We start from the raw sequence: 72,089 nt of genomic DNA on the forward strand, positions 1-72,089 counted from the left end.
GACTTGTGGTTGCCAAGGGTGGTCGGGGGGTGGGGGGGGGGGTAAAATAAATTAAATAAAATGTTAAGAACTAAAAAAAAAAGTTGAGAGGGAGGATTTTGCATCATTAACTACTTCAGATTATCCTATAGATCAAAACAGTATACAGCTCAAAAACAGTATATCAAATCATAATGATTTCTAAACTTTACCCCAAAAGGAATTTTACTGCATTTATCATGGGTTGCTATTACAGTTAGTCTCCTGTCTTAAGGATCAAATTTTAACTATTGAAGAGTTTTGCTAGTATATGTGATACAGAGGATAATAATTCAATAAACTGAAAATACACGGCTAAAATTCAGATTGAAAACCACTAATAGTTGTTAATGCAATATAAAAAGAGGAAGGAAATTGGATTTCTTTATGAAGTAACAAATTGTCAAGCAACATCTATGTTTTGGTGTACCTCATTTTAAACAATATATCCCCAAAATTACTTTGAGTCATTACTTTAGGAATTTTACTTACCTTTACTTTGGACTACTTGTTACTGCCACTTTCACACACCAGGCATTGGTACATGCCCCTTCCTCAGTCTAGATTACCTAAATTTCAAATTTGTATTTTCTCCTTCCTCTTTGCTAGAGAAAAGTCTAAAGACAAGTATTTCATACTTTTAGTTTATATTAATCCTGATTCTTCTAGACACTCTCCCACCCTCAAATGTAAATGCTTACTGTTTTGCAAAAGTCAATTTCTCCATCCTAACTAAATGAGTTTACCTCTGGAATTCTGCAGAATTTCTTGTGATTGGTTCCATAGAACTAAAACTGAAACTCATTCTTCACTTCAACAGTTAGTTGGCTATATCCCAAAGTATTCTTATACAAAATAAGAGAATAGAAATAATTAGCAATTGCTTTGAGCATATTAATTTCCTTATGTCCTTTATTTACCAAACAGGTTACCATACAAAATATGAAAAATATTCAATAATTGTATTGTCTACTCAGGCTGCTATAACAAAATACTATAGGCTGAGTGGCTTAAACAAGAGAAATTTATTTTCTCTTAGCTCTGGAAGCTGGGAAGTCCAAAATTAAGGTGCCAGCAGGCTTGATACCTCACGAGGGCTCTCTCCTTGGGTTTCAGACAACCACCATCTCACTGTGTGCTCACAAGGCCTATCCTCAGTGTGAACATGTGGAGAGGAAACAAGAGCACTCTCTCTCTTCCTCTTCTTATAAGGCCACAATCCTATTAGATTAGGGCCCCACCTTTATGACTTCATTCATTAATTATCCTTAATTAACCTTAATTATCTCCTAAAGATTCTATCTCCAAATACAGTCACACTGGAGTTTACAGCGTCAACATAAGAATTTTGGAGGTGACACAGTTCAATTCCTAGCAACAGGCAGACTACCAAGAAATGCAGCAAAAAATATTTGTGGCATGATAATTAAATATTATAAACGTCTTAAATTGAGAACACCTATATTTAAAAGTCATGCATCAGACTTAGTAATGCATCAGATTTTAAGTACAGCCATACTGATGGCAAAGAGATGAGTGTTGAACAGTGGCATAATTTGTTTTTTGTGTAATAGGGACAAATAATTTCTACATATGCACATATCATTGCACTAATTTTAGATTGGTTTAGAGAAAACTTGGCTGGTGTGGGTGTGGAGAGGAGTGAAGAAGCCTTAATTCATTTGACCATGGTTAATACTGGGGGTATAATAAAAATTCTCTGAGTGCAATGGAGCTCAAGTAGGTACTCCATGAGTGGAGTACAGAAACTTTAGTATTTGAGCTATTACCACTATTATATGCTTTGTATATTGTTTGTTTGTTTGTTTTAACACTATCTACTCTTCATTAGTTTAGATATGAATCAAAGCAGTGAAGGATGTATGAAAAAGATTAGCAATGTGAATATTGACAAACTTATAAATGACTTCTCACAGATAGAAAAGGTATGTAATGATATCAAACAGCTGTAGAATATAAGGAAAAGTGGAACAGATTTTGCCAATGGAGGGAGTTGGGAAGAAAAAAAATGTACAAAAAAATAAGCAAGGTAAAAATAATGGAAATGAATTTTGCTAAGCCCCTCTCTCTCATTTTTAAAATCTGTATTTAAAACGTGGTTTTGGCTCGTTTATACTAATACATCAACATGTTTGGGGGGCAAGGGAATGAATAATTGATACACTTTTGCTAAACTTAAAGGGGAAATACATGTGTAAGTACCCAGGATGTCCATAAATTCAAGAATGGTTTAGTAAGAATTGAAGTAGACTCAATCCTCAATCTCTTGCCATTATGACTAACTCTTAATTTTTTAGTCTTTCCTATTTTATTTGTTCCCTTTTGCTTCTCTTTTGCCTAAAAGCAGACTTGTTTAAACTCCCCCTCCCCAACTCTGGACAAATTACATGATAGACCATACCCACAAGTATATATTAGGCTTTTTCTCTCCTCCTCTGTCTGGGAGAGGAGTAGGAATAGCTATTGAGAAATGTAGATGGATAAATTAAAGACTTGGGAGGTGGATTTGTGAAACAGGAATAGGAGCGGGAATAATACCTACTTCTATTTTCTCTCCTTTTCTTATCATCCTTCTCTATTCCTTCTTTTCCTCTGTACGATTTAGTATTGCCATAATGAAAGAATTTTCGTGACAATGGGTATTTTGAGACATGAGCTTTTTTTTCAACGATGAACCTGGGTTTTCTTAACCAAGCGATTCTGACCAAAGTAAGAGAGAAAGAGAAGGAAATAAGCACTTTGGTGGGAGAAGAATTTGTACAAAGTATTTGAAGATTAATTTGGAATTAGCTCTTATATTCTTAGACATTTTAAATAAGAAATATTGTTCATTTTTTGATGTTATAATGATATTGTGATTGTATTTTTGAGTCATCTCTTAAAGATGCATATAAATGATAATATTTATGGATGGAACAATATAATGGCAAGGAGTTGCTTTGAGATAAATTCAAAAGTGGTGAGACTAGGGATTGGGTAAAGGTATAGATGATACAGGACAGGTCATGAATTGATTTTTGAAGGTGCTTGAAGGATACATGGCAGCTGTTTCACTATTCACAAAGATATCAAAGAGATATGTTGAAGAATATTTATTCATTGTCTATAATAGCAAAAAGTGGGAACAGCACAAATCTTCCTCAGTAGGGAACTATTTAAATAAATTATATTCATGAATGAAACAATGCAGCTGTTAAAAAGAATGAGGCAGACCTTTATGTGCTTATGTGACATCATCTCCAAGAAAATAGTACTAAGTGGAATGGAACATCCAAGGTACAGAACAGAGTAAATACGACCCTTTCCTGTAGTTTTATAGTCACAAAATATTTTGGAAATATTTATAAGGAATCGTTAATCGAAGGACTGGAGGTTGAATAGTTGGAAAGAAGGAGGTTCAAATTAGATCATATTTTTACTTTTTATAACTTTTCATAAGTGTTCATCTGTTTTAACTTTTTATCATCTTACTCTTTAAATTAAAGATAAATTAGAAAGTTGGCTTATTTAAGAATATATACCAGGCTTAATTATTAGACTCTCAGGTATTAAATGGTTTGTATTTTCATTAGTCTTCATATCTTTAGGTAAAAAATCAAAAGAGCAGCATTGATTTAGTGGTAATATGTATTCTGTTTCTTCTGTAGAGGATGATAGAAAACAGTGGAAAGAACAATATACTGGATATGCAGTTGGAAAAAGCTAACTGTTTATTGAAAGTAATGCAAACAAAGGAGGTCGCAATTAAAGAAGGTTAGTTCTCTGCTGCCTACAGAAATAGTAATTCTAATGAGTGTGCTTTTTGCTGTAACAGTGATTTTACATTTGTAAAATATTTTAAATTCACATAGAACTTTCCAGACTATCATTTCATTTTATCCTTAATATAAACCTGAAAGACAGATGGGACTGGTATTACTATTCCACCTTGGTAATGAAGAAACAAAAGAAGGTAATCTGGGGCTTCCCTGGTGGCGCAGTGGTTGAGAGTCTGCCTGCCGATGCAGGGGATGCGGGTTTGTGCCCCGGTCCGGGAGGATCCCACATGCTGCAGAGCGGCTGGGCCCATGAGCCATGGCTGCTGAGCCTGCGCGTCCAGAGCCTGTGCTCCGCAATGGGAGAGGCCACAACAGTGAGAAGCCCGCGTACCGCAAAAAAAAAAAAAAAGAAGGTAATCTGTCTGAGTCCAGTCAGCTAAGAAATGGCTAATCCAGGGACTTCCCTGGATTTGGCGGTACAGTGGTTAAGACTTCGCCTTCCAACGCAGGGGGTGCAGGTTCAATCCCTGGTCAGGGAGCTAAGATTCCCACATGCCTCGCAGCCAAAAAACCAAAAACATAAAACAGAAGCAATATTGTAACAAATTCAATAGACTTTTTAAAAAATGGTCTACATCAAAAAAAAAAAAAAAAGAAATGGCAAATCCAAGGCTCAGTCCAGGTCTTCAAACACATGGAAAAAGTACAGTTGAATTCCTGCCTCACAATTACACCAGAAGAAATGTGAGATGGGTCAAAAATTTTAGTGTTAAAAATGGGCTGTCCTAGTCTGAAGCTCTCCCCTCACTTCTTGGACGTCCACGCCATGCGCTCAACTGAGCTCCCAGCAGCCGCCATCCGCACTGCCTCTCCTTGCTCTATACCTTCTCTGTGCACCCATCAGCCCTCAGGGAGCCTGGGAGTCTGGGCACCCAGGCTGGCACGGTGCTACTCATTGAGAAAGCGGCATTTCTCTGCGGCACAAAGGTCTGAGACTGCACTCAGATGAACCAGCTGCAGTGGAAACTTTGCCCCAGGCCTGGTAGTGCTGGGCTTACCAAGCAACCCGTTCCAGGCATCAGGAGAACACCAACTACCAAGAGAGCCTGAATTCCCTCAAGCTCATCAGAGATGGTCACGCTTTTCCAGAAGTGTGTGATGAATGGCACGCAGATGCACCTGCTTTGCATCTTCCTGTGGAAGGCCTTGCCCTAGCCCGCTGACAACCGCTGTTTTCAACAGATTCCAAGCTCATCACCTGGGCTCTGTGTGCTGCAACGCTGTTGCCTGGAAGTTAGAGAAGTTCCCCCAAAGGTGTGTCTGTGCCCAGCATGGAAGCCCTGCTGTCCCAGGAGCCCAGCTGTGCCTAGGGCTCCCCTCCTACCTCTGCTGCTTGCCAGTCACAGTGCTGCCCTCTGTGGGGGTCTCGTCCATAAGGTATTTCCTCTACACCTGCGTGCAGAAGCCACCTGATAACCAGGAAGATCCCCCTAGACGGTTGCTAGTCCTGTCCATCCCAGTCTTCCCTTTGCCAGACCGAGGGTCCTTACTAATAAAGAGCTGGGCATCAGAAAAGGAAAAAAGAAGAAGAAGCTGTATACATATAATTCCTCACTATGTCAACTGAGAGGGCATAAAATCAGTAGGAACAAACGAACCTAGCACCAAGATCTTGGTTTCTAATACCGTCTTATAATAAAAGGAACCAGGGCTCCTTGAAGAAATGGTTGATTCTAAGACTGGGGCAAGAAATATATAAGATGAGTCTAAAGCATCTTGTAGTACCAGAAAATAAGAAAGTGCTCAAAAAGAAAAAAAAAAACTCCACAATGATAGGGGTATTTAAAGGGATAAAGGACCCAGGTGAAAAAGTTCTCAATGACCAAAGCTGGAATGATTTGAACAACAAAATAGATAAAGTAGTATTGGATTATAACTCAAAGTATATAATAAATATCCACAAGTACATACTGATAAAAATAAATGATTAAATAAATAAATGGGGATGAAGAGATAAATCTCTGCAGAATTCCAAATAACTTATGTAAGTGACTTGGCCTCAAGGAAGTATATCATAACACCCCACTCATCAGGTGTGGGCTGTGTATAGTGACTTTCTTCACTATAGGGAAACATACAGAATGGAAAAGGAGGTGGTGGAGAATAACTATATAGTGGAAAAATCTGACATACACGACCTAAGGCAAGTAATCAAGGTCAACTTGTTGTAATGTTGATAGTATATACCTTTGCTATGATGTGATGAAGATGGCACTCTACCTCTATGTTCTTCCCCCCCATAACCTCATCTAATCATGAGATAAGCATCAGACAGATTCACATAGAGGGACATGCTACAAAATACCTGGCCAGTACTCTGCAAAACTGTTAAGGTCATCAAAAACAAGAAAACTCTGAGAATCTATCACAGCAAAGAGAACCCAAGGAAGACATGACATCTAAATGTAATGTGGGGCTTCCCTGGTGGCGCAGTGGTTGAGAGTCCGCCTGCCGATGCCGGGGACACAGGTTTGTGCCCCGGTCCGGGAGGATCCCACATGCCGCGGAGCGGCTGGGCCTGTGAGCCATGGCCGCTGAGCCTGCGCGTCCGGAGCCTGTGCTCCGCAACGGGAGAGGCCACAACAGTAAGCGGCCCGCGTACGGCAAAATAAATAAATAAATAAATAAATGTAATGTGGTGTTGTGGATGGAATCGTAGAACAGAAAAAGGACATTAGGTAAAAAGAAAATCAGAATAAAGCATAGATTTTAGTTAATAATTGTGTACCAACATTGGTTCATTAATTATAGCAAATATACTGTACTAAAGTAAGATGTTAATAATAGGGGAAACCAAGTATAGAATATTTGGCAACTCTCTGTAATATCTTCCCAATTTTTCTGTACATTTAAAACTGTTCTAAAAAATAAAGTTAATTAAAGGTCAAAAAATGAAGCCACACACACACAAAAAAAAACTAGAAGAGAATATAGGGGGTTTTGTTTTTAAGAACTGAGAAAGCCTTTCCAAGAGTGACATCTACCAGTGGATATCTGGTTAAATAAATTATGGTATGTTTATTTAACGAAATACTATGTAACTGATAAAAAATGAAGTACCTTTATATGATATAACATAATCTTCCACATATAGTAAATGAAAACAACAATGTACACAACAGTATATTATCATTTTTATAAAAATATATATTAATGCACACACAAACACCCTCTCCCCTATATATTTGTATATCTCTGGAAAGATAAACAATGTCCTGGTAACAGTGCTTGCTTTGAGGGGAAGGAAACTGGTTAGTTTTGGGGCAGAGATTGGCGAGATAGTCACTTTTCACTAAACTTGTGTTTCATGTGTATGTATTACTTGAAAAACATAATCAAATACTTCTTTAAAATCCAGTTATACTTATTCTAAATCTAATGGCCTTTTTGCTGAATAATACGCAGTAGAAGTGAAAGAACAAGTGAGAATGATATCTTAGAAAGCAAAATGTGTACGAATTCACTTAGAGAGGAAGAACAAACTACATATAATGATTGGACTTGTTCAACAATAAAGAATGATATTTTATTTTCTTCACTTGATACCAGAAAAACAATGTCTTTGCCAGCTCAGGATGGTATAATATTGATATTGAGGATCATATACTATTAAAAAAAAAAACCTTTTCATACATAATTGTATTTAATATTTACAACTGCTTTATGAAATAGATATTAATGCCCAAATTGCTTGTTAATGATAGAGCCTAAATGTGACCTCAGAATAATCACTGATTTACTAAATTATACAGTATGAGCAGTAGCTTAATATTCAGAGCTCTAGTTTTTAAGAATTGGATAGGATAGTATACTTCAAATTACACTGTAAAGTCCAACAGAAATGATAATGCCGGTAAAGATTTGCAAAGAGAATTAAAAGCTATTATTCTAAAATAATGAATGATATTCTATTGATACCTTTTGAAGAATTCCTTATTGAGCCAGTTTCCTTTGTTTTTTTTTAAAAGAAAACGGTGTGTTGAGAGAGCCACCTTGTGTTCTAAATTTGAAAATACACATTTTGGGAACATTCAGTATACTTTCAGTTTCAGGGCTCTGTTTTCAATTTGCTGATTACTGAGGTACCATATTTCATAAATGCTGGATTCATGCTTTTAAAGGCACAAAGACAAGTGATGGCAGGATCTATGCCTCCATTTTTAATTGTAGCAGCTGATACAGTACCATACATGAAGTAGGTAATGTCAGTTGTCACTTAACCATCATTCTATTACTGAGAAAAAAAATGGATGATGGTGGGAACTTTGTCTGAGCTGGTGGTGGGGAAGGTAGAGGGGGAATGGGGAGGAGTAGAACCTTATACTTGCATAAAGATTTTAACTTCTACAAAATACTTTCATTTCTATTAGTGTAGTTGAAAAAAGTACATGGAGACTGAGTGCAAGACCTCTAACTGAAAGGTGAAGTTTTGAATTCTCCCCTCACAGTACTGGTTCTTTCAGTTAGTTAATAAATACAAAAACTATTAAACACCTATGAAATAGTTACCACTTTAGAAGCAAGGAATATCAAAATAAATATCTTTACCTGAAAGAGTTCACTATCTAGTGGGAGAAACCACAAATAACTAAAATGTAATGTGAACAATGGAGAAAAGCAATATATACAAATTGCTATGGGACACAGAGGAGAGAAATAGTAACAACAACAATAACAATGTTGAATATTTGTGAGTGAATTTAGAAAGTATATTTTTTCATTTGTTTGTCAGAACAGTCTAATGTATGAGAATAGTAGCTTACCCAGAGTGTCATAGCTACAAAGTAAAGAAAACTCTAATCTGGTTCCTCTGATTCCAAATTTCATGGTTTCATCAGCATATCCTACAATTCCTGAGGAAGTACTGAATTAAGAACACAGGATTTGAAATGCGAAAAACCTGTGTTCAAAACTAGACCTCCCATATACTGTGGAATCTTTGTTAAGTAACCAGACCTCTATGGGTGACTTCCTCCCTTTGCAAAATCACAATAATTATACCAACTTCTCAGTATCAGATGGAATACTGATTATGATGTTTATAATGTACTTAGTGTAATGCCTGGCAGGGTAAACATTCAATAATAGTACTTTATTATACCTAGACAATTTTTATTGTTAGACACAAATGTGGTATTTAATATTTAACCATCAAAACAGGTACCCAACTAAAATGGAAACTAGTCAGTGTGTCACACTAATGCATAGTGCCTGAATATCGGCCGTGGGCCTCTAAAACAAAAAGAAAGAGCATAAGGTTCAATATTTATTAGCTGTTAAGCCAAGCACATAAGAATGAAATTGCCCTAATCTTTCTTTTTAAAAATATTGTTATTCTTTATGAAGTTTTCATCATTATATATTTAGCTAGTATAATTACAAACTTAAACTAGTACAACCTAGGTTTCTCAAATTTATAGTAAAAATGTGATAGCAATAACTATCACAGAGTCTGTCTCTGGCTCTGTTCTTGCCCCCTTTCCAGGGCCTCCCACCTACTCAAATTACTCTGAAGAAGTGGTCTTGCGCTGGTCTTCTTGGTGGTAGTAAAGTAGTTAGAATCATTGACTTTGGTGCTGGACTGCTGGAGTTGATGTTATAGCTCTCCCATCTACTATTTATAACTTTGGATAATTTGCAAAACTTCTGCATATCAATTTCCTCATATGTAAAATGAGGCAAATACTAGGACCAATGTCATAGGGTTAAGAGGGTTAAATGATTTAATATTTGCAAAGCACTTTGAATATCAATACAATATTATTTTCACACCACAGTTTCTCCACTTATTCCTTTCTTACTATGATATTGCCTGTCAATCAATCAATCACTTAACAAATATTTATGGAAAGACTATTATGGACCACAACTGTTCTAAGTACTAAGGAGAAATAGTAAAAAAGAAAATAGTTCCTGCTATCCTGGAGCTTACAGCCAAGTGAACTGATTAAAGTTACAGAAGTTTCCACCACTGTTGCTTACCATCAGCTGTTGCTGGTGATAACCAAGGGTATACTAAAAGCTTATATGCACATGTCAGGGCACTAATGCTTGCAAAGGAGGTTCCATCTCCCATTATGCAAGAAGACATTGGCACCAAAGTTGCTGATGCCTTGTAACTCAACACATGGAGTTTTTACTTTTATTGCTACTCCCTTGCTCTAGGACTCAGGCAAAGAGGACAGGTTAAAGAACAGTGAGGAAGAAAAGCATTATTTTCTCCCAAATGACACCTTCTCATCAGCTCTATTTTCGAACAGAACTTAATGTTCCTTGACTTTCTTTCCTTAGAATGTTCTTTTATGGAAAATTCACTTGGATACACACCTCATAGTTCTCCAGACATGTCCAAATGTGCCTTACTTCTAGGGCAGATGTTGCTAAGTCACATGGTGGGGAATCCCTACATACTGGGTTTATCGTGCCTTAGAAAACTCATTACTAAATCCTGGAGTGCATTTGACTTAAAGAGTGCTTAAAGAGTGATTAAAAGGTATTTATTTTATAATTTATTTTGAGATATCTGGTTGCTTTATTAGGTCTCATAATTGTCAATTAAATATTATTTTAAGTGTCTCAACTTTGAGATAATAATTCCAAAATGAAAGCAAATAAATTTATCTTTTATGTTTTAGAATGTGCTACTCTTCATAATATGATAAAAGGGCTACAACAGACCATTGAATATCAACATAATTTGAAAGGTAAGTTAGAAAAAAAAAGTAAAATCTAAAAAAATAAGATATATTTAAGCACCTTTAAGAATAGAGAGTTTTCATAAACAAAATGAAAAGGCAACCCTCAGAATGGGAGGAAATATTTGCAAATGAAGCAACTGACAAAGGGTTAATCTCCAAAATTTACAAGCAGCTCATGCAGCTCAATATCAAAAAAATAAACAACCCAATCCAAAAATGGGCAGAAGACCTAAAAAGACATTTCTCCAAAGAAGATATACAGATTGCCAACAAACACATGAAAGAATGCTCAACATCACTAATCATTAGAGAAATGCAAATCAAAACTACGAGGTATCACCTCACACATGATCAGAGTGGCCATCATCAAAAAATCTACAAACAATAAATGCTGGAGAGGGTGTGGAGAAAAGGGAACACTCTTGCACTGTTGGTGGGAATGTGAATTGATACAGCCACTTTGGAGAACAGTATGGAGGTTCCTTAAAAAACTAAAAACAGAACTACCATACGACCCAGCAATCCCACTACTGGGCATATACCCTGAGAAAACCATAAATCAAAAAGAGTCATGGGGGGGGGGGGCTTCCCTGATGGCGCAGTGGTTGGGAGTCTGCCTGCCGATGCAGGGGACACGGGTTTGTGCCCTAGTCCAGGAAGATCCCACATGCCACAGAGCAGCTGGGCCCGTGAGCCATGGCCGCTGAGCCTGAGCATTCGGAGCCTGTGCTCCGCAACGGGAGAGGCCACAGTAGTGAGAGGCCCACGTACCACAAAAAAATAAAAATAACATCATTATCTACATGGAAAATCTAAAATATTCAACAAAAAAAACCTTCTAGAACTAAGTGATTACAGCAAGGTTGAGCTATACAAGATTAATATACAAAGGTCAATTGTTTTCCTATATACTAGCAATGAACAAGTGGAATTTGAAATTTAAAACACAGTATTTGGGGCTTCCCTGGTGGTGCAGTGGTTAAGAATCCGCCTGCCGGTGCAGAGGACATGGGTTCAAGCCCAGGTCTGGAAAGATCCCACATACCACGGAGCAACTAAGCCTATGCACTGCAACTACTGAGCCTGTGCTCTAGAGGCTCTGAGCCACAACTACTGAAACCTGCGCACCTAGAGTCCATGCTCTGCAACAAGAGAAGCCACCGCAATGAGAAGCCCACACACCAAAATGAAGAGCAGCCCCCGCTCGCCGCAACTAGAGAAAGCCCATGCACAGCAACGAAGACCCAACACAGCCAAAAATAAATAAATAAATAATTTTTAAAATTAAAAATAAAAAATAAAACACAATACTATTTACATTAGGACCTCCCAAAATGAAATAGTTAGGTATAAATCTAACAAAATATGTATAAGATATATATAAGAAAAACTACAAAACTTTGATACAGTAAGTCAAAGAAGAACTAAATAAATAAAGAGATAGTCCATGTTCATGGAAAGGAAGATTCAATATTGTCGAGATGTCAGTTCTTTCCAACTTGTTCTATAGATTCAAAGTGATCCCAATCAATATCCCAGCAAGTTACTTTGTGAATATGACAGAGTATGGATAATACAGAACTTGGAATTATTGTTATCCAGGTCTAATGTCTCATTCAGTCCTGTCACTGATCCCAGTTGGGCACTGAACTCAAGTCCTGACCTCTATCTCATACTGATTCCCAGTTCCAGTCCTGGCTCCAATCCTACTTCTGGCCTAATTTTAGCTCTGAACACCTTTAATGTCTGGCTCAGGTAGAGATCCTGACTCTATTTTGAACTCTCACCATGCACTATACCAGAATTGGCTCTTTCCTGATCTAAGTATATCTGATTTTCCTAAAATCACCTAGAGGTTAACAAGAGTGAATACAGAAAACTGTGAAGCACCACTCCTTCTCCATCATCCTTCATCAAGAGAAACATTTTGGTTATATACAAAAAATGTCAATTATGATAGGTGTGAAGCAGTAGGACAAGTTAAAGATGCAAAACTACATTTTAATTAATTTCATTTCTTCTTATTTAAGTTTTACATGGAAAGGCATTATATAAATACAACTGTGGTTCTTAATAATGTTGCTGAAAGCTAAAACCTCCCTTTCTTTCTAGCTTAGGATATCACTCATCTTCTCTTTTGACAGTAGTTTTGTTTCCCTCACCCATTCTGCAATACAAACTATACTAATCCTCACATACAGATCAATCCAACCATACACTGTTTTACTTACATTGCTACAGCTACTGAAGGCTATTGGTGAAAAATCATACACTGCAGACTTCTTTTAATTTTTGAGACCCAGTATCACTTATACCCTTAATTTATCTTGGCTTTTTAAATTTTCATCCTTTAAGCCCCCAACTTTAAATGTTTCTTTCTCTTTCAACCTACTTTACTTTCTATATCACAGAAAAAAATGAAAGCTGTCAGGTATAAACTACCTCATTGCCTGTCATCTACCACCCCTTCTTCCCACTACACTTTCTCCAATGTATTCACACACAGGCATATCCTTCCTTCCTTCCTCATTAGCTTAGAAAAAAGAAAATCCTTCTTTTCCAAAGTTTATTTCTCTGCATGGGTTTAACTTTCATCTCTCTTCACCTCTCTCTTCTGGGATGTTGCATCTTCAGTTGTCTCTTCTTTTCTCTCTTTCATTTCCCTCTTTCTATTGGCCATTCTTCTCAGCACTTAAACAACTCAGATCTCTCCCACCTTTTCAACAAACAAGACAAAGTTTTCTTGACTTTGGGTTTATTCCCTCCAATTACCCTCACTCTTTCCTTTTACAATCGAATCTCAAGGGAATAGTCTGCACTCACTCTCTCCATTTCCTTACCTTCACCTAGTCTTCAACTTAGAACAATTGAACATCTCCCAGAGTTTTCAGATTCAAAGTTCTTTCATTTTATCTTTTTACTGCATTTATTGCCATTGATTATAACCCCCTTAAACTCTCTTTTCTTAGTAACACGCTCACCTGCGTCTCTGGACACTTCTTCTTAGTCTTCTCTATAGGATAGTCTTCCTTTGGCCACCTCTAAATGTTTCTCAGCCTACAAGAAATATTCTCCTGGATACCTCACGCATTTCAAATTTGGCGTGGTAAAGATCTAGATTCATCACTTCACTCCTAAAAATCTTCCCCTTTTAATTTTTCCCAAACCAATGAACAGTTTTCAACCACTCAAATCAGAAAACTAGAAGGCAAACGTTCCCTTTTCTCTTTTGCCTCTGCTATCCAATCGGTCACTAAGTCTCCTGTTAATTCTATCATCTAAAAGTTATCTTTATTTTCCTTTTGTCTCCTACTGCCAGTGACCTAATTTAGGCTCCTGTTATTTCTTACTTGATCACTTGTTACTGATATCCATTCCTCTGGGGTTAATCCCCACCCCCATTCATCCTCTGCACTGCCGGATAATCTTTTTAACATGTAACTAATCATTTCACTTCACTGTTCAAAATTCTTTGATGATTCTGTAACCTATAAAATAAAATTCAAAGCTATTCATATAGAATATGTCTACCTCCTATTAGGCTACATCTCCAACCTATTTAACACATTTTCCTTAAAATTTACACTCCAACAATACTGTATTTGAATTGTAATTTTCCCAAATGTGCTATATTCACTCAAGCCCAAAGTCTTCTGTGCAGTTTTCTGTATCTGGAACACATTCCTCCAACTTATCATTTAAGTCTCAGCTCAAGTGGTTCCTCTTCTGCAAATCCTTTCCTGACTTCAAGCTGACCTAAGCTTTTCTTCCACAGCTCCCCGCCATATTTCAGACACACTGCCATTACAGAGCAATTATCATAGCATATCATAACTATTTATACATCTGTCTCACCACTAGGCTGTAAGTTCTTTGAGGAGAAATAATTTTTTTGTTTCAACATTCCCAACGTCATGCACAGAGCCTGGTGTGTAGTTGATGCTGTATGCATGTGTTGAATACATACATGAATGGAAACTTGAAATGTTAAACATATTCCCATATTAATTTAAAAGTTCTATATATTAGGATATTCACTGATGTTTTTTACACAGGTGAAAATGAACAACTAAAAAGAAATGCTGATCTTATGAAAGAAAAGTTAAAAACTCATGAACAGGTGAGTTTGTGTGTCTTCATATTCAATCAGATCCCTGTGGAGCATTGTCTTCCCAAATTAGAAAAAATAAAGTAGTTTTTTTCATTAATAAAGACAGCCAAGGGCTTCCCTGGTGGTGCAGTGGTTGAGAGTCCACCTGCCAATGCAGGGGACTCGGGTTCTTGCCCCGGTCCGGGAAGATCCCACATGCTGCGGAGCAGCTGGGCCCGTGGGCTATGGCCGCTGATCCTGTGCGTCTGGAGCCTGTGCTTCGCAACGGGAGAGGCCACAACAGTGAAAGGCCCACGTACCGCCAAAAAAAAAAAAAAAAAAAGACAGCCAAAATTTTTAGAGCAAATATATATGGGAGTGCCAGACTTTTTACTGTAGAATATACTCAATTAGCACTTTAAAACTTTTTTATAATAAAGTGAATGTCTTCAATATTTAGAATTTGAGTAATTTATTGCAATTTTATTGTACCATCTAAATGAAGACAGCATTTTATGTGGATCACCAATTAATTTTCTCCCAAGGGCCAACATACCCTCTGCTGTTTTCTTCTCTCCTATAAGAGCAGTGCCATGATGGCAATTACAGAACGTAAAACACAGTACTTAGAACATAAAAGGTCCTCAGTAAATGTAAGTTCCCACCCCTCTGCCCTGTGGGAAGTTTATTATGCTAGTTTTTTCTCATCTCCAGAGAGCCAATATGTCAAACTCTGGCAGACCTAAAATTTCCAAAACTCAACTTGGATCTGTATCCAGCTTAGAATTTCAACTTGAAGGATCATCTCTATTTCAATCTGGTTCTTCACTTGAGGAGCCTTTGAAGAAATACAGGCTAATTCTGTAACCCTTCCAGGGCTTCTGGGTAATACTCAGGAGTAATGAATGGCAACCGACTGTGCTCTTGGAAAATTTAGCTTCTCATCACCAATTCTGAAATAATTTAAATATCTCTGGATTATATCCCATCCTTTATTTTTCCTTTCCTCTGTTTCCTTTATTTTTCCACCATTTTCATATCTTGCCTCTAGAGTTCAACAATAAATGTGAAGTCAGGGTGTAACTGGGACAGAGCGAAAGGAGGAAAATTTTTGCCTCTTTTCTCTTCTAAAATGTCAAGTCATAGAATACTGCTTTATCTAGAATACTATGAATTTTCAGAGGGATGGGAATTACAGAGAAAATGCCATGATCCAAGATTCTGAACTTATTAATCGCTGTCCAAAGCAAACTAAAGATCACCTCAATCCAATGAAAATTCTCTAGTACAAAACCTCCAGGCACATCCAAAACATATGGAGAACCACTCCCTAGAAACAAACTTAGGAGTTACTTAACGGCCATATTTATGGAATATGTTAAGAATTATTAAGTTTTATAAGAACAAAAATATAACCAGAAGCTGTCCGTTGGAATTTAAAGTTCCCAGAAAGCAAATGAAAAGAAGGCAACCAAGAATAACTTGTTGGAACTTTGTCCTCTTAAAAAGAAGAAAGGATTGGACTCCTTGGGGCTGGCACAGGCTAAACTAGGGGAGAAGAACCTAATTAGATACAGCCTGGCCCCAGCCCAGACATTTAGGATAGCCTTATGCCTCAAGGCTGCAGTGAAAATCCTGGGTCTTACCAAATTAATGGAAACATTTCAGGTGGCAAAGTCAATGGGGAAAAGATACATAGATTTGTCTCTTGTGGTTTCCCAGGGCAGCAACTGCTTAATGCAACCATCTGAGTCAGGAGAAGTTTATGAAAGGCACTCTATAGTTCCCCATCTAGAAATCTAGATACAAACATAGGAAAAATAGCAGTTTATGAGATTCACCCCTTTAGTCACCTGCCCAGCTTTAATCAAAGGCAATGGTTGGATATGTTCAGCCATTCCTGCAAGTTGCCTGGCAAAAAAACATAGCCCAAGTAGGACTCCTGACTATATCCCCTTGAATTTTTGATAATCTAGAGGAGCTATTCACTGGGTCGAGGCTAAGAACCTCTGACTTAATTCTTATTTGCACTCTCATTCATTCAAAATATATATATCAAGGGATATACACTAGGAGTTAGGAATACAACAGTGAGTAAAAACAAAGTCCCTGCTTTTATGGTGTTTAGAGATTTTTCTGGGCCTCTTGCCTTGATCGTTGTCTCTTTCTTACTATCCCACCTCACTTTTATTCTTCCTGCTTTCCTTTTCTCCTGCCTGTGAGTGGTTTCTCTATGTAGAAACATACCTCTGGAAAAATTGTAAATTTTATCTTTGGAGGATTTCTCTCTCAACACCTCTCTCAATGCCACTCTCCGTATTAGCATAATAAATCACTTCTATGCTTCAACAACCTAAGAAACTAACCTCAGGAGGCTGTTGAGCACTTCTCAAACCCCAAATTCATCCTTCTTTAGCCTCCCCATAAAACTAACCCTTACCATAGGTAATGCTTAACCTCCTTCTGGGAATTAGGAATGTTTATATAATTTTCAGAAACAGAAATTCAGCCCACATTCAAAGGGATTCATCCTTCATTAGGGTAAGCTCACAGACCATCAAACAGTTCCTAAAGTTGGCTTTAAAATATAGCTTTGGTGCTTTTTTGACATATTTTAATGCTGTCATGGCATTTATTCATACAATTAAACAAAATATTTTGAGCATCTATGATATGCTCTGAATATAGTGATGAGAATTCAGAGGCAAAGATAAAAAATCATTGTCTCTAGGGCTTCCCTAGTGGCGCAGTGGTTGAGAGTCCGCCTGCCGATGCAGGGGACACGGGTTCGAGCCCTGGTCTGGGAAGATCCCACATGCCGCGGAGCAACTAAGTCCATGTGCCACAACTACTGAGCCTGCGTGTCTGGAGCCTGTGCTCCACAACAAGAGAGGCCGCGATAGTGAGAGGCCCACGCACCACGATGAAGAGTGGCCCCCGCTTGCCACACTAGAGAAAGCCCTCGCACAGAAATGAAGACCCAACACAGCCATAAATAAATTAAAAAAAAAAAAAATCAGGGGCTTCCCTGGTGGCGCAGTGGTTGAGAGTCTGCCTGCCGGTGCGGGGGACACGGGTTCGTGCCCCGGTCTGGGAGGATCCCACGTGCCGCGTAGCGGCTGGGCCCGTGAGCCATGGCCGTTGAGCCTGCGCGTCCGGAGTCTGTGCTCCGCAATGGGAGAGGCCACGGCAGTGAGAGCCCCGCGTACCGCAAAAAAAAAAAAAAAAAAAAAAAAAAAAAATCATTGTCTCTAGATGGTCTCTATCTACTTGGACCAGAAATTGGTCCTTCTCAAAGCTGAGCATTCAAACAATGAACAATATCTTCCCCCTCTAGATATTATTATATACCAAAAATTAATATAAACTGAAAATTTCATCTTTCTAATTAATCAAAAGTTGTCTACACATACTCAAGTTGAAGGATGAATGTATATTTTAATCTTTAGGAATATAAGAATAGTATTGCCAAACTTATGAGTGAAATGAAAATCAAAGAGGAGGGACATAAGACAGAAATAACAAAACTTTATCAAGATATGCAGAAAAAAGGTAAGTTTTAAAATTTACTGAATTCTAAGATACCATAAAACAATTTACACAGATATATAAACTTTTTTCAGTAATTGCCAGTATTCTGAATAAACATTGCCTTGAGACATTTGAATTTAGTTTTTGTTCCTTTATATATATTTATGTGATATAAATTATAACACTTAGAAATTGGACTCATGGAGTTTGCACTTAACATTATTTAATGTGAAATAGTTAATATCATTGTAAAATTAATATAAAATGTATAGTTAACTTTGATATTTATATACTCAGCATATTGAATATAATTTCACTAATGAAATATTCTTCCTTCAGCAAAGTCTCATGAAATTATGTTGAGAGTTAACTGGTTTCATAAAGGTATTAAAAACTTTCTTAATGAGCCTAGATGCACACCATATGCAAAAATTAACTTGGAATGTATGATAAGTCTGAATGTAAACCTACATCTATAAGACAAGTAGAAGAAAGCATAGAAGATAATCTTTGTGACCCTGAGTTAGCCACAATTTCTTAGAAAGAAACAAAAAGTACAAAAAATAAAGGAAAAAAGTTCTAAATTGAACTTCTTCAAAACTATTAACTTCTGTCCTTCAACACTGTTAAGAAAATGAAAAGACAGGCCACATACAGGGAGATAATACTTACAAATGCATAGCTGATAAAGGACTTATGTCCAAAATCTATGAAGAACTCTTATAAGTCAAAAAGAAGTCAAACAACCCAGTAAGGAAATGGGCAAAATATTTGGACACTTCCCCAGAGAAATACGGATGAAAAGTAAGCACATGAAAACACACTCAACATAATTGGTTAGTAGGGAAATGCAAATTAAAACCACAATGAGATACCACATCGCACCTTTTAGAACTGCTAAAATCTTCTATAAAACGATCAATACCAAGTGTTGGTGAGGATGTGGAGCTACTGGAGCCCTCATACATTACTAGTGGGACTACAAAATTATAGTCATTTTAGAAAAGAGTTTTGCAGTTTCTTTGGGTTCTTTGAGAAGCAGATGCCTAGACAGAATTAGACATTCAAGAGGTTTGTTAAGGCAAACATTTGTGAGGGTAGATAGGGAGGGAACTGGGGGAGACGGGGTTAGCCGTGGGTTTATGATACAGGTCTAACCTCTGTGAAGAAGAGAAGAAAGGAAGGTGTGTTGGGCAGAAGTCTTAGACTGTGACACACTTATAAGAAAGTTTCAGCAAAGTTGGGCCAAATTTGCCCATCAACCAAGTTCAGCAACTCTCAGGAACAAGTCTGCCTTAGTGTCCCTGCCAAGTTCAGTCACTGGCTAGGAGCAGCTCTTGGGAGTCATGAGCTCAGCATAAACATGGTCATGAAGACAATGAGCCAATTATGTTCCCTGAAGCTGAAGATCTGAAAGATGCATTTTCATGGCCACAACTGTCCCCTCCTTATACTACACATACCTACTTCTCCATAGGAGTTCAGGTAGCAGGTTCTCCATGGTTCTTGTGGATGTTTCTTCCTCAGGAGAAGAGGGATTGTTGAAATGTTCTTCCTCCTAGGGACCTAACCATGTCTTTTCAGCCAGCGGGTTCTAGACCAAAAACGTGGTTCAGACTGGGGGACCGAGCAAAGGATAATAATTTTTAACTGGGGCATGTACCCTCAGCCTCCTGTTCCTCCATTTGGATTCTTTTGTACTAGGTGTTAAGCAGCTTGGCTGCTCATCTATTAACTAACTCTACACCTGTCGAAAATCACGCCCCTTTGGCCGCTCTCTGACCTTCCTGCTCATTATGATAATTGTGGCCTCCTGGGTTTTGGCAGTTAAGCACCATCATCTGGCTTCTACAGCTTGGTGGGGGAGGGGGGACACCATCCGCATAGATATTAATGAGCCCAACTTTATACCCACCTCTTCTGTCAGCCCAAGCTTGCAGATGAGAGCAACCATTGAACTTCTTGGTGGTGCTGGTTTTTCTCTCACCAGCACATTCCTTGTGGTCTTGGTTAATAGTGTGTCTTCTGGGCCCTCCTAAGGAACATGATCTTTTGCTGAGTTATCTTGCCTCACATAACATATCCACTCAAGCATGCCAACTTTCGAGAGCCTTCTTATGCCTTTCTCTACTATCTGCCAGGGCATCTCAGGTATTCCCACTTCACTCAGCTTTGGCCAGGGCTTTCTCTAGAGGTCTAAGGCTACTCTAACAGAGTTTGTCCCATATCCTAGGTCCTTGCTAGGGTATTATGTCCCCTGTCCCTAAAGAGTATGTATCTTCAAGTCAATGATTTCTTGCTTACCTAGTCTTACTTTCAGTCTTCTTCTATCCAGCACCCTCAAAGTCCGTTCTCAAGGGTATTCACATGGCTCTTTCCAATACAACCTAGCTAATTCTTGCGGCTCTCTGGGGTATAATCACTTTCCCCCCTTATCAGCCCCAGCACTCCCCCAACCAGGTTATACTGCGCTTTAACCCTAGTTATTGGCCTAGCAGCCAAAAGAGGAGGGAAGGGCATCTTCTGAGAGGAGCCTCTGCAGCATCTTTCATCAGCTAGGTTAGCGCTAGTTCTTAACAGGAAAAAGTAGGTCTGCAATTTCCGAGCATTTAGGGGAGTTGTCACAGCCAGCATCCTCACAGGTGTTTATCCAGATGTTCCTGTCCTATTTTTCAGGATCTTAGGTGTTCCCAACTAGGACCCTGATTTAGCATAGCAGACCTGTTTTGGCTGAACATTTCAACATCTCTGGAGTTCTGCAACTTTAATGATTAGATTTTCTGTTGCTCAGCTCTACCTGCTCTTCCAACTAGAGTTGGTGAGAGTCTGTTTGTAAGCTATCAAAGAGTCCCTCTGGCTCTCACACCTATTCTTTATGTTTTGTTTTGTTTTCCTTTTCTCTTTTTTTTTTGTTTTATTTTTTTTTTATACAGCAGGTTCTTATTAGTTACCTATTTTATACATATTAGTGTATATATGTCAATCCCAATCTCCCAATTCATCCCACCACCACCATCCCCCCACCTTGGTGTCCATACGTTTGTTCTTTACATGTGTCTCTATTTCTGCCTTGCAAACCCATTCATCTGTACCATTTTTCTAGATTCTACATATATGCATTAATATACGATATTTGTTTTTCTCTTTCTTTTTTTCTTTTTTTTTTTGCGGTACATGGACCTCTCACTGTTGTGGCCTCTCCCGTTGCGGAGCACAGGCTCTGGACGTGCAGGCTCAGCGGCCATGGCTCATGGGCCCAGCCGCTCTGCGGCATGTGGGATCTTCCTGGACCGGGGCACGAACCCATGTCCCCTGCATCGGCAGGCGGACTCTCAACCACTGTGCCACCAGGGAAGCCCTGTTTTTCTCTTTCTCTTTCTGACTTACTTTACTCTTTACTCTAGACAGTCTCTAGGTCCATCCACATCTCTGCAAATGCCCCAATTTCGTTCCTTTTTATGGCTGAGTAATATACCATTGTATATATGTACCACATCTTCTCTATCCATTTGTCTGTCAGTGGGCATTTAGGTTGCTTCCATGACCTGGCTATTGTAAATAGTGCTGCAATGAACACTGGGGTGCATGTGTCTTTTTGAATGATGGTTTTCTCAGGTTATATGCCCAGTAGTGGGATTGCTGGGTCATATGGTAGTTCTATTTTAGTGTTTTAGGACCCTCTATACTGTTCTCCATAGTGGCTGTATCAATTTACATTCCCACCAACAGTGCAAGAGGGTTCACTTTTCTCCACACCCTCTCCAGCATTTATTGTTTGTAGATTTTCTGATGATGCTCATTCTAACCGGTGTGAGGTGATACCTCATTGTAGTTATGATTTGCATTTCTCTAATAATTAGCCACACCTATTCTTTAAATCGTTAAATTCTTGTTAACAGCTGTTTCTCATTATCCCTCAGTAGGATGTCAATTTAATTTAGCAGTAACTCTCCAACTCTACTGTCTTTGTGGGCATCCTTTCCCTCTATCTTTCAAATGCCTGAACTATTACACCTGCAAGGCATTCACCTCCACCAGGACATTTCCCCCAGATTACTTCTGGTAAAATCTTCAGCAATCAGAACCCCGTTGTGTACTAGGAACTACCAGTACTCCATATACCACTAATGATGGCTTCCTCGTTTCTTACAAAGCAGTAAGTGCCCCATCATACCTGTTTTCTTGTGCTAGCTCAGGTCCTCCAAGGAGCCGACAAGATGGGAGTAGACAGTCAAAGAAATTTATTGGACAAAATGCTTATGAAGGGAAACGGTGAGGGAGCCAGAAAAAGCTGATGTAGTTCTAGAGTCATCCTGTAATTTGAGGACTTCTATAACTAGGAACCCAGGATGTGTCCCTCTTTAACCATTATATCTCCTATTTATTCTCTAGGCATTTCGAGAATATTATTCTCTAGATATTTAAGAGTACAAATTATTCATTCAAAAGCATTCAATGGGCAACCTTTGCATCGCAAGCATTTTTCAGGGGCTTGTTAAAAATATATAAAAGCTACCCTGCATGTAAACAGTTTCTAAAATACATGTTTTTATTAATAAATTCCACTTTCTTGTAGATTGTTTAAAATTCAAAAAAAATCTTTTAAGATTTTTGAAATGTTAAGATGAATTTATGTTTTTATGCAGTTGAATTAAGTGAAGAAAAGAATAAAGAACTGATAGAGAAAAAGGAGGTGGAAATCTCAGAGTTAAATGCAAAGTTAAGAACTCAAGAAAAGGAAAAACAAAGTGAAATAATCAAACTACAGCTAGAGGTAAGTGTTTAAGGCTCTGCTAGATTTGAGGATGTATCCCTTAGTCTAGGCCATACTTTGGTTATCTGTCATCAGAGTGAGATAAATTTCAGGATTAGAAACAACCCTGTGAGAGGGCTTCACACACGCTCATTCTTCATCCACCACCTGCAATGCTTAAACCTGGTACAGTACAACTGTTAGCTACACTGCCTTTCAGCACTTGGCCTCAAGGTGGGACTCTTCAGTCATTCAAAAGGTCCTGGTTTCCAGAGAGGGTATTTTCCTCTGACAGCAGAGACAGATAACTCATATTACCTGCATTTTACAGCTGAGTCTACGCAGCCTTTTTAGGACTACCATTCCAGCTGTGGGGAGAGTGTTTCCAACCCTTAACATTACTCTCCTCAGCAGAAATTGTGGGACCCTGGTGAACTAACTGGAAATATCTTTTTCTTTATTTAAAATAAAAAGAGACTAATTTGTTCCCAATAAATATGTAGAAATATAGAGGCAGACAAACCAGATTTTTTAAAAGGGACTTTAAATAGGGCATCTCAAAGGCTGAGGTTCTGGTTCTTGGGTCAAAAGCCTTCTCAGTTGGTTGTTTAATCAGATGTCAGAATCTCAAAGACATTGATATTTTGACAATATTTTTGTCTAGATTTTTGCCCTTTACATTTTTGTCTAGATCCTTCTAATCTCCCTTTCCATCATTCTTCCCTCAGCTTGACTCCCACCTTACCTTACGTTGTTAGAACTCACCTACTTAGTTAAGATAACCTAGTTTTCAAGTTCTTTAAAGTTTGGTATCCTGAGGTGCTTGGTGAGATACAGTGTTGAAGATTCTATAATTATTGAGCAAAAGGGGACTGATGTTGACTTTCGAGGCTCTTTGATGCTGTTCCTGCCTTCTGGTCAAGTGTACCCACAAACCACAGTGAGGGATGGATGGCCATCTGATATAAAATAGACTGTGTTTCAAGATTGGCCATCAACTTCTAATCCACTGATTGGGAATGTGCATTTTGTTTGCCATCCTGGCCCTGTCACTGGTCTAGCCCAAGTTTGTTGTTTGATATACAGAACTCTTTGCTATTTATCTTCATTATAACTATAATCCATTTCTCTCCCCAAACCAGAACACAATCTCACAGAGTTTATTCTTAGTTCACAGTAAGGCTACATTAAATTCAACCTGAAGGAAAAATTATAATGGAAGATTTTGCAAAAAATATGACTGTAACAATGGCCCATGAGAATTTTTTTAACCCAATTCACTTTAACGCCAAACCAGCAAGAGTTCAAACTAAATCAATAAAATCATATCCAAATTCTACTATTTAGCCTCAAAGTTTCTGCAGAAGGGTATATATGTTTTTCTCCCATGACTGTTGATTATACTACATATTCTTTACAAAGTACACTCATAGTAACATGAAAATATTTTTATCTATCTTTAAGTTAACTAGATTCTCAACCCTAACTAACTAGATTCTTAATCCTCCATGATAGAATCAACTGATGTCTTGAGAAAAAAATGATGCTGACCCCACCCCAGAATTTCTAAGGTAGTGTCCAGGTATTTGGTTCTTTAAAAAATCTCCCCAGGTAATTTTAAAATGCAGCCAGGGTTAATCTTGTTTGGGTATTCCTTGTTCTTTCTTAAAGACTTTTCTATCTTCTGTTATACAGTGAATACACTTGAATTACAGATTATATGTCTAAGGATACAATGGATTATACTTATATTTATAGAAACATTTGTTTCTAATTGTTTAACTAGAATGTTCTCAACTTTCTTTTTAAACTTGATTCAGTTTGATGCCAAACTAGCAAGAGTTCAAACTAAATCAAAATCATATCCAGATTCTACTGTTTTGCCACACAGTATCTACAGAAGGGTATGTGAGTTTTTCTTGCACAGCTGTTGCTTAAAAAAATTAATTCTCTTAGTGTGTTTTCATAAAGGTTATATTTACTAACAACATACTTAACAGTTTTCCTTAAAATATATCACACAATAAAGATATTAGATTTTTAATAATCTTTATAAGTCTCTTTCAATTTAAACTAGTAAATCTTAGTAGTAAATTAAAACATTAGAGAAGTCCTCTGACTCTTTGGACCATCTAAGGAATTCCATAATGTACTTTGAACTAAGGCTGATTTACTATTCTGAAGTTATTTAGATACTCAGATAGCAGATTACTTCTTGTTCAACTCCTTTATTTATGGTTTATAATTTCAAGCTATATAGGGAGAATGGAACAAACTAAAACAAATGGTGCTAATGTGTGTTTTTGTATCCTTGTACCAGTTTTACCCCATTAAATCCCACAAAAGCAAAATTATAGACCTTTCAAAATATGGTATCTTTTTTAATACCTACTTCTACATAAACCAGAAGCATAGTTTTTGCTGTTGTTTTGTTGTTCCTTGTACTTAATCTTATTATTCATGAACTGCAATAACAAAATTTTTCTGCTCTCTTTAGAAGCTTCAGCATCTTCAAGAAGAAAAAAACAAGGAGATTGCAGTTCTTCGTAATACCATTCACGATTTAGAGCAACGCCTCTCTGTTAGCAAAGATTCTCAATTTAAACTTGCTGGCAAAGATTCTAACTTTAAGCGTAGACGGTTTTGAGTATGGAAGTAAATTCATTAGTTGCTATCTAATTTCTTTAAAAGCAATTGAAAATTCACTTCTATTGTCAATATAACATACTAAGTAATTACAATGAAAACAAAAAGACAGCTTTAGACTTCATTGAGTTTATTTAAACAAATGCACACTTTTGCCAATCGTGTTCTGCATTCTTGCTTAATAGTATTAGCCATAAAAAAGTTCAGGTTTATAGGACTTAGTTTACCTATTGAACCATCATTGAGTATGGAAATACTTTCTAAGCAATCAAGAGATAGACAACACTCTTTTATCATTTCCCATCTATCTTTCAAGACTGGCAATCTTAAATTTTAAAGAGTACGATACAATGCTAGACAAAGAAAGCAAGATATAAAGACTTCATTCATATGTGATAGTGAAAATCAAGATATGAGTCTTGGATGTAAAAAAAGTATAAATGGATATCTAAAATGTAATCATAGCAAAATATTCATGTATGAGTATTTCTGGATCTGAAAAGACAGAAATCACTTCTTTCTTTAAAGGTTTAATTTGTTAAAAACGTAAGATAAAAAGACAAAGATAATATTGTTTGAGAAATAAGTAAAGAAAAAAGTGGAAAACATGTCTTTGTTGTTCTTCCTCCATTCTAAGTTGCCGACTATCCAACAGAAACCCCTAGGTCATAGTTTATGTTTCTGTTCTCATGAATGCAAGTAGAATGCTGGAGAAAGAAAAAGAAAAACATATGAACCAAATGCTGCAACCACCTTTCAGCTGCCCTGTAATAAAAATATGGTTGGGGGTAAAGATTTTTTGACTTAAATTTTAAAATGTGGAAGCCAATTTCTCCATGTGTACACAAATCCAATTCCTATTTTTGGATCACTATTAATTAGGTAGCTTATAAAAATGCTGGAGATGTACTTGTCTAGACTGACTTAGGCAGTACATCCGATTGTAAATGTTTAATTTGAAGGTCATTTTCACATTTCTGCCTTCTTTTCTCAGCTTCATTTGGTGCTGGCTTCTGTAGGCTTGAGCTGCTGACTTGCGTGGCAGGCAGCTGGAGGCAAACGTCACTGTCAAGATTCAGTGACGTGCTCCTCCGCCAGAAGGCCCTGTCAGCTACACAAAGAGGGGAGGTTTTCTTTACACTGTCAGGTGACTGCAGACCCTGTTTTTTCAAATATCAAATGTCGGCAGTGTCAGCATCAGCTACTCAGAGCTGATTCTGAATCTTTGGGAAATTTTCAGAGTAACTGATTTATGCATCCACTTCGTCAGAGCTTCTTTTGTGGAAGAGAAAGTTGTAATGCATCTCAGTTCTCTGAGTGACCCTGTCTTTGGTGACCCCTGTGCCTATGGTGGCGATGAAGACCTGAAGGAGGGGCATGCTCAGGGTTATCTGGTGCTTCTGGTTTTGGATATTCTGAAAGATGACTGTTCTCAAGATGGTGATGATGGTGATGGTGATGGTGATGGTGATGGGGCTGTGGAGCCTCGGTTGTTTTTTCTGCAGTAGCCAAAGATACATTTTTACAGAAGTCTTCATCTTCCAGTGTCTGGAATAAATTTATAAATCACTTACCAGCAAATTTATAGATTTAGCAGGAATGCGTGAAAAAATGATTTGTAAAGGTAACATATATGAAATTCAAACACTCACTAAGTGATATGATTTGGTATTTTGAAGGTTTTGAAAAGTTATAAATTCCACTGGATTTTAGCATACAACTAATAAATGGTACATTTTTTGGTTGTTTCTGAATTACTTTTGAGAACTTAATAGTGTTTTATTAAAAACAAACAATTTGATATACGTATTGGTTCCAAAAAACCAATTACTATATTTCATTGATTCTACAATGTATTTTTTTCACATTTTAATATCTTTAAAATTGGAATGCATCCTACTATTGATAGTTTTATAGTATTGTATCCTACTCTAACTGACAGCAGTTTTTAATAACACATAAATAATGTGTCATATAATTGGTGGCATCTAGGATGCAATGAAATAGAAAAACTCCAATTTGATTGAAAAATCAGATAATACGATATATTATTTCTATTTACAGATGTTTGTAAACTTTACACGTTATGAGAATTGTTTCTACCTTTGTTTCAATATACCTAGGTATGTTTACAACTATTAGGCATTTGTGAAAATGCAGAATACTGAAAAAAAAGTCCCCCAAAATGAGGAACCAATATTGCTAACATTCATTAAGCACTTAGTATAAGTTAGACATTGAGTTAATACTTTATTTGCATTACTTCAGTCTCCTCATCTGTAAAAGCAGTAACATAACCCTCACATTATTATTATGAAGACTAAAATGTGAAAAATGACACAACTAGAGTAATTAAACTTTGAGCTTCTTAACAACTTAAGTGATTCATTAAAATCTGAATGGCTTTCTTTAGAGTTGGGAAAAATATAAAGGAAGCAGAGCTTCCTTTATTTTAGAAGTAAAAGTTCAAAATTATTTTTAAACCTGAGTTCGAATTTTGCCCACTTGCTCTGTCAAGGAAACACTGTTTGGAATTATTTTCCTTCTCAATTTGAGAGGAAAAGAAGTTTAGTTAATATAAGTTAAAATCAATTCCTTGAGTATCTTTTTTATAAACCACTTGTAAATATAGTGTCTCTCATGACAAGGAATAAATATTCTCATGGTTGTTAAGAGAGAAATATCAGTAATGAGTAAAAAAGTTATTCCATTGTGAAATAAATGCAGTAATTCCAAGTGCACTGTGTAAGGGCTTCACAGTGTAAGTTTGAAGTTTCACAGTGTAACTTCACTGTGTAAGTTTGAAGATAACTACTTCAAATTACGTAGTTATCTGGGCCCCAATTCCACTTCAGGTAATGCCATGGATAATCTTTGCTATCACTATGCTCTTATATGAGCACATTCAGAATATTGCAATAATGTATTTTATGTTGGCTGAATTCTTTAAGCACTTATATGCATGCAATATCATTCGGTGGTAACTGAAATACGTAATCTACGTTGATTTTTTTGTTTTCTAAACTTCTTCTAGATAAAAGCAGCAATATGGATCTTGAAAAGACGTTTTAAAGTATATGTTACATAAAAGGAAGCATATGTAATTATATTAATAAAAATTACTGTTGTAGTTTATTTTTAGTATACCAACAGAAACATTGACTAGCTAATTAGTCATGAAACACTAACTTAATTAAATAGTTCTTAAAAGATTTCCTCTTTTCTCCAAGTAAAAATAATTGAGAAAAATACCTTGAGAGAGCAGTTTCCACATTTACTTTCACAGTAAACGGTCTTAATGGAGTCTTCTACATATGAGAAAGTTAGGAAGGAATAAGGCAAACCAAGATGATATACAAGGCGGCCACATCTGAAAAAAATAACAAAGTCATTACAATATTTTCTGTATCATGATCCTACTCATGCACCATCTGGGATAGGTACTGTAGGTTCAATGGTCTTATAACTAAGACCCTTTCATAACTTCAGTATATTTCCTTGAATGGGGTCTCAAACAACCTCCCTGGCACTGTATACCAGGTCAGGTCATGACAAGACTATAGTGAGTCTGATTTTGAAATGTGAAATAGATATGTCACAACAAATAATGTCAAAACTATGCAGTCTAGTTATTGTGACTTGGTCAAATACAATTTTGTAATTGACTTGTAAATTCTATCAATGCTCAAACCACTGACATCATAAACTGGGCTCTGCAAATCACACGATCCTTTCATAACTGCTAAAGCAGCACAAATTCCACACAATAAGAAATCACAGCATAACAAAAAGATCCTCAAGTCTTGGCCAGTAGGCCACTGATTTAAAAAAAATATCTGATGCAACAAAAGTTTCAGTACAGTGAAAGAAACGGAAATACAACGCCTGGAATTTTCAGAAATAGTGGAGTTGAAATGTCCTTCTTACCCCTATTTTACCCTGTATATACAATTTTATATGACTATCAAAGGGTTACACTTTGCAACAGAATAAGAAGTTTGCAATCCTAAAAGAATGACATGTAATATTAAAAATATTTAGAGTAAGACCAAGTAGGTCTTAGGCCTTGGCAGAGTCTGGCTTACCATTCCTGAAGAGCCAAAAAAAAAAAAAAACCAGCACCAACTAGAAATGTTGGTGATGTCAAATTTATTTACTTATTTATGTATTTTTTGGCTGCATTGGGTCTTTGTTGCTGAGTGTGGGCTTTCTCTAGTTGCGACCAGTGGGGGCTACTCTTCCTTGTGGTGCTCAGGCTTCTCGTTGCAGTGGCTTCTCTTGTTGCAGAGCACAGGCTCTAGGCACGCAGGCTCAGTAGCTGTGGCTCGCGGGCTCTAGAGCGCAGGCTCAGTAGTTGTGGCACACGGGCTTAGTTGCTCCGCTGCATGTGGGATCTTCCCGGACCAGGGCTCGAACCCATGTCCCCTGCACTGGCAGGCGATTCTTAACCACTGCACCACCAGGGAAGTCCCAGTGATATCAAATAATGTATGCGTTGAGGTTCCTTCAAAATACAAACGTTTTACTCATTCATGGAATCAAAAGCAGATTCATGCCGATTATACCTAAATAATTAACATATTTTATAGTTCAGAAATGCAGGCATGTAAACTTAAAATCTAGTAATTAAATTAGAGATAAGCAAGTGGCCTGCAAAGTATGGTTATTCATCTGCAAAATTGTGAGGTACAAATTGATCCTTTTTTGAATTTAGTCAGAATGCTAACTTACAGGGGAAAAAAGTATAGTCAATTTTCTTTATTTCCCTACTGGAGTGGTGAATTCCCTTGTGTGAAAAGAAGTCATTTCAAAAATACTAAAACCAAACGTTTGAACGGGCTCACTTTGAAACTGAGTATTTGGTAATAAAAGCAGATGTGTTATTTTAAATTACTTATTAAATTAAATACGAAGCAGGTATCTTTTAATTTGGGGGGTGGGTGTGTATGCATATATGTATACATGTGTGTACACACCTGTCATATATGAGGAAGTCATCTTTCTTTCCATTTAAGAGAGTCCAGACATCTGTTTGGTTTTCTTCTTGTTGGTAAACAGGAATATGTTCTGAAACCTTATTTTTAAGATGCACATAGTTTAACCGAGAAGAGATTCCTTGATGATTAACAACAACATAAGAGATGTTTGAATATCCTTCTTTCTCCAGTTTTACTCGCAGGTCTTCCAATCTAAAATATTTGGAAAAAATACAAAAAAAGGAATAATTTCATTTAATTTTATTTTAGTGACTTCTCCCTTTTTCCTCACTCTATTTTCCTAAATGAAACTCTTTTGTTATTTTTTACTTAACTCATACCTCTTTTTTGCATTGTTTTAAAAGACTAAAACTTTTGTTTTTCTAATTATTTATTGAGCACTTATGCTCAGTTAAAACAATATGCTAAGCGCTTGCACAAACATCAGCTCATTTAGTCCGCAAATTAATCCTGTGAAGTGTATATTTTTAAGCCATCTCGCAGTTACAGAGAATTGTACCCAATAAATATTTGGCAAATAACCCAACAAATATATATTTATAAATTTGTTAAATGACTCAAGACCTTTGGTGGCAAGTCTAGTGTTCATTCTGCTCTAGCAAAGCTCTCGTCTCTGCTTCCTATATTGAAACAACTAATCCATTTCCAACAGTACAATTTAGAACATTTTCATTACACAAGTAGTACATATTTAGTAGGGTACTATAAAATACAGGTACACAAAAAGAAGAAGAAGCTTCCATAGCCCCAGGAAAACAACTGTAAACACTCTCCTAGTCGTCTTTCCTCTAACATGTTCTAGGCAAACTTGCATAGTTTTTCAAAAATGCAATTTAATAAAAATATCTTTTCTATTTTTATTTTATTTTATGTATGTATGTATTTAATAGCTATCCCCTTAAGAAATGCTAGACCACAGAAAGACTACCTTACCTAGATGCCTGCAGTATGCACAGGTATCAGCTGGCTTGAAGAAGAGCAACCACCGTCACTGAACCATAGGAGTTCAGCATGGGGTCTTGATCCTTTATGCTCCAGGCTGGAGGTTGCTTACAAAAGGAGCTCTGCCCCTGGCTCTCTGTTCCTCCCGTGGGGAGGAGACAAAGAGCCAGGGCCAGCCCCAGGCCTCTCCACATTGCTAGGGCTGTCCTGTAAAAGAGAAAACCTTTCTGTCATCTTCACAGTCATAACAAGGAATTTCTATAAACCCAGCAGGTACAATTCTACTTTGTACAAATATCTAGCCAGTGGATTCTGTCTCCATGTTGTTGGACTCACTACGTTGGGCCTCTTAGCCCCAAATCTCCCTGTAAAGGGGAAAAGATCATCCAGAGTCAGGGAAGCTGTCAAAGTACCTCTTAACTATCTGGCTTAGCAAGACACTTTGGTAAGCATGCAATGGAGATCTGCCTGAACAGGCAGCCAAGTACTTCCCTAGTAGAAGATATGTGTCTAGGAGAAAATACATGTCTACGGAAATTTTGAGAACGTGGCCTCTACAACCAAGTAACATTCTGCAAACATGATTTGATTTTTATTTGAGACACACCAAGTTCTGCCTGCTTCTCTCTATCCTCTACCAATCTAAGAAAGGAAAGGGTAAGTAGGGGATTCTCCACAGAAATGAAAAGACAGCACGGAAAGAGAACCCAGGAAGAAAGAAGGTGGCAGTGAGGGCAGTCTACCAACGTGAAGAGATTCAGATGTTACTACCTACCAAAATGTTGCTATCACATCCAAGACAAACACCAACCAATGAAAAAACACCAGACCAGGAAGAAGTACCGCAAATCACTGGCCCCTGTACCATTTAAGATTCACTGGAATCTACACTCGATTAGTCTACTTCTTGGCTACCACGACATTCAGGAAGTTCCTGTGACTAGATGGCACATTCTTGGGTAAAAAAGATAACCCCTCTGAGTAGGAAATACTCAGACAAGAAATGTACAAGTATTAAATACATGACAAGAAATATTCCCAAAACAAGGGCTAGCGCTCTCTGCAAAGAGGTACAAATAAAACACGTGATTTGTAGACAAGTGGTGGAAAAAAGAGCATATTCAGCAGAGATAAGCAGAGAAAGAAAAATCCATACATTTATGCAAACACGATTTAATTTTTATTTAAGACACACTAAGTGAATCAGATAAAGTAATCAGGCTCATTTTGATATAAAAGTCTGAGGGGCTTCCCTGGTGGCGCAGTGGTTGAGAGTCCGCCTGCCGAAGCATGGGACGCGGGTTCGTGCCCCGGTCCGGTAAGATCCCACATGCCACGGAGCGGCTGGGCCCGTGAGCCGTGGCCGCTGAGCCTGCGCGTCCGGAGCCTGTGCCCCGCAACGGGAGAGGCCACAACAGTGAGAGGCCCGCGTACCGCAAAAAAAAAAGTCTGAGGGAGGGAGATCAGGACAAAATTCCAGAACTAGGAAGTTGGCACATTTTCAGGCACTGATCTGGAATTAAAAAAGTAAAAGTACTTGGGCAGGGGGGAGGGTGGGCAGCTAACGATAAGTTACCTAGAGTGAGCCCAGGGTTAAGAGGGGAGTAGAAAGGCTAAAATCAGATTGATTGGGGCTCTAATGCACTGGTAGCTATAGAGAGAACTTTTAAAAACCTGCTTATCTTTCACATTATTTGACACCACAAAATTCCTAGCTATATAGAATATCTTGATAAGAGCCTAACTAAAGGAAGAGAAATACGGGGGGGTGGGGGTTGAGAGGATAAATTAAATAATTTATTAAGGCCATCACAACTATTGTAATATCTTTAAAATTCCAATACTTAAAAAAAGGAGAGGATATATCTGGACTAAATTTAGGGAATTTCTTTAGGATAGTACTTATACTGATGATACAATTATCCTTCTTATAGCTACCATTTATTGAGCATTTATACACCTATTTGCAGGTAGCACAAAGCACTTTTTTAATATCATGTCAGTTAATCCTTACAACTATGTGACCATTATCTCCTTTTGCAGTAGAGAAAACTATGGCTAAGTGACAGTTTAGGCATCTTGCCCAAGTCCACACAGGTACTAAGTCACAGGGAAACTGGGTTCAAACTGGTTCTACTAATTCCAACACATGACCTCTTAGATACTGCAATATATTGACCGTTTTTAGCTGGGTCACCTTTAGTAACTATAGTAGCCAGGATCTGGGTTTTTTTAATGCCCTAAGATGACAAAGAAAACATCAAAATTATTCAAGCCATTTTGTTTCTTACTAGAATGGCTAGATCTTCCCTACTTTCTAGAATATAAATTCAGTAGTTATAGACCCCAGCATAAACTCAGCGCTTGGCGCCCTTACTTTGCATACCATGCCAATTGGCTGGAGAGTGAATACAAATGAAAAGGTTATCTCACCCATTGCTCTCATTTAGTTTTTTGATGAAAAAATAACAAGCCATTGGCAGAGTGCGATTACAGAGTTCACATTTTCAGATTTTCCTCTGTTACTATAATCAATAAGCTGTTCAACTTTGTTTCCTTAAAATCACTTTTTACATAATAAACTTTTGATTGATTACAGCTGTCAGACCACTATATAAAATAATGTAGATAAATAACAAAAAATAGATTTACTGGAAGCTGATGCAACAACCGTTAAAATCTAGTTATGAATTTCACTAATCTCACCACTTTCAATCACAAAACCTAGATTCACTGGCCACATACAGAGCTACATTTGTTTAAAATTTCCCATCAAAAGGCAAAACACGCAGAAACTTCTTCCACCCTCTTCCCCTAACCTTCAGACCCGCATCTGAGGGTCCCCCCACATTCTCCTGAAAGCACCCATCACCACGTAAACTGCAAAGCATTGCGTTTAATCGCAGACCACCCGATTCTGACGTGGGTTTTAACTCTTTCAAGGATGATCATTTCCGCACAGTGGACCAAACCTGCTCTCCCTTCTTTTTTTTTTTTTTTTTTAACCTTGAAACTGCTCACAATATCCCTGGCCATTTCTACAGCACTGTAGAACGGCCATATCTCAGTCTCTGCTCTTCAAACCCACAGGCTGTTTTGCCCCTAGAGCTCTCACTCTGCATTTCGGTAGGAAATATTTAAGCTTGAACATATAATATTGCCTATGTAACATCACAACTTTTTGCAGAGGAAAAGAATTCAATTTCTCCAGCCTCCTCTGCCCCCATCTTCATCCTCAGCTGTGCAGAAAGCAGGGCAAAAATCAGCAAGAATTGTTAGTGTCCCCACTGCACTCGGCGTTTAGACTCTTTTGTTCTTTCTTTTGTATCACTTTTCTTTACCCATCTCTTTTCTTCAGATCTATTCTAGGGACAGAAACATTTTTATCAAGACTCAAAAATCAAATCATTTACCAAACTGTCAAGGAATCAAGTTTGGAAAAACACGAAGTTTCTACTTACACAACCCCTTCCGACTAGCTTGCTGCTTCCTTTCTCTTGCTCAGCTGGGACAGCTCCACAAAGCCACAGCCAGAAACTCGGATATTTATAGTCCCTGTTGTCTACCTCGCCCCTCAGCTATAGTCCAAAGTTCAATGCCCACTCAGGCTGTGACCTGGCTAGCAGAGACAACCTCTGACTGATTATTACAACCAACTTTAAAAAAGTAGCAAGTGCTGGCATGCACAAAATGGGGGCGGGGGGGAGTTTTTGCAATTACTGATTTATTCCCTATCCTTTTTAGTCACCCCAGTAGCTAGGATTTAATGGTACAGTCGGGGGCGGGAGGAAGGGCTAAGGGTAAAGAAGGCCTCCAAGTTATGCTCTTTTCCAAACTATAATAGGGAAAAACATTTGCTGAGCCAGTGAGGTAAGCTGTCTTTTTAAACTAAGAAAAAAATTTTTTTTTCTTTTACTTTGTAGTGGTCAGGTGCTAGCCTAACCCAAACTGGGTGAACTTTGTTAGAAAAGTCACCTGGTGTTTCAAATCTTTCCTGCTGTTACAGACCTACTTAGATTATTTTGCAGTGGTTAAAACTTGAATCTCTGTGGGATCTCACAGGACTTCTGCTCTTTTCTTTTTCATTTAAGGAAAGGAATAAGGAAAGAGACCTCTTATCTGAGAGATGCCAGGCCTCATTTTTCTCATCACAGAAGTCCCACTCCCAGGAAGACCTAGGTATCCCACAGAAGCTTTTAAGAATCTATTGTAAATTCTTTACAAATTTAAGTACCATACAAATAAGTTAGCTGTGATAGTAGCTGGACATGGAAAAGGATATGGAAATTTCAAAACATACAAATAAAATGGAAAATTCCTACCCTTTCAGAAAGGGATACATTCTCTCCACTAACTGCTACAAATGAGCACACACATGATGGGTAAGGCAAGCAGCAATTTCAAATGACAGCAGCCCTGGATAGTGATGGTTTTCAAGTAAGCCTCGCTTTCACTACCGATGCATTTTGTCCAAACAAACCCCTATTGATTGCTGTGGGCTGAGTACTGCTGTACAAGGTGCAGAAAGTACAAAGAGGCTCTGATGTTATTTTTCCTGTAAAGAAATTATCCAAGTAGAAACTTGGACTTCCCTGGTGGTCCAGTGGTTAAGATTCCACGCTCCCAATGCAGGGGACATGGGTTCATCCCTGGTTGGGGAACTAAGATTCTACATGCCGTGTGGCGCTGACAAAAAAAAAAAAGAATCCTTCCACACTTGGCTCCATAAAGTGGGTTGGTTCTAAATTTCTCTGCCACTTAAAGCACTATTGAATAAAGCAGCAACTTTCTTTAAAAAAAAAAAGGAAAAGCGTGACATTTGAAAGCCAAATTTTATTTACTCACACCAAGCAGTAGGTATTAACCTTTTGGGGTCCCAGATCTCTTTGAGAATCTAGTGAAATGCTTAGTTTTTCTGCAGGAAAAGAAAAATGCATATATACATACTTGTTTTTTAAAAGAACCGTGTGAAAAAATTTTGTATGAAGCAGATAATCCCCCTATAGTTCATTTTCTTCACAAATGTAAATAGTCACGTTGGGTCTGTCTGCAGCAGGAAATTGAGTATTTCACCATCACCACCTTCCTTTACACGTGGCTTAGCAGCTGCCTCCTGTGCCAGAGAATTCCCTGCAAGCGTGCAGCTAGCTCCAAAGCAAAGTGCCTGGGAGTGTTTGTGTCTAGGCCAGTGTATATCTAAAACCCCCAGACGGCAAAAAGAGATGATGGGGAGCTTGCACTGTTTGAAGGGAATCCATGGGTTTCCTTTAATTGAAGTATAGTGGATTTTACAACATTGTGTTAGTTTCAGATATACATTTTTTAGATCATTTTCCATTACAGGTTATTACAAGGTATTGAATACAGTTCCCAACTTTTTTTTAATTTTATCTATTTTTTGTCTGCATTGGGTCTTCGTTGCTGCACGCGAGCTTTCTCTAGCTGCGGCGAGTGGGGGCTGCTCTTCGTTGCGGTACACGGGCTCTAGACGCTCGGCCTTCGGTAGTTGCAGCATGCGGGCTCAATTGTTGCAGCGAGTGGGCTCAGTAGTTGTGGCACATTGGCTTAGTTGCTCCCCAGCATGTGGGATCTTCCCGGACAAGGGATCAAACTAGTGTCTCCGGCACTGGCAGGCAGATTCTTTTTTTTTTTTTAACATCTTTATTGGAGTATAATCGCTTTACAATGGTGTGTTAGTTTCTGCTTTATAACAAAGTGAATCAGTTATACATATACATATGTTTCCATATCTCTTCCCTCTTGCGTCTCCCTCCCTGCGCCACCAGGGAGTCCTACAGTTCCCAGTGTTACACAGTAAATCCTTGTTGCTTATCTACTTATGTACAGTTGTTTGTACCTGTTAATCCCATACTCCTAATTTATCCCTCCCCTTCTTTACCCTTTGGTAAATGTGTTTTTTTTCTATGTCTGTGAGTCTGTTTCTGTTTTTTATGTAGATTCATTTGTATTATTTTTTATATTCCACATATAAGTGATATCCTATAATATTTGTCTTTCTCTGTCTGACTTACTTCACTTAGTATGACAAATGGCAGTATTTCATTCTTTTTTATGGCCAAGTAATATTCCATTGTAAATATATACCACATCTTCTTAAACCAATCATCTGTTGATGGACACTTAGGTTGCTTCCATGTCTTGGCTATTATAAATAGTGCTGCTATGAACATTGGGGTACGTGTATATTTTCAAATTAGTTATATTTTCAAATTTGCCTTTTCTGGATATACGCCCAGGAGTGGGATTGCTGGATCATATGGTAACTCTATTTTTAGTTTTTTAAGAAACCTCCATACTGTTTTCCAGAGTGGCTGCACCAATCTACATTCCCACCAACAGTGGAGGAGGGTTTGAAGGGAATCCATTCTTAACAGCCTCTTCTGTGCTGGGCAATCTGGGTCTAGTCAGCATACTTAAGAAAGCAGAGTTTTCAAACAAACCTTTATTGACTAGTAAATCAAATTACATTCAATTGAACAAGATCAAACATTTATTAGGTGCTTATGCTAGGCACAATGCTGAGTTCCCTGTTCTTAAGGACTTCAAAATCTAATAGAAGAGAGAGACACGTAAGCAGTGAAAACACATTGCAAAGTGAGACAATGTCTAGGATGGCTGTAAGCACAAGGTTCTGTAGGAACCCTGGATATGAAAAGAGGAGCGTTTTAACCCAGCCTGGAGATAGGGCCAGCAGGATAGGTTAGCACAAGTTCAACAGGCACTTTATCTTAGGTTTCACACTCTTACCTCCAAAGCCCCCAGCGAATCTGATCATAGTGCTATCTAGAAAAATATTTTGTTTCAATATTTATGAATGATTAAAATCTCCTGATAGGTTGTTCCAGGCACCACCATACAATGAACCTTAAGATTACTGACTGTAGGAGGTTTCCCTGGTGGCACAGTGGTTGGGAGTCTGCCTGCCGATGCAGGGGACACGGGTTCGTGCCCCGGTCCGGGAAGATCCCACATGCCGCGGAGCGGCTGGGCCCGTGAGCCATGGCCGCTGAGCCTGCATGTCTGGAGCCTGTGCGCCGCAACAGTGAGAGACCCACGTACCGCAAAAAAAAAAAAAAAAAAAGATTACTGACTGTATCCTAATGATCTCATCTCCCACAACTTCCAGCCCTGGAGTAAAGAATCTTTCTTCCGTACTGTCTCATTCTTCCACATCCTTATCATTTTTCCCTAGAAGGTTTATGCATCTATTTAATCCCTGTTTTTAATGAGCATTCTCAGGTTCTTAGGGGTCTTGGTGACTTCCATGGAGAATAGGGCCCTAAGAACCTGTGAGTTCATTATATACTTAAAAGAGAAAAAGACTATGAACTGTGATTTTAGAAATCAGTTTATTAGCTACAGCAGGTGATGATATGACATTGATCCATTAACATTTGTAAAACATTGACGTCTCAAATTATCAAAAAGCGTCATTACCATATGAAGGGCCTATATAAAATATTAACCCCCTTAACTTGGTTGTTGGGTGGTGTTTTACATACAAAGGGAAATGAAGACTTTTCCAATATTTTGGGAAATGGACCCTTTGATCTAAATTATTCTTCCTCCCCTTTCATGTACAAGAAGGTGCCCTAGACCTCACCTTATACATTGTACCCAGTATAAGATTGTTTGAGCATCCATGTTTAAAGGTAAGCCGTTGAGTATGCAAGGGGTACCCAGGAAAAAAACAAGATGCTTTCAAAGTAAGCAGGCAAACTAAGAACAATGGCCAGAGGAAGGCATGGACCAGCATTTGGATTAGGTAAGGAGTAATGTGAGCCTTTGAGATTCATATGAAATATGCTTTGAGGGGAGCTCTTCTTCAAGCTCTCAAGTTGACAGATCTGAGAACTGTTTGATATATCAAACATGAATGCAATTAAGGGGTAACTACATAGAGTGCCAAATTTCATGCGGGACTGAGCACATTCAGAGAGTTAACAGACATCAGAAGAATTTTTCTTTGAATTAGGATATTAATTTTTTTTTAATTAAAAAAAAAAAACTTGTCTAAACCAGAGCCAGCACCTGCAGCTCCTCACAGGACAGAGAATTGGCACCAACATACAAGAAGCAAGGGGGCATCACATAGCCTCCAAACGACATGTAAGGGAGGAAAAATAATTTCTCTCTGCCCTTCTAGGTTCTTGGCTGAGACATCCCCTGTAGTACAAGATGGAGCAACAAGAGAAAAACAAACAGGTTTAATAACATGTGTACCTCCTGTATACACGGGAGATACTCAGAAAAACTAACTCCCAGAAACGACTCAAGTCACCACCTTAAATACCACCTCCAGCTAAAGGCAAAAGAAGGTGTTGAGAGCTAGTTATGGGAGGCTACTGGGGAAAGCACAGTAAAGGAGGGTAAGGTTATTACACAGATTTAGGTCATTGTCTTCTCCATTGATAAGTTTCTAGAGATTCGGTTATCCTCCCCCTCCTGTTACAGAGAGGGAGATACCCTTACAGAAGTTTTCCCTTATAAATGTAAATATCCCTTACAAAAGAATAACTCCTACTCAGTTTTCAGAGCTTCTCCTGTGTCCGCAGTTTCTCCAAAATACAGTGCAAAGTAATTCTTATTGCCAATGCAGCTCAAGTGATTATTCATTTCCTCACATATCCTAGACATGGAAAACATAGGTCAGTATGATGAATTCCTTCTCAACACTAATAATGCCTTAGACTAGCTACTAAAAACTTTTTACGCCCCTTTTCCTTAAAACTTAGAGAACTTTCTGTTGTGCGTGTACCATGCTATCCATTTTGCAAAGAGGCCAGTTTTGTATAGTTGAAACATTTCAACTATACAAAAAGATAATAAATAAAACATTTCAACTTTACAAAAACTGAAATATCTCAGTTAGATGGATATTTCAAGACAACCTACGTTAATTTTCTGGTGGTCTTAATTTGCCATTTCACTTTACATATGACCAAAAAAGTCTTCCAGGACTTGTGTTGATGATTTCTCAAATATTAAGAGTTTTATCATAGAATCTTAAAGCAAATATTTTGAATTTTCTGAAAGAATAGTCAAGTAAGTGTAATAATTTCAGACCAGGTAGTTTTGTATAATGCTCATTAACAATAATTCAACTGGGGCTTCCCTGGTGGCGCAGTGTTTGAGAGTCCGCCTGCCGATGCAGGGGACACGGGTTCGTGCCCCGGTCCAGGAAGATCCCACATGCCGCGGAGCAGCTAGGCCCGTGAGCCATGGCCGCTGGGCCTGCGCATCCGGAGCCTATGCTCCACAACGGGAGAGGCCACAACAGTGAGAGGCCCGCGTACCGTAAAAAAAAGAAAAAAAATTTAATTGACCATATTTTTATATGTATCTTTGTGAATGACATATAATTTCTGCTTGAAGTAAAATTGCTGGTGAAAGGGAATGCATATTTCAAATTTTGAATGCTATTACCAAATTGCCCTTCCAAGTATACCAAATTATACTCCCACCCAAAAGTACATGGCAGTACTTATTTCCACTGTCAAATTATTGTTTAATTTGAGTTTATTTCATTATTTGTAAGTTTATTGATTGTGTTACTTCGCTAGGGCTGCCATCACAAAGTACCATACATTGGGCAGCTTAAATAACAGAAATTTATTTCCTCACAGTTCTGGAGGCTAGATGTCCAAGATCAAGGTGTCAGCAGGGCTGGTTTCATTTGAAGCCTCTCGCCTTTGCTTGTAGATGGCCATTTTCTCTCTGTGTCTTCATATGGTCTTCCTCTATGTGTGCCTCTTTCCTAATCTCCACTTTTTATGAGGACACCAGTCATATCGCACTAGAACCATCCATATGACCTCATTTGACCTTAACTACCTCTTTCAAGGCCCCATCTCCAAATACAGTCACATTCTGAGGTACTGGGGTTAGGATGTCAACATACAAATTTGGGAGAACACAATTCAGCCCCTAGCATTGACCATTTGTACTCTCTTATCTGTGAAATGCCAGTTCATGCCATTTGTCTATTTTACTATTAATCTTTTTAAATTTATTACAAACATTTGTATATTAAGGAACGTATTCCTTCTCTATGTTTTTCTTTGCTGTTTTATGTATCAACATACATGAATGCATCTTTAAAATTCTGGTTTATTAGCAATATAAGGCTAAATGCAGAAGGGATTTTACTTTTCTCACATCCTTAAATCACCACCTAGAAGCATGACACCTCAGTTTCCCTTGGCATTTTCAGACTAGGTTTTGCTACAACTTATTTTCAATGTAATGCTGATAGCACGGGACCATCCTAGCTGTTAAAGGCCAACACTCATATTTAGCGCTAAATTCTCCTTTATTGCCCCATTATTAACCCTCTAGTGCTGGTACAAGCAGTCATGTCATTCTAAAAAAATTTTTTTATAAAGCAGTTATTTTCGGAACCAGCTGTCTTTGTAGACAGGTAAATAATCATCTATATGGTTTAGTTTGAAGGGCACAAAAATCACTTCCTCTGTGCCTTAAGTCCTCCCAATAAAATCTTCCTTGTCTCCAGAAAGGCCTGGGATAAAGCAAATGGTTATCAGAGGGGGAAGGGGGAAGGGGGCCATTCCCAGTTACTCAGTGCTGCAGCAAGGTTGGCGCCGAAGGAAATGAGGCCTGGAGGGTCAGATGATGAAACTTAGGACTGAGAACTGTGGAGAATATAAATAGCCACGCTGTCACCATCACACATCATTTACCATGTAGACGTTGTTCACTGATGAGACATAGGGTCCCTGGGCCTGTGGGAATCATCATGTGATGAAGTGAAGAAATTGGGTAGAGAATGTTCCTTCTGGAGGACAGAGAGCAAACAGGAGACATACCCACTCCTAGTTCTCCCTGGAAACTGGGGCTTTATCACCCTCTGTTCCAGCTTTCTGATCTGTATAACAGTATCTATGGCTCTTTACCACATTCTAGGAGCCTAGAATCAAACTGTCAGAGAAGGGAGAGATCACCCCTCTCAAAGATAAACAAGTAAGCAGAGGCCCACCTGACTTCTCTACATGGAGAAGGAAAATGAGGAAGGCAGAAGCAGAACAAGGTGGGAAAAGGGACGTGTTAGCTCTTTGAAACACCACTGGCAATTCACCGGGAATTCACAACTACAGCTGGTGATACACTCACTTTCCCTTTTGAAATAAAACACGGGTTGTACAAATGAGGCATGTTTCAGTTCTAAGGTCTTTCATGTTTATGTAACTCAAATATATACTCAACAAAGCAGCCAACAGTAGGACATACGCTTTCCTCGATTTGAGGATTAATAGAAAAATGGCAAAGTATTTGTTCTTCTTGAAACATGACTCCATAATAACTTTTAAAGTAAGTTTTGATCTTTTAGTGCATAGGTTAATCCTGAAGGCATACTTGTGCAGGGTTATTTAACCATGAAAGCACATAGTCTAATCTTTGCAAGAAGCATAAAAAGGTGTGAGCGTGTGTATATGCCTGTGTGTGCATGCGTCTGTGTGTGCAGGCCCACATGCCCTGGAACCCTGGACACTGGAGTGTGACTCCAGAGTGACAGTAAACAGAAGGCGAGCACGTGAAAGAAGACTGGGAACATAGCATTAACAGTGGTTCTCCTTTAGTATAAGGGTGTTTTAGTTCTTCTTTGTGCTTATGTGCTTTTTTCTAAGAAGTCTATAGTAATGATGGCTAAGAAGTCTATAGTAGTGGTGGCTAAAAAGTCTACTGTAATGATGGCTAAGACGTCTACAATAATAGAATGGCTATCATTTATTGTGTGCCTGTCACTGTCCTAAGTCTTTTCAAGGTAATAGCTCATGTAATCCTCTCAACAGCCTATTACCCTTGCTTTATAGTTGAGAAAACTGAAGCAAATGGAGGTTAAGTAACTCTCCCCAGATTCAGATCTGGAAAAGCAGAGGAGCTGGGATTCAAACTCAACAGTTCCAGTGTTCAAGAGCTTAGCTGCTACAATAAACATGAATTTACTTTTCTTCATAAATGTGTATGGATGTATATATGTGTATACATATACGTGTTTTTACTAGGCACATACACGCTGAGGCTTGGTACATTTAAACAAACGCATAGCACCTGTAGCTGAATTCCATGCTCTTGTTTGCTGGAGAATAGTCATCGTAACTATTTTCCAAAATACTTTAATTGCTAGGTTTTTCCATTGGAGGAAGAAGAATCTGGTACCAGGCAGAAGGCGGCTCTGCAATCCCTCCTACCGTTTGGTTGCCACCTGACTCAGGACAGAAGCGCTCTCAGATTACTACGTGGAGCCTAAAAAGTTTCAGAGGAGCATATGCTGTACAGTGATAGAAATGCAGATTTGAAACCCTCAAACTCCATCCTCACACTCCATACAAGGAACAATTCTGAAACTTCTCTCCTCAGCAGTCTTCTAGCCTCTTCTCAAACATTTCTAGAATGAAGAGCTCACCCCTCCGAGCGCTCGCCCCTCCATGTTCTCTCATGGAGCCTCCCACATTGTAAGTGAAGTCTCCCCACATGAACCTGAACTCTCGCAGTACAAGCTCTGCACTCAGGAACTGCACAGAAAAGTACATAGTCTAAAGCTGATGAGGTTACCATTTTGCCCAGCTCCCTCCTTCTGAATTCTACCTTTCTCTTTGGGTTCCCACTCCAGTTACCCTGGGAGATAACACAGGTGAAGCTAATATCTGAAAGTAATAAGTTTCAATGGAAAACACTTCCCTCTACCGTGCTCTGGTGCTGTAATAGTCTGGGGTCATCACAGCCTCTTGAATGTTGTGTTTAACTAGAGGGGCTGAAAGCTAGTGCTGAGTAACGTGCCAACAATGTTGCAAAGGTGCAGGAATGGACAGATACTGCCATAAAATGAATCAGGCCTTAGGTATGTAATATACCAGGGTTCCAGTTCTTCAACCCTCTGACTCCAAACCGTCAGACCCAGACCCTGGCCTCCAGCTCCTATATCTTTAAGACCACTGAGGCATCTGAGCCTTCAGAACATGGCTGGACCTAACCTTGGCTGCAGCTTCTCAGCGTGTTCCAGCTTCAACCTTGGATTTGCCACAAACCGTGGGTTCTGGCTCTGCTCACATTTGGCATCTCCCAATGTACTGACCCTGGTCACATTCACTGACCTGGATTTTGCCTTCTGGACAAGGTTTTTCACTTCTTGCCAACACTTGCCTATTTATGTCATCATTATTTCAATCTCAGGACTGACGAGGCTCATGACCCTGAAGGCTTAACCACGCAGACGGAATGAAGCCAAACCACTTCTCTCACCTTATTTGCCACCACTCCTGGGTGCGGCTCCCCTATGCAGCTCTACAGCTTCACCTGGTCCTCCCCACTTTGTCAACACCGTCCCCCTGCCCCACAGGCCCTTTCGCTCTACTCCCCAGTTCAAATCCTAGCACAGGGTTAAAAATTCATGCTCTGGGGCTTCCCTGGTGGCGCAAGTGGTTAAGAGTCCGCCTGCCGACGCAGGGGACGCGGGTTCATGCCCCGGTCCGGGAAGATCCCACATGCCGCGGAGCGGCTGGGCCCGTGAGCCATGGCCGCTGAGCCTGCGCGTCCGGAGCCTGTGCTCCGCAACGGGAGAGGCCACAACAGTGAGAGGCCCGCGTACCGCAAAAAAAAAAAAAAAATTCAGGCTCTGGAATCAGACTGCCTGGGTTTGGGTCCAGTTTCTCTACTTATTAACTAGGTGGCCTTGGGCAACTGTGACTTAACTCTCAATACTTAGGGTTTTTCCATGTGTAAAATGAGAATTGTAGCAGCACCAGCTATGAGGGCACCACTAGCTGCCGATCCGACATCTAGGTCCTTCCTCCTCCTTCAGGTCTGTCCTTAGGCTGCTCTGTGCTCAGACTGACAGACAGAAACCAAAGAAAGCCTCCATTTCTCAGCCAATCCTGCCACTGGGGTGTCTGTATGACACAGTTCTAACCAATGAGATGAAGGGGAAGTCTGAAGTCGGCTGGGGATCCCTAGGGAAGTTTTTCTTTCCATTTATTAGCATTCACTGTTTTCTTTATCTTTCTGCTGGGCTGCCAATGAACAGCCTGCAGTGGATCGGCCTTTTTGTACCATGGGGATAACGACACCCAGAGCCTGGAGCAAGAAGCTAGAAGGAGCTGGAAACCTGATGATTTCTCAAGCACCCATATCAGCCCAGACTGCCGACTCCTGGACTTCTTATATGTGAGGAAGAATAAGTCTCCACTTGATTATGCCACTATGGCCAGTTTTCTGTTGCCTAAGAACTTTATAAAAAGAACTAATGACACATAGCCTTCTGTCTTCCTTATCAAATGACACAATATTTTAACAAGCTACCCTCACCTCAGGAATTGGACTATGGATGCCCTAAGGCTGGGAGAGAAAATGCACTGTCCACAGTGACCTTCATGTCTTGCCTCTTCTTCACGTGCCTAGGCTGGCCCGCGTGACCCCCTCCCATCCTGGGATTGATGCAGGAATTGGCAGACCAGGAAATCCTTCCCTCCTTAGATCCTTCACAGCACTATTTCGACACCTTCCGCTCTTGGTGTTAAAACCATATTCTGCCTCTACTCCAGTTATTTGTTTATTTTTTTGTCACCCTTCCAGATTATGAACTCCTAAGGACCAAAAGTGTGTCTTACTCAGTTTGTATCCTCTGCAGCCACCATCCCAATACCTGGCACATAAAAGTTCCTCAGTAAGTATCTACTACGTTTCATTAAGCTAAATTGCTTTGAAACTGACCAGTAAAAAGGACCAGAAATAATTAGTCAGACACCTGGTTTCCTGTCACTTGATGGTTGGGTGCAATTTGCTTTCTTTATAGCTCTGCTCAAAAAACAAATAAGATTTGTTTCCCTCTGCTATCCAGAAATGGCATTTTTTTTTTGTAAAGTATGTCAAAAATTCCAGGAAATCCCAAGAAGGGAAGACACCATGTTTGTAGTATCTTGGTCACTGTCCTTACAATGTGTTTTTTCTTCATTCAACAAACAGTTATTGAGCATCCAAGTGCTGACATTGTTCCTATGCACTGGATATACAAGCAAGCAAAAAAGATAAAAGCAGAAGAAAACCCCTTCCTACCCTTATAGAGCTTATAGTCGGATGGCAGAACAAATGTCAAGTGCTCAGTAGCAGACAGTAGAAAACAGGGAAAGGAGCTGGTCCGTAGGGTTGGCGAAGGCTTCCCTGAGGAGGTAGCAACTGAGCTGCAGTCCAAATGAGGCACAGGAGTGGGGCAGAGACAGCTGGAGGAAGACAGAAGAGCAGTGCAAAGACCGTCAATGGGACGGAAGGAACTGAGTCTGGATAGCCGGAGCGGAGGGTAAGTGATGAAACAGGCGACGTGTACGGGGGCTGGGCCATGCCAGGCTGTGTAGACCTGTGGGAGTTTGTGTGTAACATGATCAGATTTGGATTTTCAAAAATCACTTTAGTGCACAGTGATTGGAAGGCAGCAAGAGGGGCAGCATGCAGCCTAGACAGTGCAGAAAAGCTTCTCCAAAGGCCAATCTCTGCCTTTTCAACCATCAGCCCTCTTCTTGCAGGAGCCCAAGGGCTCAACAAGGACCTGGGACAGGCCACTGATCCACTTGGCCAGAAAAGTTTGGAAGTGGAAGATGGGTCAAACTCAACTGAAAATGTTGTAAGGTTGTTGCCAGACTCACAGCTACCCTCCTAGCTTTCAAGGGAGACTTAAAACTCACGCCTTGCCGTCTTGGTGACCATAATTACTTACTATGTGTGGTTTGTTGTCTTGAGAAAAGGGAGAGTTGTTTTTCCTAAAGTAATGCAATTTAGGGTCACTATGAAAAGTAAAGAAGTGACTGATAAAAGGAGTCAAGAGTCTTAGCAAGATTCTGTGTTTGTGTCAGGGAAAGATATTTAAATTAAGGAATTTGTGAGTTGGCGTGACAGCCTGGGGGAAAACAGATATGTAACTGACTTTCTGGCAGGTTCTCAGCAGGCTCCTATCTTTCTGGGTTTCCACTGGCACAGCCCAGACACAGCCCCTCAGGCCCGAGGCCAGGTAATCATGAGTTTTGATAAAAGTCAACAGAGTATTCCTTGGAGCTGAAGAGTTCAGTCAAAATCTTACTTGCATTTACTCCAAGAAAAGCCTGGAGTTTTCTTTTTTTTCATCTTAGTCCAAGGGCGAGGTTTTCCAGAAAGTCTGAGAAGAAATTTATGCCTAGCAGTTAGAGGCCTATAGGGAAAGAAAACAATACGTTCCTTGTTTTCTGAAGAAAAGTCCAGCAAACAGCCTTGCAATCAATTTCTCTGGCATTCCTAAGCCCTTGGAGGATGCACATTGGCCATTTTGTACCTACACACAAAATATCATTTAGTCCAATACTGACACCACAAGAGCTGAGTCTATATACAATGGTAAACGTTGCTTAGCAAAATAACTGGCTGTATTCCTTCATTCACTTATATGTTTCTAAATAACTGAGCATCAATTAAGTAGCCACACGCTGCTACATATTGGGGTTTGCAGTGGTATGTCCAGCATCTCTGATTTCACTAGGGTGCCACCAGGGCAAATGTCTCATGAGTTCTGAGATCTGAGTCCCCACGAGTGAAGGCCTTATTGTGAGCAATCAGGTTAGAATTCCCATCCTGCAAACTCCTGCAAAATATGTGTTGTGGGTCACAACAATGTGAATATACTTAACAATACTGAACTGTACATTTAAACGTGGTTAAAATGGTCAATTTTATATTATATCCAGATAAAACTATAACTCAAAAAGATCCATGCGCCCCTATATTCACAGCAGCATTATTTACAATAGCCAAGACACGGGAACAACCTAAATGCCCACTGACAGATGAATGGATAAAGAAGTGGTGCATATATACAATGGAATACTACTCAGCCACAAAAAAGAACAAAATAATGCCATTTGAAGCAACATGGATGGACCTAAAGATTATCATACTAAGTGAAGGAACTCAGACAGAGAAGGACAAATACCCTATGATATCACTTAAATGTGGAACCTAAAATATGACACAAATGAACTTATCTATGAAACAGAAACACACTCAGACATAGAGAACAGACTTGTGGTTGCCAAAGGCAGTGGGGTTGGAGTGGGAGTTTAGGGTTAGCAGATGTAAGATTTTATATATAGAATGGATAAACAACAAGGTCCTACTGTATAGCACATAGGGAACTATATTCAATATTCTGTGATAAACCATAATGGAAAAAATATAAAAAGGATATATATATATATATATATACACACACATATATATGTGAATATATGTGTGTGGATATATATATACACGTATATATATCTGAATATATGTGTGTGTATATATATATATGTGAATCACTTTGCTGTACAGCAGAAAATTAACACAACATTGTAAATCAACTATACTTCAATAAAATAAATTTTAAAAATAAACTTAAATATATACAAAAAATAAATAAATAACTGTCCAGTTACCCATCACCCCATCTTATTTTAATCCATGGGACAGCTCATACTCTGGATTTTTCTAGGTATTTATTTATGTGTTTGTTTATTATCTGTCTCCCCACTAAAATCAGGGATCATGGCCGTCTTATTTACTTCTGCAGCCTCAGTACCTAGGAAAGTGGCTGGCACATAGCAAACACTCAATAACAATTTGTTCATTAATATTACTAAATTGCATCATTATACAAGGCAACATAGCAAATACATTAAAAACACATATTCTGAGTCCAAACCAATATTTGGGTTCCATCCCTTCCACATTGCTATTGGCAAAATGACAATTTAACCTCTTTGTCTGTTTCTACACCCTGAAAATGGGAATAGTAACTGCTTCACAAGATTGACATGAGAATTAGATAATGTCTTACCTTTACATGTGTATAATATGTGTTAGCTATTAATATTACAGAAAATTAAAAAGCACAAATGACATATAGCCTAACCATGGCCCCTCCAAATTTACTTCTATTGTTTGCCTAAAGGCTTGCACTCACATATTGTTGTAATTCATATGCACATAAGAAAACTAATTTTTATTGAGAACTTACTATGTACCAGTTACCATTTTAAGCACTTTATATCTGACTTATTTAACCTCTATTGATCATATGAGAAAGTTACTATTACTATCCCATTTTACAGGTGAGAAAAATTGACGCCTAGAGGGGTTGAGTAATTTGCCCAAAGTTATACAACTAGAAAGTTGGCTCAAACTTGAAAGTTGTGCTCTGTAGACTCTGTTCTTAACCATTAGTAGCATGGGCCTCTCCATATTTTGATTAACTTTTTCAAAAACTTAACATTATAAACAGCAAGGTCCTACTCTATAGCACAGGGAACTATATATGTGTGTGTGTGTGTGTGTGTGTGTGTGTGTATAACTGAATCACTTTGCTGTACAGAAGAAATTAACACGTAAATCAACTATAGTTTAATAAAATAAAATTTAAAAATAAAAAACATTAGTTCATGCCACTAGTTTCATATATCAAAAAAGTCAACACGGGGCTTCCCTGGTGGTGCAGTGGTTGGGACTCCGCCTGCCGATGCGGGGGACACGGGTTCATGCCCCGGTCCGGGAGGATCCCACATGCCGCGGAGCGGCTGGGCCCGTGAGCCATGGCCGCTGGGCCTGCGCGTCCGGAGCCTGTGCTCCGCGGCGGGAGGGGCCGCAGCGGTGAGAGGCCCGCGTACCGCAAAAAAAAAAAAAAAAAAAAAAAAAGTCAACATGATTGCCATCTTTTAAAAATAGATTATCCAATTGTGATGACGGAAAGCAGGTTTTTAAACTGTTGGTGGATATAAATTATTTCAGTTGATCTTAAAAAAAATACTGTAAGCTCACTATTATTAGCTTCACTTTATATAGGGACTCCGAGGCAGAAGTTTCAATGATTCTCCTAACATCACACAGCAAGTTTAAGAGCCAAGTCTTCAGCATCCAGTTCTAGTACTTTTGGTCCTTTTGTAAGAGCTGCTAACTGTCTACATTAATGGAATATTACATGTTTAATATGGCATACCCTGTTCAGTTTTGAATTAACAACTGGTGGTCGGAATTTGATATTTGGAGCATAAGTATTTCTTACCCCGACTCTAAAAATCCTCTCAACCTAAATCAAGATCATGCAATGGCATTCTACAAAATCAAAGTTTTCTCCTTTTGGTTTCTGGATGGACTTTAAAAGTTTGGTCAATTTGAAACCATAATAGCCTTCATAGTGACATGGTGGGAGAAATCCTACAAGGGTAATGGATCAACAAGAAACCCAGAATTATAGTTCGGCCTATAATTCTGTAAAGAGTAAAGAAAGCGAAAAATCCAGGCCAATCACTCAAGATAAAGCCCAGTCAATGCCACGAAAATGAAAGAGGAGCAGGGGCAAATGTCTGGATCTTTCTGAGGCCTTTTTAAGTTAAAGGAACAGTCATTCATTTAGACTTTGCATTTATAAACCTAGCCCGGAGCTGGGTCCCCCAGAAGCCTGTTTTATGGGGTTAAAACTCACTGCCTAGAGGGAAAAGTACCAAGTGCAGCAAGTAAAAATGCCTGTTGAGAGTGGAACTGGGACAGGCAGCTGCTAAGCAGGCCCCAATGATCCCTTCCTCCTGGATCTCATGGCCTTGTGTAATTACCTTCCCTTGAGTGCTGGTGGGACAGGGATAAAATATGGCAAAACTGATGGGATGTTACTTCCAATGTTAGGTTACAAAAAGACTCTGGTTTCCATCTTTCTTCCCTCTCTCACTGGCTCGCTGGCTCTGAGGGAAGCCAGCTGATATGTTGCAAGCTTTCCTATGGAAAAGTCCATGTAGCAAGAAACTGGGGGAGACCCTCAGTGCAATGGCCAGCAAAGAAATGAATCCTGCCAACAACTGCATGAGCCAGCTTGGGACCAGATCCTCCCCCTGTTGAACTTTCAGATGAGGCTGCAGCCCCAGCTGTCACTTTGACTGCAACCTTGAGAGAGACCTTGAGGGAGAGGTATTCACATAAGCTGTTCCCAGATTCCTAACTCCAGAAACTGAGAAAAAATAAATGTTTGGTACGTTAAGTGACCAAGTTTTGGGGTCATTTGTTATATAGCAATATATTTCTAATACAGAAACTTTGCCAAAAGCAAAGGCCCCATTATCTGAGGCTCACTCGTTTATTCATTCTCTTAGTACCTATTTATTGAGCATTACTAAGATAAAGTCATATTAGGGACAAGAAGAGTTCCTTGTCTTCAAGGAGCTATGTTCTAGACAAGTCTACAAATATCTAAGAAAGGCAGCAATATTGAAGGTCCAGTCCAGGAAGGCATTCCCAAAGAAGTGAATTCCCAAAGAGGTTCTTGACCAGACCTTGCTGGATAGACAGTACTCAACTGGCAGGCAGAGATGGCGATAGGAAAAGCCAGAGAGTGAAGTGGATGGTGGCAGGTAGGAAGCAGGTCTAGACCTCTGAGAGTCTACAAGCTAGTGGAAAAGGCATGAGGAAAAGCCACAGGGAGAAAGAACAAGGTTCATTCAGAGTTTCCTTTCTGGCCGGTCACCACCAGCATCAGGGACTCTGGAGAAAGAGCCCATCCTCTGCCTGGTCCTAATACTGTATACACAATTTGTTGATCTTGTCAAAGATGGGGGCAGGGAGTGGAATTTCTTCCCTTCAGTTTGTACCATCTCTGAGGTCATTGCTATAATGTTCCATTGTTCCTAAGCTTGAGTGAACCATTCATCACTGCAAACGACTAGGGGAAAAACAAAATGCACAAAAGGCATTTTCAGATACAGCAGCCTGAGAATTTATGTCTCATCACTTGGAGGTTAGAAATGTAGCTAAAATGAGGCATATGTCTCATGAAATGTGGAAGAGAGAAATTTCAGAGTCACAAGTTCAGACCACTAATAAAGATGATTTAATGATGATTGTTGTAGGAGTTTGAATTCCTATTGTATGACAATTGCACATCTGTATTATCATCATTAGACCCTTCTTTGGCTCTTTTTGGAGTCTTTGGAAAAGTCTTATAAGGTTTACTCTAAAAATATTATTTCACAAATGAAGTATTTGAGTAGAAGACATAGGATACCCTCAAACTTTGGCTAATGTTGTTTTCATCACTGGTGTTAATTTAATTTCTTGAGTTATTTAGGTCAAATATTTCTATCATGGAAGTTGTTACAAGCAGAACTGTGTAACCCCAAAATTCATATGTTGAAGTCCTAACCTCCAGTACCACAGAATGTGGCTGTGTTGGAAGACAGGGCCTTTAAAGGGATAGTTAAAGTAAAATGAGGTGATGTGGGTGATGGGTACTAATTCAATATGACTGGTGTCCTTAAAAGAAGAGGAGATTATGACACATGCACACAGGGGAAAGACCATGTGAAGACGCAGGAAGAAAACTGCCATCTGTTAGCCAAAGACAATGACCCTCAGAAGAAATCAACCCTGCCAATACCCTGATCTCAGACTTCTAGTTTCCAGAACTGTGGGAAAATTAATTTCTATTAAGGCACCCAGCCTGTGTGATACATTGTTATGGAAGCCCTAGCAAACTAATAACTAGAAGTCTTTATAGTTTCATGAAAGGAATAAAGAGAATTCTCCCAAAACTTTTTAATCATCCTTTCACAGTAAATATATTTAACTCATCTATAAACTATTCGGTATTTGGTATAAGTTATTCATTAAAAAAAAAACCTTTCTGTTAAGAAAAGATGTTCATTGGAGATAAATTAGAAAATATACATAAGCAAAATGAAGAAAATAAAAATCATTCATCCTTTATCAACAAATATTATGATTTATCACCAATGATTTATCCTTGCAGATATATATAGTAATGGTTCAAAATATTCTGATGGAGCATGGACTTTTCCCACAGGACTTTGGTCAAGTTTGGGCAAGCTGGAAACTTCATGAGCTTCCATTTTCTCATCTATAAAATGGGGATAATAAGAACTGCCTTCCTGGGTGTTTTTGTCAGTTGTACAATATATAATAATGTACAGTATATAAGCACTTAACAAAGTGCCTGGCACATAGTAAACAAACAATAAATGGTCTGTATATTTTATATAGCCTGTATTTTACTATAACAAGTCATTCTGCACATGCTATTTTTACAGTCTGCTTTTTTTTTTTTTTTCATGCTTGGTATAGTTTCATTACTAGCTGTTTATGAAGTTCTGTTTCTGGGTATTTAAGCACCCCACATATAAGAATATTGTTTTCGGGCTTCCCTGGTGGCGCAGTGGTTGCGAGTCCGCCTGCCGATGCAGGGGACACGGGTTCGTGCCCCGGTCCGGGAAGATCCCACATGCCGCGGAGCGGCTGGGCCCGTGAGCCATGGCCGCTGAGCCTGCGCATCCGGAGCCTGCGCTCCACAATGGGAGAGGCCACAGCAGTGCGAGGCCCACGTACCGCAAAAAAAAAAAAAAGAATATTGTTTTCTGGTTTCATGATGTTTTCATTTGAATAGCCTTTCTTCAGCCCTCTTGGTGTAGAATTTCATGCTGCTTTAAGACTCTTGGTCTTTTAGCAGCCTCTTTGCGTTTAGGAAGACTTCCAAAAGCACAGTTGGGGATTGAGAACTCGTTCAAATCTGAGACGGTGCCAGTGGCAAAGAGAAAACAGAACTGTTCCTGCTGACTCTGCACTGCAGCTGCCAGATGCCTTGGTTAGCTTGCAGAAAGGGAAACAAAATGGAATGGTGAAACGAAATGCTTTGGAGACGACATGGTGGTGGCAGAACAGGGGTTTCCTCCGCTGGTGCTCTTAGCAGTGGTTCTAAGGGTCAGGATGCCCCAGGCCCACATGTCTTGAGTCAGAGCCAGGCCACCCCATGATGCGGTCAGCCTATAGCCTACAGGAGGGGACTCCAGCCGGACTGCCAAGGGTACTGGAAGTCACTGCCTCAGTGCCCCTGTACCACCACTACCCTCAAAAGCGACCTCCTCCACCTGAAGCTTTGCTCACTGAGGTTCTTAAAGTGCAAAAACTCAGGACGGTATTTAAACCTAAAGTTCTTAGAATGAATGAGTTTCAAGCCCCTTCCTAAAGCAGGGGAAAGGTAAACAGCTTGAGAGAATACACAGCATGTGTGGGTAAGAAAGATATCAATTCCAAAGCGGAGGCTGGAGGCTGAAGTTAAGTCCTGTTTATCTCCAATTGTGCAAGGGTTTATCTCCAATTGTGCAAGGGAAGCTGTGCAGGGGGATGGGATGGCGCCATAGGTACTCAAGGTCTCTTACAAATACTCTACAGCTATCACGAAGAAAAGACTACATCCTAACCTGGCATCAGGATATTTCCTAAGGACACGCAGTCCAAGGCTGCTTCCATATAGAAAAGAACTGCTTTTATCCATAAAGTGGCACTTTATGGAACAGCCTTGGGCTCTACGGAAAACAGGGAGGGAGGGCGGTGAGCTCCCACCTGTTAGCAGCAGTTCTTTCTTCCAGTAGTTCCATTATCACCTCAGGTCAACTCAACAAATATTTACCAGGCGTCCAGCGTGAGCAGGACATTGCATTAAGGAGGATGTACCGAATGAAGGCCGCTCCAGGGAGCTGGAGCTTGTTCGTGCAGCAGCTTTGGCGCTGGAGGCTGTGAGGAACCCACCCCGCCGTACTCCAAGGTCAGCTGCTAGGCTTCCTGCACTGGAACGGAAGGGTCACTATAATACCACCCACTGGGGCTTTCCTGACAACCAGCTTTTCTAAAGACAAAGTGAGAATCTCTCTAATCAAGAAAAACAATTTAACACGGATCTTGGAATCACCCTGAGAAACACATGTGACTGTTTATTTCATAAGAGAGCGATTTTGTGGAAGTCCATATTCAGGACTGTGTGCCAATGGCAATACATTGCTGCAGCTGGCTATATATATTTTAATGTCTTTTTTTCTGCTGGTTTTTCTACCAGAGTTTGGAAGCACAGAAGGTCACCAATATAAACTTTCTGCTTATAAAGATGCCTCAGTAGAACCCCTAAAATGACACAAATCTCAATTACAGCTAAGCAATTCCACCCATTTTCGGGGGATGCCTGAAGACACGGGGTCTTCATTTCTTCATGTGAAAAATGAGCACTGTGCTGGCCAGATGAATCACAATGCCTCCCAAGCCTATGGTCACCTTCCAAAGGAAACTGCCACTTGGAGCCCTGTGGAGGAAAACTGCTCCAGGCCATCAGTCCCAGCTCTGGCTACACGTTAGAATCACTGGAGAACTTTTTTTTTTTTTTGCGGTACGCGGGCCTCTCACTGTTGTGGCCTCTCCCGTTGCAGAGCACAGGCTCCGGACGCGCAGGCTCAGCGGCCATGGCTCACGGGCCCAGCCGCTCTGCGGCATGTGGGATCTTCCCAGACCGGGGCACGAACCCGCATCCCCTGCATCGGCAGGCAGACTCTCAACCACTGCGCCACCAGAGAAGCCCTGGAGAGCTTTTGAAACATGCTACTATCCAGGCTCACCCCACAGATTCTAATTTCAGGGTTCCGATTAATCCTGGATGGGGTCTAATTTCTAAGTCATCACAGAAGATTCTGTTTTGCAGCCTGGGTTGAGAACCACTGCTTCAGACCATTCCATAAGCTGGAGAGACCAAGCACGACTCCACCCCCCCTCCCCCATATGCAATTAATGGGACCAATGTCGAACTCTTAACCCAAGGACAGCCAAGACCATAAGTTGGCCTGGGCCCTCTGAGGTGGCCTGTGTTGGGATCCCCAAGGCAATCCCCATATTCAGAGATTTGCTACAGGGACTCATCACATAGTTGGACTCACGGTTAAGATTTATTACAGTGATGGACTAAGGATACATAGATCCTAATGGAAAAAGACAGGCAGAATCTAGAGAAATCCATGCACAGGCTTCCTATGCTCTCTTTCTATGAAGGGACACACCTGAACACATTACTTTCTCCAGCAATGAAGAATGTAGTAATATGTGTGCAATGCTTCTTCCAGGAAAGCCCAGTAGAGACAGAGCATTCAACATGTTTACTGGGGACTGGTCACATCTGCACTCTCTGTCTAGCATGCATCAAAATTCCAGACTCCCAGAAAGAAAGCAGGTACTCAGCATAAATATCCTCGTTTGCACAAACAGTCTAAGCACAGAGAACCACCCTTATCAGTTTTGAGAATGGCGGAAACACCCACATACCAGCCAAAGGCCAAACTTGCAAGCAGGCCTTTCCAAAGAGAGCAGTCTCAGGCCTGCTGTGTTAACTCTTTTCTGCACACGACCCAAAACAAAGATGCTGATTATCAGTTAGATGGGTAAATTCTGTCTCAGGAATTTGCCTTGGGAAATAAGAACAGCCTCAGGAAGTTGTTTTGAGAGGAGAAGCGACCACACACAAAGAGAAGCAAAGATAAGAACGTGACCCAGTCACACGATGGCGATGCTCCAGTGAAGGGCACAAACTCCAGTACTGAGGATTCAGCAAGGTAGCTCTCAGCTATTAGATCTCTGTCGGCTCTTCTGCCTCCCAAATCCTGTTGTTCTTCTTTCCCTGAAACCTGTCACCCCAGCTGTTCCTGGGTTTCCATGAATATTCTGTGGAGCCACTTTATAAGTCTGTCCTCCCTATATGTAGCTTATCCTCGTTCCAAACCTCCATCGCTGAGCCAGAGTACGTCTTAATATCTTTTAACTAAAAGAGCTCGCTGATCACACGATACTGACCCAGGACCACCTCAGAGGTAGGCAGAGAAAGAGCAACTAACTACAACCTCAAAAAAAGGAAAAAAGGCGTGTGAGTCGTCATCCAGACTAGGCTTCACAAAGCCACAGTTATTCTTAGCCACACGCTGCCCTCCACATCAAGTGGACTTTTGGCTGAATTGGGTGATACCTTTGCAGAAATGATTACAAAGTTTTGGTGATGGAGACCATGAAGATGTGGTCTTTGTGGTCCCGGAATACAAAACAACTAATGGAGAATTGTGGAAAAGTTCCCAGCTCTATGAAACTCATCCAGTTATAACTTGGTCTCACTCATTTAATGTTTAGCTGGACGTATCTATGGACTTCAAAATCACTTTAAACAGTGAAATAAGCACATAAATATTCAGTTCAGATGCTGTGAAATTCAAACTTTTAGGTTGAAGGATTAAGACCTTCCTCTATCAAAAGAGCACGAGTTTATTCCTCTCCATTCTACAACCCATCTTTCCAGTGCTAACACTATCACCATTACATGTTCTTCCTATCACAATGGTTGTTGATTCAAAGAAATCAGAGAATGTTAGAACTGGAAGAGACATTACCAATCACCTGAAATTCAAGCCTCTGGTTTCAGAGATGAGAAGCTATAGGCCCAGCAAGATTTACAGGCTTATCCAAGGTCTCACAGCTGGCTTGAACCAGAGCAGAACTAGAACTCTTTATCTCCTGACTCCCAGGCTAATTTATTGCCACTCTGGGCTCTTCGTGTTGGTCTTTTCCTGTGCGAGAGAATTCAGGCTCCAAAACTGTGGATAACTTCTGACTATTTTTGCAGCTGCTATCTTTCCAAAGTCTATTATCATTCCCAGAAAATATTAACATTCACAAGGCTGTGGATTTGTGATTGTGCAATAAGTAAATAATACATCGTTCTCAAATGTGCTAATCTTTGCAAACCAAGATCACGTGTTTGTAAATACCAGGAAGCTACACTCAAAATATGTACTTTTGAGTCTCTAAGAACGAGTCAGCAAGATGTGTTTTTTGCTACAGTTACACTTAAAAGAGAATTTAACCTTCACTCACTCATTTACTTTTAAAACTACGTCACATGACAGTATTCAATTCAAAAAAGGTAAATGTTACCTGTATAACAACTTTACTCAGACGTTAGGCATCAGTTAATCTATCAGTGATCAATGAAAAATAACTTAGTTAACCATTATTAGAATCCCAGCTGTTCCAGGATTGGGTGTGGTGAAGGGAGACAAAGCAACACAAAGTAAGATACTCGCAGAGCATTTAATGTGCAGAAGATAAAATGCAGGAAGATATTAAAAATGTGCAGAAAAATATTAAAAACAATAAGCACTAGATCATACAGTATATCTTACAATAATACCCCAAGAACTCAAGGACGAGAGAGAATAGCAGAGACAGGATGGGTCCAATTAATAGTTTTCTGACTGGGCATTTGTGATTGGACGTGGTTAAAATAGAGCATTTTTGCTCCGAGGCGGAGTAGAAAAGCAGGACAACTTTGATGTCAATCTGATTTTTATTTCTAATTTTTTCATCCACATAATGAGTATCTATTGAGCACATTTTTATGTGCCTAACACTTTGCTGGCCATTGCAAAGGATCCAACGATGGGAGCATTGCTTAAATTCTCAAGGCCTCAGATTCCTTACCACTGAAATATGAAAAGTGTATCAGATAATATTAGGTCCCTTCTAGTTCTTACTTTCTATAAGTCTAACATCTCCAAGATGAAGAAGGAATTCCTGATAAGCTCTTATAATATTAGGTCCCTTCCAGTTCTTACTTTCTATGAGTCTAACCTCTCCAAGATGAAGAAGGAATTCCTGATAAGCTCTTACAATCTGTTTGAAACAACAAAATTTGTGTGCATGGAAACAGGAATACACAATACCTGATTTTCAGGGGTTCTAAAGTTTTTTGCCCTCCTAACACACAGGAGATTTATAACACATTTCTTTCAGTGGCTCAGTCAGTACACTTGGAGAACATGCCCCATAGAGGGGAGAATCAAAATGGCAGTGGAAAACTAAATAGGTTTGAAAAGTTCTCCCAGGTGATCCAGACATGAGCCCCTCTTCTCAGAGGGGCTCTGCCACCTCTTTGCTCAAGTAAGAATCATTGGATTAAATGTTCAAATGAATGGAATAGTTCTGATGAAATGTGCTGAAATGGTAAAGAATAAAAACTTTCTTCTTTCATTCAAGATAAATTCAAATACCTACTGTGTTCCAGTCATTGTGCTAACTACTACGAATTAAAAATAAAGAAGCAAACCAGAGACCCAGCCCTTCAGGGACTTAGAGCATGGTAGCCTAGGTCAACTACAGGACACTACAGGCTACAAATATCAGAAAATCTGACAGGCTTAAACACTAGGGACTGTGATCGGATGATGTAGCTGGAACCCTAAAAGTAGGGCAGGCATCACGGTTGGCTTCATCTAGTGATTCCAATTAGTTGGTTTCAAGCAACCTTGGCTTCAAGTCCCAGCTCCTCACTTACTAGCAACATGACTCTGGCGAGTTGTTCAGTTTCTCTAAATCTCAAGTTCAACATCTGTAGAACAGGAATAATAATTGTTCCTGCCTCAAAGCGTTGTTATGAGGATTAAATGGGACAATGGTAATGAAGCACTTAGCCTGATGCCTAGAAAAAAGCAAAGGCTCAAAACAGTTATTATCTCTATCATCATAATTAAACTGGCTGACTATGTGCAAAAGTGAGACTTAAAAAAAAAAATACAGAATTTTACAACCCACAGCTAAGCTTGTGAAAAAAGACAAAAAGTTGGTTGAAAAGTGATTCGGGAGCTTCCCTGGTGGTGCAGTGGTTGAGAGTCTGCCTGCCAATACAGGGGAAGCAGGTTCGTGCCCCGGTCCGGGAAGATCCCACATGCCGCAGAGTGGCTGGGCCCGTGAGCCATGGTCGCTAGGCCCGCACGTCCAGAGCCTGTGCTCCGCAACGGGAGAGGCCACAACAGTGAGAGGCCCGCCTACCGCAAAAAAAAAAAAAAAAAAAAAAAGTGATTTGGAAAGGATAATTTGCAAAATGTAGCAGAAGCCCTTTCGGAGAAAGGAAGATAAAAGGGTGGTAACTGGAGGGAGATCTCAGGATGGAGATAGAACTCGTTATTTTGGAAGTAAAGAAACCTGGGTATTTTTATAGTCTGCGAGGTGGGATCTAGTAGAGGTGAAGAAGCTGAAAATACTAGAGAAAAAGAGAATATTGCAAATTGCAGAGGAGATGGACACCAAACACAGGTGTAAGGATTTACCTTGAGCAGGTGATATGATGACAATTTTTTGATTATTCCATTTTATTAAACACTTACCTATGCCAGGCACCAGCCTAAGTACTACGCATGTTATCTTACGTTAGCCTCACAACAACGTTAAGAAGTGCATACTTTTTATCTCCACTGAGCACCTCTGTTCAAATCTAAAACTGAGGTTTGGAAATTGTTAAATAACACCTAGGGCTTCCCTGGTGGCGCAGTGGTTGAGAGTCTGCCTGCCGATGCAGGGGACGCAGGTTCCTGCCCCGGTCCGGGAAGATCCCACATGCCGCGGAACGGCTAGGCCAGTGAGCCATGGCCGTTGAGCCTGCGCGTCCGGAGCCTGTGCTCTGCAGCAGGAGAGGCCACAACAGTGAGAGGCCCGCGTACAGCAAAAAAAAAAATAATAATGAACAAATTTTTTAAAATTAAAAAGAAATAACACCTAGTAAAAATGGAACACAGATATGAACTTGACTTTCACACCAAAACCTGTGTCTTGATACCTAAGTTAAACTGAGGTAACGAAATGAGAAGAGGTGCATATATTACATATACTAAAACATCTGAAGCTTGGGGATAGCAATTAGTGGGAGTCTGTACTGGATAGAATCCGTATTCTCCAGGAAGCATACAAAATTAACTACTGAGATACAGGAGTTCAGACAATGTCTAGAAGTCACAAAAGAAGGAAAAGAATTACTGGGGGAGAGGCAATAGTCAATAAGAATTTTCCAGAATCAATGAAAGACTTAAATGTTCAGATTTAAGAATCACAATGAATACTAAGCTAAACAAGTAAAAATTAAGCCACACTTAGATTCACCCAGGTAAGACTGCAGAACACCATTGATAATAAGAAAATTTTAGTATTCAGAACAAAAAAAAACCAGATTACCTACAAAGTTACAATTAGACTAAAGCAGACTTCTCAACAGGAAAAAACAAAGACCACAAAATAACAGAAAGTGCTGAGGAAAAATATCTGCTAATGTCATTCAAGAGGAGAGAAAAAGTTTGAGCGTGTGTGTTTTCAAACAGTCCCTGAAAGAACTACTAAAGAATGTACTTTAGAAAGAGGAAACGTAACAGAAAAGGAATGAGTGGAGAGCAAAAACCAATATGGATCAAAGAACTTGGTAAATATTGATACTTTGGTAAATATTCATTCACTATTTGAAATAACAACAATAATAATGACTACTGAAGAGAGGAATTTAAATGAAGTAAAACTAAGATACTTGAAAAATAGAAGAAGGTAAAGGTGATTTAAATTAAAGAATTCTAAAGTCATTATTTTGTTCAGAAATAGTGTAGACATATCAATTTTTGACTTTTTAGAGTATGTTTCTTTTCAATGTAAGAGTAACCGTTATCAAATTACAATCTCTACTTTTAAAAGGAGAGAACTTCAAAATCACGGTTTTAGAGTGAACATAGGAATGGGTGTGACTAACTGTAGGTGTAATTAATTTCTATAGAGAAAAGGATCTAAAGGAAATAGGACCAAATGTTAGTATTTGTTAGTATCTATTATTTTCTGTATTTTTGAAATATTTTGCAATTAATTTTTTTTAAAAAAGAAGAAGTTTCAAAAAAAAATAAATAAATAAAAAAGAAGAAGTTTCTGGTGCTTTTAATTGACAGGTTTTGCTTGATCACATATCAACCCACAATCGCTGAACCAGCGAAGCTCATATTTGTCTAGCTAGGGCCTCACCACCTGCAGAAGCAGAAGTACATGATATGTTCCTTTCTGTTTCTGTAAGCAAAGTGTCCCTGTGAGGCATCTGGACTTTGAGCACGTGAGTCAGGCTCATAGTTACAGCCTGTCTCACCAGGTCACAGTGACCTTTGTGATTATCACTTAGATGCTTCTGGAAGGATAATCTTAGTAGTCTTTCAAAGTCCTTTCTCTGTCTCTGTCAGTCTATGTTTATCATTTTCATGGTCTAATTGGGCAGTTTTCATAAATTGATACAAAGTGTCTTCTGCATGAGCACAGTCAAGCTTTACAGCTGTTGTAAAGAGAGTATCGCTCTAACTCTGCCTGGCTAGAGTTGGTTGGTTGGTTTGTTTTAATGGGATATGAGTCCTTTAATAGCAGTCTAATCCCTTCAATTTACAAAAAAGTGAGGGCTAGAGACATCAGTCTTCTTGCCCAATATCTTACAACTAATAAATGAGAAAGCTGAAAATCAAATTTTGGACCCATCACTATCATCATTCTCTAAGATAATGCCTACATTCCTAAGCTGTTACAGGAAGAAGTATATTATCTGTGAAGATCCTGAAAGTATCGATCACAAAGACATCATGATTTATAGCCACCTGATTTAACCCCAGTGGAACAGCAAAGTGCAGTGCCTCTGGCATTCGAGGCCACACCCCCGGGCTATTCATGTCTAGCCTGTGCCTATCCAATGCAGCCAGGCTCCTGGGATCTTCAGAGGTAAGTCCTCCTGCATGACTCCAAGTTGTGAATCCACGTTGTGAAGGGTTTGAGGAAGACACATTTGCTGACAACACAACCTTAACAACAGCCATAATGTTGCTAACATGGTTAGACACACCTCACTGGAATGATCAAAACTGCCCAGGTCACCTGCTGTTGGGTTAAAGAACAACTACCCTGGAGAGGACTCTGAGAAGTCACAAAGGACGCCGAGATCTAACCACAGCACTTTTCAAACTTTCATGTGCACATGAATCATGCAGGTATCTTATGAAAGTACAGATTCTGATTGAGTGGGCTGGGGTAGGGCCTGACATTCTGCATTTCTAGCAGACTTCCAGGTGGTACCCATACTGCTGGTCCCACGGGTACCCTTCAAGTAGCCAGGCTTTTCCCCGTGCACAAAATTCTCACAGGGTCTGTGATGAGACTGTGCTTCTCTAGGGCAGGACTTTGGCGGCCAGGGAGGGTTGGAAGCAGCTAGACTGTGTGAGCAGTATGCACAGAACTAGTCACGTGCCACAAGAGTTACGGGGGTGAACACATGACCATGAATGATTAATGAACCTGAAGGAGAAAGCTTCTGGGAGAGGAAGGTTTCTGGGAGAGGAAGGTTTCTGAAGGCTTCTGGGAGAGAAAGGTTTCCTTTTTTTGAGAGAGGTTTTGAAAGTGGCTCTTGATGGTTCATGCACCTTCCAGCCAAGATGGAGTAGCCAGCACCAGTACCCTCCTGCCGGAAACTACTAAAACACAGGGTAAAAATATATAAAACAATGATTTTCAGACATCGGACACCAGGTTGTGCAGGACAGTAATCCCTGGGAAAGGGGGAAAACTGAAAAAAATAAAACAGAGTGTCAGTGAGCTGTGCAACAACTTCAAGCAACCTAATTTCATGTTATGGGATTAACTGGGGTGGAGTGGTGATAGAAGAAAATATTGGAATAGATAACAGTTGAAATTTTTCCAAATTGGATTTAAAAAAACAGAAACTCAAGATTTAACAATCTCAATGAGCCCCAAGCACAAGATAAAAGAAGAAAAGAAAGGAAAGAAAGGGAGAAAGACCAGATCATTATAGTAAAGATAATTTGTCAGTGGTGGAAATCTGTAAAATATTTTCCTTAAAAGAAGTCTGTATGTTAACCAGTTTTGAAGAACCTGTTTTAAATGAATTGCTGTTCTCCTTTAAGTCAGTACTGCAATGATGATAGTTTGATTTCTGTTTCTGCAGAACTCAAAACTAGCTTGGATATGTGAACAGATCTCATTGTTCTGCTAATGTATTATTCATCTTGGTCACATGTTCAGGCCAGATGAGGCTCAAAAGGCAGCCACAAATTCTGTGCCCGTGAAATTATCTGTTTCACCACAGCTACGAATCCTATATTCCTTTCATGTGTGTATTTAGGGGCTCGACTTCCATCCCATTCTTCATTTAGATATACTGAAGGCTGACATGGTCTATATGACCTCCTGCAAACTATTGTGAGTGAAAATATGACGATGATTTTTTCTTACTTAATTGTTCCAAGTTTCACATACCCTTCATGTCTGCAATGTCCTCTCAAGCAATGCTTGCTCCCCCTCTCACAGTTTCACAATACACACCACTTACTGTCCAAGAGCACAAGGAGTGTCTAAGAATCCAATGATGAAAGAGGGAGAGAGGGAACTGGACGCTGTCATCAGCCGCCTAGTACCACTGTCACTCTTGGCCCTGCTCTAGCTAATGATTGCTTGTCCCTGCTCTGGGTTATAGTTCCAAGGTTTCAGCTCTTCCACCCTTGGATGCTTAGCCACTTTTTCTGCAAAGGCTTGAAATCATGCCAGAGTGAATGTGTCATCTAGGAGGGGTTCCTGCCTTCAACACACTCTGCCCTGAAACCAGCCTTTACCCAAAATCCTTAGACCCCTGCACTGAGTCTTGGATCCCTTGTCCTCCTGGTAAGGTCTGCTTTAGGGTCCATGCTGTCCTTCCCTGTCAGCAGACTCCAGTTCAGCCTAAAGGTTTCTCTAATCTACCTTTAGCAGGTCCAGGGCATTCCCATTTCTTCCTCATAGGAAGGCCTGATCTCTTTATGTAATTGGTCTCCCCTTCTCCGGGAACTCTGCATACCAAGCGAAGGGCTTGGATAAGGGCTTGTATCATCAGATACAAAACGTTCTGTCCCCTTTCTCAGGATATCAGCTCATTCGAGTCTCATCTCTGATAACTAAGAGAAGGCTACTCATCCTTCTCTTAAGGAGGACTTCATGCGTAAAAGTGAAACAAATGTCAATGCTTAGGTGATTTTTTTATCTCTTTCTATAAATATGGAATTTGCTCACATGATATTTTAGAATTCTGCTTCAGCCCCTCACCCCATTATTCAGAATCTCCACCATACTAAGAAAGCAGAAAGAATTCCAGAGGACATATATCTCTAGGTGGAAAAGAATCGCACTGCTTTTGTTTGCTTATTTTAATACCAATGATCATTTTTAGACATCAAGACCTTCTAACAGATTCTAATTCCAAGGAATCCCAAGCTCCCTATAAGTCCTCCCGGCTCCTATCTTGCCTATCTTAACATAAATGAGTCCTCTCCTACCGACTTGGGTGCACAAGAATTTCCTGTCCTCCCTGCTCCCAGGCCAGGGCCTCTCTACCAGGGAGTTGTCTCCACTTGTGCCACAAAGGGTAAGCTCAGATGCTCATAGTTTGGAACTCTTCCCTTGCCCTTCCTGGGTGTGACTGAGGAACAAAAACTAGGAAGGAGACATCCCAGAGAGTGGATGTTTCTCACTTAGATCTAAAAAATCTCTATCCCAATAAACAAGCCCTTCACAAACGACCAATCAGAAAAACTGTTAGTACCTCTAGCATCTAGCCATTGCCTAGCACATAGTAGGCACCTGTTCAACACTGAATAAATAAATGAACAAATCTGTGCCTTTCCATGTGTCTCTGACTGCAGCAAATATCGTGAATTTCAATCACTTAATATATTATACTTCTATATTCACACTTTAACAGGAACCTCCCAAAATCTTAAGGCAAAAGAAATTATTATTGCTCCAAAACACCATGGTTACTCTAATAATAGGATTCCAATATTGGTTATTTTGGCTGTCTGAGGACCATTAACACTAGCTTCTACAACAACCAACCCTAAAACTTCATCAAGCCACAGCTGTTTTATTTCTAGTCCACTCACATTCTGATGTTCATTGGGTGGCTCTCCCAGGTGGATTTCTTCTAAGCTTTAACTCAGGGATCCAGGCTCCTTCCATCTGTGGCTCTGCCTCCTGGAAAGGAAAAAGAAGAGCAGAAGATCTAGGAAACGTGAGTGGCTGTATCACTTCTACTAATATTCTATTGTCCAGAACTAGTCTTGGGGTCCCAGCTAGATGCAAGAGCACCTGGTGGGAAATGTGATTTTCTTGTTTGCTCAGGAATTGAATGTATACAGTTTGGTGAACACACTGCACTATCTTTGCCATAGGGGCTAAAGAAGAATTTCATGTTGGGGGGCCAGGACCTCACTAACATTGTAACCTTTACCCTATTTCTCCTACGCCTTTCTCTTCGGTGCAGATTCATCATGCATATCCCCTCAGTCAGCCACTTAGAATATAAAAGCTTTCACTATGATCTGAAAAATTAAACACATTATACAAGTAGGGTTGTTCCATGTAAACAGTTTGGTTTCAAAGTCCATGAGTGTGTTGCTTATGAGACAAAAATTGTCTAGAGAGTCAGCAAATATTTGCTATTGATGGTGAAAGTGACAGCAATGATTTCCTCTGCCTGGTCTCTGGCCTTAACCCTTTCCATCTCAAAACTCTCCCTACAAAGTCCTGCAACTCTTCCCAGTTTCACTCTGTTCAGTTCCCAGTTCTCCTGGGGGAAGTAAAGTCATTTCTACAGCCTCAGGTCAAGCCAAAATGAAGTCTTCTCAAGTCACGATTTTGGGTGCTAATCCTAACCTTCTATAGCTATTCCCTCACTGTCCACTGCTATTCATTAAATGTACTTCTCTCTGCATCTAGGTAACTTCTTGCTTACCTATCATCCTCTACAGATCTGTGGGCCTAAGTACCACCTCTGTGTGGCACGATCAACAGCATACATTGAAACAAGGGTCCCTTATCACTACATCCTCAATGCTTACTATGGTCTCCTAATCAGCTGTTGTCACTGACCTTCTCACCAGCTTCCAGAAAGGAGAGGATTCTGTTGACAAATTCTTCTTCTCCACTTCCCAGTTAGCTGTTTGTACCCAGGATCGCCTCACCCTCAAGCCAGTGATCAAAGGGCCTCGGGGAAATCAAAAGGGCTTAGCAGCAGAAGGAGCCCTGATTTCTATCGGCATTTGCTGAGAACCTACTGTTTTCTACACAGTTCTAAGAGCTTTCAATGCATTGTCTCAAGGAATCCTCAGAATGCCTAAAGACTATTATGACTTCCCTTTTACAGGAAGTTCTGTAACTTGCCCAAGGCACACACTAATGGTGGAGCAGCGTCCAGGCATCATGGATCATGAAGCAGCATCAATGGTGTGGATGTGTGTGGAGAGAAACAGGAAGGCGGGGAGGGTATTCCCTACTCTGTGCTAACGGTGGGACTACCATGTGAAGAAAATCTGGGCAGGAAGATGCTAGTGCCCTGCTTCTCCCCCTCCCCCTCCCCCAGCTGCTGCACCCAGAGCCAGGGGCTCCCAGCCACCTCCCTCTCTGGCAGGCCCAGCTGCAGTTTCAAATGGCTCATTTTTCAACTCTCAGTACCTAAATGGGTCAACTCCATTCAAAGGGGAAAAGAGAAGGAAGCTGTGTTTTGGCATTTAACCCCAAAAGCATTCTTCCAGCCAGTTTTTCCATTAATAAAACCGGCCCTTTAAACCTCCAGTTTTCAGAAAACTTGTACCATTTACACAGTCACAGAAAGACAATCAGCAAGCCTCATACTCTCAGCATGCCGCCTCTGACTACTTGATAAGGAACCTCAGAAGACAAACTGCAGATGGGTTCGCTGAACTCTTTCCTCGGAAACACAAAGCACCTCGTTCCTGTCACGTCCCTCGTGACAAGGAGGAACCACAGCTCTCCTCACACGGAGCAGCCGGGACGGAAGCTGAGCAGAGGCTTCATCTGCCCCGAGAACCCACGCCGTCACCCTTCACGCTCCTGGCCGCGCTGGCTCAGCTGCTGAACTGCGTGCACACTGTTGCCACCTCCTGCGGCTCCTTCCCCTCCCCACTCCCAGCTGGATCACTTTTCTCTTGTGCACGTTTAAAAAGCACAGTCAGGTGAACAGAAACACAGCAGCTTCTGAGAACAAAGTCAGACTAGAACAGTCTGTGTTCCAAACTGAACTTTCTGATCTTTTTGTCTTACTTGCTGTTCAGAAAGGAACTTGCAAACGCCATCCCTGTCCAGTTTTGCTTTGCAAAGGGAGCCAACAAAGTTCATTGAAACCTCCCCACCTTCCCAGGGTCTCAGGCACGGAGGGATGTTGCCAAAATAGGTGTGAGCTCCCTTTTCCTTAAAGAGCTGACTCTTAGAGAGGGGCAGTTAACCACCTTCCTATCGCAACGAAATGACTTAGTTTCAAATTCTTACAAAAATCACGTCAGAATCATGGACTCTCGCAGTCTTTTTTGGATGCTTTGGCCACAAGTTTGCTGGCATTTAAAAAAATCAACAAATCTTTTCTGACGAAAAACAATTCTTTTCATCCCTCTGTTTGAGAATTTATTTCAATTTTTCCTAACAATCCCAGTGGAGTTTTTTTTTTTTTAACTTTTTATCTTCTATTGGAGTATATCCGATTAACAATGCTGTGATAGTTTCAGGTGCACAGCAAAGGGACTCAGCCATGCATATCCATGTATCCACTCTCCCCCAGACTCCCCTCCCATCCAGGCTGCCACATAACATTGAGCAGAGTTCCTTGTGCTCTACAGTAGGTCCTTGTTGGTTATCCTTTTTAAATATAGCAATTGAAACCAGTGGAGTTTCAATTTGAGAATGGGCAACAATATTTAGGATGAAACTTCTTGTCCACTCTTGCCGGGCAGGTGCTCCCACAGGGGGTCAGGGAACTGGCAGATCCCCTGGGCTTCTTGGCATCTGCCTTCTGACAGTCACTGCAGGACAGGGGCAACCAGTGCTTGGGTGGGGTGACAGGAGCCCTACCTCACCCACCTCCACATCTACTCCCATCATGATGGAGATGCACTGAGATGAGAAGGGAATCATCTAATGCAGGAGGGAATCCATACAACCACATAGTTTATCTTCGTTTTCAGTGTTCAAAATCTCATACCACACCACACCACACACACACACACGGCCACCCCATGTGTGCCAAACCCACTGAGCTGCGGCTTAGGTTCCACAATTTAAGTAGCAGATGCCACGTACTACCTTGCTTCGTGGTTTATCACGTGTTGCACAGCTGCAGCTGCTCTGAGCCGACAGGACGTCATGAGCTGCTGTGGCACATGGGTGGGGTGCAGTGGGGGGATGCCCCTCCTCCTTACGACTACGTTATTGAAGACACCTTTTAATGCTATTAGTACAGCAGTTTTTACTGACCAGGAGACCAGGTTGCTGAGTATCTAAGGCTCACTGTCTGCATCTCCCTGAGAGGACCCTGTCAGAAAAAAAAAAAAAGACAAGAACGGTATCGCATATCAATATCAGGTTTTTGGTTCAGAGGCTACTGTTGCGTAGAAGCCATATTATGTGTAAGGATTCCCACTTCTAGACTCTTTTTGAGCTGTCATTTGATCTTCATCTAGGCCGTGATTCTAAGCCAGCACTAGTCTTCATCACGCTCCCCTGGAGTGACTGACTTGCATTCTAGAACGGGGCCACGGCTCGCCTGTTTCGTATCTGCAGCACCTTGCACACGCAGGGCACACCACAGGGCACTGTCACAGGCGTTCTCCGTTCGCCCCACCCTGCTCTGTGCCTGCATGAGGAGGGGTTCCTTGCCTCCAGCTTCTGGATGGATTCCACCCGTGAAGCGCATTGGCAGGAGACTGACGGAGGGAGGATGCAGCGATAGAGCCCCTTCCGACCAGGCTTCAGTCTGGCAGCAGCTACATCCCTCTGCCGAAGCCACAATAGCCACGGGCAGCCTTTCCTTTGGCTGCGGCTCTCACTAGCTCTCACCGATGATTACTCCCTCCCTTTGCCCTGCGGGCCCTGCTGCTCGTCTTAGCCAGCATAGGGGGTCTGGGTGGACCTACACACACAGTATTTGCCAAATCGGGAGTCACTGCGTTCTCACACGCTAAGTGCATGTGAAGAAATTTCTAGAAGTAGTTCTCAAACAGTACTCCCAAAGTTCACCGGAAACCGGCGCTGGAAGAAGTCCCTGCTCTTAATTCCTTTTTATTTATTTTACATAGTGGACTGCCAGGTATGGTTATAATTGCACCTAACTTTTAATTTTTTTAAAAAAAATATTGAAAACCACAGATGCATTATGGAATGTAAGTGGTTTGACATCAGAGTCCTCGTCTATCTTGTTCACTGAGAACCCCCAAACTCTGGAGGAGGGTAGACACAGAGTAGGCTTTTGGTAAATATCTGTTGAAAAAAACATAAATGAACAATCTGTTAACCCACTGAATCCTCACAACAGCTGTATGTGAAAGATGAGGCGGGTATTTTCTCCCACACTTTCCTAGGAGGAAACTCAGCTTCAGAGACTTGACCAAAGGCAAAGTTGCCTGTGCCCACCATGAGTTTGGTCTTGGTGGTTTATTAAGATTAAATATGCCTGGGCATGGGGGCTATGATATGTTCACACCCTTTCTTCCAACCATGTTAAAAGATGCCCAGAAATGAGCAAACAGCAAAGATGACAGAAAATTCGAGTATTTTGTGCAGTGGAAGATTAACAAATCTATAGTTAGTAACTTGGTATAAAATAAAAAGTCTTTCATCTGACGTGAGGGCAGCCTCATGGTCACCCTCCTCACCCCCTTCACTAGGTCTGGGACACTGGTCCCCTAATTGCAGTGCTGGGACCTCTTTTACCAGATCCTATGGGTCTGATGGATTTCTTCTTTTCTCCCGTACCCTTTCTTCTACCCTCAGATTCCCAAATATTTAAGATCCAGGATCTACCCTCAGAATGTCCACTCCCTACCTCAGTGAGAACTGCTGAGCCAGTCATCTAAGCCCCTAGACTCTGCAGAGCTTCTGTTTCCTCCAGGGCATCACCCTTCCTTTTCCCATGCTTCCTCTTCCTCAGGCCGCAGAGCAGAAGCAGGAGCCCAGGGGTCAGAGCTGAACACGGGAAGTGGAGGGGCACAGGTCTCAGCCTGCAGCGGTAAGAGACCAGGAGTCAGTCCAGGGACGGCGGTCTTGGTGAGCAGACCATCAAGCTATTACTTTAAGACACCTCAGGGCCTGGGCCACCTGCCTCGGGTATAAACCAAAAGATAACTAAGTGGGGGTGGAGAGGTCCCAGCATCCCTGGGTCTATCATCTCCTCCCCAGCTGGGAAGCTCACCAGCTCTCCTTAAGCCCAGGACTCACTTTACTCACTCCTAGAGCAAGTGGATGCCCACCTGGTGTGTGATTTCAGAGGAATCAGAAAACCCTCTCAGCCAGAAACCGCACCAACTGGAGGTTTCTTTCGGGTTAGTCACCTTCAAAGTCTATTATTAAAGAGAAGAAGTGAACAGGCAACCACATGGTGCTGTACTAGGAAGAGTGCAGACAGAGGTAGGCTTTGAATCTGCTGGAAAATTGGGCCTTTGGGTCCTTGCTCAGGAAGAAAGAGGAAAAGAAAGAGTGTCTGTCAAATTAGCATTCACATATGCTGACATTCCACCTAAAAACAGTAACAGGAAAACCAAAAAAATTCTCGAGCTACTCCATGATTTGAGGCCCTCCCCTGTTCACCCCACAGAGGAAAACAAAACACAACCAACACAGCAGCCTGACTGGGATGACTTATTTCATCATGTTGTTTCCTTCCTAATGACTGGTTGGTACCCACCCACCGAACTGGGGCGTGTGGGAGATGGGACAAGAGGTCAGTGTGAATTACGAGTATGAACACGTCTCCCAGTTCATCTGGGACAATAATGACCTCAGATATTCTATGAGAGGGTCCCGGTG

General features: G+C 40.2%; 2 protein-coding genes across 2 annotated transcripts; one reads left to right on the top strand and one right to left on the bottom strand.

Annotated features, from left to right (window-relative positions):
• Nucleotides 1-1,877: 1,877 nt before the first annotated feature.
• On the top strand, nucleotides 1,878-25,576 carry CCDC152 (coiled-coil domain containing 152). The gene is made up of 7 exons (XM_065875374.1): nucleotides 1,878-1,964; nucleotides 3,687-3,792; nucleotides 14,611-14,675; nucleotides 18,095-18,197; nucleotides 22,823-22,950; nucleotides 24,750-24,833; nucleotides 25,427-25,576. The coding sequence occupies exons 1-7, from the start codon at nucleotides 1,878-1,880 to the stop codon at nucleotides 25,574-25,576; spliced, it is 723 nt and encodes a 240-aa protein (XP_065731446.1).
• A 950-nt stretch (nucleotides 25,577-26,526) lies between these two features.
• Nucleotides 26,527-31,708, bottom strand: SELENOP (selenoprotein P). Its single transcript, XM_065874352.1, has 4 exons — nucleotides 31,506-31,708; nucleotides 30,552-30,764; nucleotides 28,828-28,945; nucleotides 26,527-27,123 (listed from the first exon to the last, which is right to left on the bottom strand). Exons 1-4 carry the CDS (start codon nucleotides 31,706-31,708, stop codon nucleotides 26,527-26,529), a joined length of 1,131 nt encoding a protein of 376 aa, XP_065730424.1.
• Nucleotides 31,709-72,089: the final 40,381 nt, after the last annotated feature.

The sequence above is a fragment of the Phocoena phocoena genome, chromosome 3 (genome assembly GCF_963924675.1).
Source record: "Phocoena phocoena chromosome 3, mPhoPho1.1, whole genome shotgun sequence".
NCBI lineage: Eukaryota > Metazoa > Chordata > Mammalia > Artiodactyla > Phocoenidae > Phocoena > Phocoena phocoena.

Bases quoted from the DNA above. Each gene is read 5' to 3' on its own strand.
- CCDC152 (XM_065875374.1), top strand. From the start codon at position 1,878: ATGAATCAAAGCAGTGAAGGATGTATGAAAAAGATTAGCAATGTGAAT. The intron at 1,965-3,686 runs GTATGTAATGAT...TTTCTTCTGTAG, and splicing joins ACTTCTCACAGATAGAAAAG to AGGATGATAGAAAACAGTGG. The intron at 18,198-22,822 runs GTAAGTTTTAAA...GTTTTTATGCAG, and splicing joins TCAAGATATGCAGAAAAAAG to TTGAATTAAGTGAAGAAAAG.